The following is a 72,089-nucleotide window of genomic DNA, read 5'->3' on the forward strand; positions in this document are numbered from 1 at the left end:
CTTGCTTTCAACGTACTTATCCTTTCTCCTTCAATAAAATTATGATATTGCTTTTTACAACTAATTTTTTTTCTTCTTGCATATATAAAATTATAGGTCGCTTTCACATTTTACTACACGTGGTTTCTCTCCTTGCTTGAAACTACAGGTCAATATCTTTAATTTTAACTTGATCAATTCCATTTGATCTTAGCTCTGTATGGTTGTTAAGTACAAAAAGACAACTGAAAACGATACATACTTTTTACACTTTATTTTTCAAGTCTTACCAAATGCTTGTTAAGGAAACCACATGAAAGTGAACAAAAAATATCGCAAGTCATCATAACTCGTTGTTAAGAACACCGAACGTAATCTAAAGGCTTTCCTAAAATTTTCCTTAATAAAATGAAACTGTTACATTTCTAAACAGAGTTTTAACTACTGCGTGTTTTAAAGAATACCAAAAAAAAAAAAAAAACAAGTTGTTAGAAATGGACAGAAAGTCAAACCTAATGAAGTCTTAACGACTGCCTGTTAAGAATACCAAAAGAATTTCTTATTATTTTCTCAACAAATTTCCAGACAGGAAACTTGTTAATTTATCTCCAATTCAACATCAAATTTGATACTAAAATTCTTTTCGAGTACAGCTTGATAATTACACCAATGTTAGAAGTGGTATATCCGTCTTATTTCGACACAAACAAACATTATTATATTTGTTAAAAATTGTATTAAATTTAGCATTAGAAAAAAAATCTTTATTTTCTTGAACAGACTTTTTTTTAAATATCGCAATGTATTGACACCTTTTGGGATTGTATAAAATTTAAAGGCATACATATATATACATGTATATACAGTGTATATTTAAATTTCACCGGCTGAAGTGCCCTTTAAATAGGATGCCGCAAATCCTCTATTTAAGATGCATTTAATGGTCAAAGTATTCCAGTTCGTACTGTAATAGTTATCTAATTATGAGCCGGACAGAATTTATATCCCCGTTCGACTATTTTTAAAACAATAATCTTACATAAAAGACATTTTGATGTATAACTTGGACAATCATTTATTGAACAATTAGAATATATTAAACATTTTCATTGGAGGTGTGGATAGTGTGAGTTTACGATTCCCCATTTCCAATTTATTTAAATTTTCCAAATATACATTTAGCCTGAAAAAAACTATTTCGGTTGTTAGTCCTTCATTTCTAAATTATCATCATACCTTTTAAGACTAACATAAGACATTACAGATCTGCGTTTTCAAAGGGGTCTGCGTTTTCCAGAACAGGAGGGTACAAGGCTCCTTTTACTTTGATTAGAATGGAATAGAAAAGAACATTATTGTACATTTAATACATATCATAATCCTTGAAATTCGGGACACCCCTCCTCCTCCCTAGAACGTATGAAGAAAACAGAACAAAAAAAAAAAGAAAAGGTAAGAAACGTACTACAATGAAAAAAAAAACTTAAAGGACTTTTTGTTGGTTTATGTCCCTTGCGAGAATTTGCATTAATATTAGACGTTCAAGCTTTAAAAGCATAAGAGAAAGATGTCTAAAAATTGTTTTATTGGTATGGATTATGTGGATCATTTGAATGCAGAGAGACGTGGATGTAACTTTTTGAAATATCATTATAATTTGTTTTTTCTGCTCTGTATGTCACATCGATATTTACGAAGTGTGAAGTCGCAATATTTTATAACGTCGTTCTTAAAATGTTACATTTTTTTAACATAAAGGCAATTATATAATTATCTACAATTAAATTCCGATAAAAAGAAACGCATATGGTTTTTTTTTCACATAGATCTATTTCAGATCAATTCTATTTTTAAATACCAAAGGAAAAACAAAGTCGTCTGCGCCATTTGAAAATTATTTATATAATTAAAATCCAACCCTTGCCTAAATTGAGCAGAAATAACGTTTTCCCATACAATCCAATGCAATAACGTCGAAGAAGTTTCTACAAGAATGGCATCTTGGGATTTAAATGACACAAAAACGGTGCAGACGAATTTTATATTTTCAGAGAATATGAACAATGGTAGAAAAATCATATAAATAATTTTCAAGGTATGTTTTAGGAGACTTAAATGCCCTGTAAACCTGTGACTTACGTTAAGATGAACGCATAAAATTTTAATTCTCAATTTAATTATTAGTTTAAATATCGATCCTCGTTCAATTGACAGAATTGAAGCTTTATTAAAAGAATTATGATACCTTAGTGAATCAGTTGCTTAGGGAAAAAAATTGTCCTTTTGAAAAAAACAATAGAAATTATCATTTAATATTGTTTCTTTACCACTTTAGGGCGTAAATTCACTTTGTAAAAAATTCATTTTACGAGTACCATTTATATGTTATGAAATACACTGTAAATTGTTTACATGCGTTCAAATGCTTCACCTCAAAGATCAATCATTATTTATATCAACGTTACTAGTATAGTGTGGGTCATTTCGTGCTAATTTGAGGTTCCAACAAATTTAAGGCAACTACGATAGATCACGGAAGTGTTTTATACCACGTTACAAGTTCAGGAAGTCACAATCGGAAATAAATAGATCAATAACACGAAAGTTTTAATTCTTTTAGCAACTGAATCCGTTCATTAATATATAAATATTTCCATGTCTTAAATGCATGATTAACAACTTTCGTACATCAACTGATACATACATATACGTTACTATGGCAACAAAGTATCCAAAAGTAAAAAGATATTCATTGAAATTTATAACGTCACACACCTAAAATTAAAAGGCAAAAATAGGATGAAATGTGACAAAAAAATAGAGAAAAGAGTCTGTGAAACATATATCAAGAACAAATCATGATATTCCATTTTGGTTGGCAATGATTACCAAGGTTTTTTATACCATAGAAACCCTTAAAATGTGCACTATGTTTGTTTAAAATTATTTTTTTTAAAAACCACATTTCATAATAATTGATGATGAATTTTACAAGGTGTTGTTGTGGTCCTAATTTTCCCATTTAAAAACAATCCGAATCAGATTCTTAAAAGTCTGACTTTTAATGGTTCTAAGTAAAAAGAAAAAACGCAACTATTTTCATTTAATATAGTTTGAATTCATCAATTATTGCAAAAATAGGTTGCCATATTATTTAAGATTGGAAACATAAACAAACATAATTATATGTCAACATAAAAAGTCGTAAATTTTATGTAAACAGTATTATAAAATTAAGTAAAAAATGGTTCAAATGGATAATAATTCTGAAGCTGAAAGTTCAGATATGCTTACTTCTTATCAGTTACATTTTAATTGTGAAGTTCAGGGAAACTATCTTGCATTAAAAATGCCAGAATGAAGATACCTCAGTAGGAGTTATTGCCCTTGTCAACATTTTTTTTAAAAATTGAATAATTGATTGATTAATAAAAGAAAAAAACGGAAGCCCAATAGTGCAAACCAAAAATAAATGAAGAAAAACGAAATTATTAAATGAAGAAAAACGAAATTAATATACATATGTATAAAGAAAAAAGAAACCATTAAATAAAGAAAAACAAAATTATTAAATAAATCATTTCAATTTTCTTTAATATTTAATAATTTCATTTTTTTATATATTAATTTCGTTTTCAAGTAGAAAACTGAAACTAAAATAAGGAATTTATAGATGTGCATGGTAAGGGCCTGAACCCATAAATCATTAGCGCACGCGTCTGTTAGACCTGCTTTTGTTTCAACAATAACACACGTGATATGTTTGCCTTTGAACTCATCGACTCCCGAGTTTGTGGCAACAAGGTGTCATGATTTTGTAAGAATGGTTTGTTTGTCTTTCCTTTTTTAAATTAAGGTCCAGTAAAGATTTAAAGGAGCTGAAAATCTCACGGTTTTTTTTTAAATTTACGACTGTGACCATGGGAACCGAAACACATAGCTTGATATAAATTTCCAGTGTCAAGTACTAAGAATGGTTGAATATTCATCAACATGGCATCGAGTTTAAGTGGTTACAGACAATGGCTCTTAATTATGTTGACATGTAAATACTCAATCTTATAAGAAAAACCCAGATAGCATGAGGACATTGGCCCAACATTGGCCCAACAATGTTGGTTATGTTGGGCCAATGTTGGCAATTTACGTTGGCCAAATGTTTTACTGCTCATTGGCGCACCGTTGGCCCAACATGTTGGGCCTACGTTGGCACAATCCTGTTTGTTTATTTGTCAACGTTGGTACAACGTTATTCCAACATACCAACGCCAACGCAATATTTTGTAACGTTGGTCCAACGTTGGATCTCAGTTCAAAATATAATCATGACGTTGGTCCAACGTTGGTACAACGCTTTTGTTGAAATGCCAACGTTGGTACAACGCTATTCCAACGTACCACTGCAAACCAAATATTTTGTAACGTTGGCCCTACATTTGACCTCAGTTCAAAATATAGTTATTACGTTGGTTCAACGTTGATACAAAGCTGTTTCTTGAAATATCAATGGCACAATTATTCCTCAATACAAATGTCTTACAAAATTAATTAAATTCTGTAATTTTTATTTCCCAGATTATACGACACAATTAATTTCACCATGTTTGGTCAAATACTTTTTTCCTCCTAAAATGTATCTCACAATATATTCTTTGCCACTTTCACTTTCATTAATGAATTCCATGGAATGTAACTGAAAGAAGGAAGAGGTAGAAAGTTCAAGGTTTCTCAAGTACATTCTACATCACTATGTCCACTACTAAATATTATAATATAATATGATTAAAATGCTGGTTTCCTTGGAGACCTATGAGTCACCTGCCGAGCCAGTGAATTTCAGCAGTGACCTATTTATTTTGGAGCCCAAAACACAGCACTTTAAATTTGATTCAATGATGCTAAATATAGAATCTACCAAGATACAAAATTACTATATGTAATTCACAGACTTATAAGGATTGTCTCATAATTTCCATACAATATTTAATATAGATCACATGTTTGTAATGAGTTGCTTATTACATTACCATCGATTTACAATAAATAAATCTAAATTGAAAATACTTTTCGCAATATTGGGCCAACGTTAGACCAGCATTTCATCTCAAACATAACAGGCTACCTGTACATGTACTATTTATTCCAATATTCCTACTATTGGACCAACACCAGTTCCGTCATGTACGCCCAACACAGAGCAATGTATCATTATATTGTCAAAATTTATGAAGCTGGGCCAACGTTGGGCCAACATTGACTTACCAACAATAAGTGGCAATGTTTTGTGTCAATATGTACTCAGTTAGACCTACGTTGGGCCAACATTTCATACTCAAGAGACAATGGTCTTGATCCATGTCAACATTTACTCGGTTGGACCTATGTTGGACAAAGTCTCTATGTTTCTTGCCAACATGTATCTACAATGGGCCAATATTGGGCCAGCATCACTTCCCCAACACTGTTGGTTTAGCTTTCATGCCAAAGTAAATGAACGTTGAACCAACGTTGGGCCAACATCACATCCCCAACACCGTTGGTTTAGCTTTCATGCCAACGTAAATGAACGTTGGACCAACATTGGGCCAACATCACATGCCCAACACCGTTGGTTTAGCTTTCATGCCAACGTAAATGAACGTTGGACCAACGTTGGGCCTACATCTGTTCCCCAACGTCAACACTCTACCAACCATACAACCAAAAACCAACGTTGGCCCAACGGAGTCATGCTATCTGGGAATAAGTTATATATGGGTAAATTTACTTACAAACGCCTGTATTTCTGACATCTTGAATGCAAGATGCAATGTAATTATGTAGACATGCGATTTATTTATGTCAACATGCAAGATAATTATGTAAACATGATTAATTCATGTTAACATGCAAGATAATTATGTCAACATGCAAGATGAAATTTGATATGTAAACATAATAAGATATAAGTATGTTGATATGCAAATCTGAAATATCTTGCATGTTGACAGAAATATCTTGTATATAAATATATAGCTCGCATGCTGACATAATTAAGTCGCATTTTGACATTGATAAGTAGAATGTTAAAATAAATGTAAATATCTTTAATGTGTACATAATCATCCTGCATGTTAACATGAGTAAATCGAATCGTGTCATAATTATGTTGCATCTTGCATTATATGATGTAAGATTAGGGCTAACGTTAGTGACTTTACGCATATCAAAATCACAGATTCTCTAAAAAAAATTGTTACTTGTATTTTAACATAATTATCTTGCCCTTGGACATAATTTTCCTGCATGTTGACATAATTTTCTTGAATGTTAACATAATTTATCTTACATGTAGGGGGGGGGGGGGGGGGGGGGCGGAGGGGGGGGGGGGCAAAAAAAAGCCACCATAATGATGTTAATGGTTGTTGACAGATGTCGTTTTCGGAGACAGTTCAATTATTTGTTTATCACAAGACCTCGATCTATACTTGAAACACATTTAATTTCATATTGAGAATGATATTCATTCAATGTTTAACGATGAAACAATCTGAATATTAAAACTAACTAATATGTAAAATTCCGTAATTTTCGTAAATAAAAGTCGTCAGAATAGAATAGGCATATTCAAAATACATGCTTGATTAAGATTATTCACAAGATATGTATCAATGCAGTAAATCGTAAAGGACTAATGTTCAATAGTATTGTGTAATTGTATCTTATTAATATTGCATATTCTTGGTTATTAAAATCAAATGTAATTATCATAGGATTCATTTGACCAACTTCTGTTTGTTGAACTATTATTTTATTTGATGAACTCTTTTGAATTTTATAAACAAATCAGAAAAAAAAATAGAGACGACGAAAGGAAATTTAAGGAAGATCGTTAGGCATCAGTTTAAACTTGCAGTTATTTAATATGCTAAAGTGGAGATAACAATTGGGCTTACCTTGGGGGGAGTCCACTTTCAATTTGCTACCGACCGTTTTATACAATGTATATAAGAAAAACAGAGTTTAGCTGAGAGACCTATTTTAGTTTTATGCATATTTTTTTCAAAGTCAAATGTCACTGTGGTAAAAAAATGCATATGTACACTCTTAACGCACTTTGAAAAAAAAATTCAAAATGTGTTGAGTGTGTCCGAAACTTTACGCACTTTCAAAACTTTTTTTCAAAGTGCGTTGATTTTGTCTCAATTTAACGCACTTTTAATTTTTTTTTTCAATGTGCGTAATTTTTTCAAAGTGCAAAGTGGGAAAACATGAAAGAGGAGCATTCTGGTAATATGACGTTATTAATTTGGTACATTTCTAAGTTTAATGCAGAAAAGTCTCATAATGACCTATTTCTTTGCTTATGCTCTTTAAGAAAATAAAGTCTGCCCACTTCAATATTTAAATATATTATTTAAAATGCTTTGAAAAATCACATATTTCAAAATATTTGTGGGTGATGCATACAGAGTATGTTTTTGGAAGAAAACAATTCCAATGAAAATTAATGTCCGATGCAATTTTTAAAAGAAAATACGGGAAAATATACAAGTTAATGACGTCACATTTAACATTTTGAAGGTCATATGAGAAAAAATGGTTTGTGTGTTCTTATAATGATTCAGAAAGAATGAATTTTAATTTCTAATATTACTTTCAGAAAAATCGATGTTGAATTCCTTGTTCTTTAGGAATTCATTGGTCTCAGACTTAACATACACAATATGGTATATGATATGATTATTCATGCTTCCACTTGATTTGCAACGCACCCTATACCACGCATTAAAAAACGATAATTTCACGTAATGATTATTACATTTTGCTGTTGTGTAGCGCTTACATTATTAGCTTTCACGTAGCAAAACAAGAGGCCCCGCATCACTGACCTGAGCTCGAAAAATGGCAGAATCAGTTCAGAATATTTGCTTGAACTTTGATAACCCGGGGAGGTTCCCATTGCAAAATGATATCATTGTCATGCTGTTCATTTTCCCCTACGTATCCCTACAGAGGTGAGTACAACTCTGATCGTTTATACAATGTAGTTGAACCACCTTACCGACCTTTAATTTGATTAAATATGAATCTTTTTGCCTGTTGTTTCAATATCAATATGTCTAATAATGACGACATTGTTATTCTTGAGCAGAAAATGTTTTCAAAATAATTCTTGGAAATTCTATTGCAAATCTTTACCCAGTAACCACATGCATCCAATGTAATGTTAGTGAAATAAAAACATTGTACTCTTATGTGCATTGGGTATAGAAGAAAAAAGTCAGAACTAAAAATTCTTTTAAAAAACTTTTAATAATACCTGCTTTAAAGCCTTTGCACTGTCGTGTCTTTTGGATAATTTTTACTACAAAGCATTGAATCTCTTCGAGTGGCTTGAGTCTAGCTCGCCTATCTCGAATGGATTTCAGCCATCTTCTTAATACAATTCTGTGATAATCATATGATAAAATTTCTCGAAATGTTATTCTTTGTCATTTGAGTTACATGTACTTTGTGACATGCCTAACACTATCGCTTTCCATTAATGGACTAAAGGCAACCAAAATACAAAGCAAAGTGTGGACATGGAACAATGTTACGCAATCAACGGGTATCCACACTTTCAGATTTTAGCTTAATATGTTTAGAATGTAAGTTTGTCTTGATAAATTAAAGAACAATTTTACATTATGTTAAAATTCATGTTTTGACGGTATTGCGGCATTTTTAATTATAATCGTGAAGATGATTATATCTATCAATAGGGAAATAACATTCAATTCCAATACTTTCTTAAAGCTGAACACTACTCGTAAATAGGCATAGTCCGCCATATTTCCCGTTCTTCAACGCTGTCCCTACAACTCGTATATAAGGAGCAGATCGCTAGACGGTTCGATGTATTTCACTGAAGAGATCCGACGAATGTAGACGTACATATTACAAAGCATGCTACTCAATATCGATGAAATTATCAAATTTTACGCTTTTTGTCCGAAACAGGTCAAAAGTATAACGAACAATGCAGGTCAATACATTATTTACAAACAGTAAATGCACATAAAAACAAGAAATAAACGCAAAAAATCTAAGACCACGATAGGAGTACTACATGTCGGCCACGAGTTTCGAGTGTGCAATCGGGTGTAACGAAAGTGAACGGTTTATATACCCGTCTGACAGTGCCTATTTATGAGAAGTGTTCAGCTTAAATACTGTAGATTCTTTATCATATGCGATGAATTTATTTCCGCGTAATTTCACAGGAAGCATCACTTGCAAAATAATACTGGTATTACTAGCTTTAATTTCTAGGGTGCTGAAATCCATTTAAATTCTATTGATCAACTGTTCATTGGCAGAGTATTATTCTTCCGATTTAACGTTAAAGAGCTAGTACGCGATAGAAAGTACTCGCAAAAAATGAGGAATCAACGGTACTTATTATTATTCATACTAATATTATTTCCTGTTAATTCTTTTAACCTTTCAGGTTAAATTTTTGTAGAGCGTTTAGAAATATGAAATGAGATTGAAGGCAGTTTAGGTTAAAAAATGTATAGATTTAATGTAAATTCCCTCACTGATCGCGTCAAAGGTTTTTGTTTTGTTTTGTTTATGAGCGTAGCAGATTCAGCCGCTTTTCTATTCATGTCAGACTCAGAAAAAAGTTTACCACATTTTCACTATCATAAAAAATACTGTAGTAAAGTATAGTTAACTATAGTACCAAAGAAAAAAGTTAGAACTTTGATTTACTACAGTAAAAATTTGGCAACTTTGACTTACAATAGTAAAAAACATTGGACAACCTTTGAATTGTTGTTAAAAAACTGGGTTTTTTTTTCTAAATAGAAAAAAAAAATACTGAAAATATTGTGATATCCTTTATTGAGATAATGGTCTACATTTTATTTTTCCGTCCGGAAGCAAGCTATGGCCTTTACACCAGGTCTCTATGTAAACAAAGACAACATCCAGATAGTAACCGTCTCCTAGCCTACGTGTCTCGTAAGACAATTGTGAGTGTTCGACGTATCCTCCTATCTCTTTGAAAAAGATTCGATAATTTGCCAAATTTTCTTTTCCTTTAGCCCAATCAAACCTTGGCCCTGCCCAAGCTCGATATTCAATGGTCCATACATCAACGATTATTTGTCTAGAAATCAACTGCTCTCTCATGCTGTTGAGCACCGCCATTTCCCCGCCTTCAACATCCAACGAAAAGTAATTAATGTGGAAAACACCGATTAATTGTAAAACGTCAATTAACTGAAAACAAGGTACTTTGGTTCTTTTGTACCCTTTCAATTGAATTACGTGACTCTCCGCCATGTCTTTTTCAGAACCCCCTAGCTCATCTCCTTCTATAAACGTTGTTTCATTTTCACGTGCCACGCATGCGCAGAGACGCCAGGCGTTGCGTTTGACGCGGTCAATGTGGGGACATGATAGTGGGTTTCCTTCTATCAGCAATCCTGTCCAATTGTGTTTTCTCTCCAACCACAAGGTGTTAGAATGTATTTTACCATCGTAAGCTCCCATTTCAATGAAAAAACCGTTTTGCTTTGGAAATATGTTATACACAGCTTGGTCTTGACCGGCTTGAGAGTAATATTTGTCTACTGGTTCTGGAAAAGGAATGTTTGTATTAGGCTTCCTCAAATGCTTCCATATTTTTATAGTGAGTACAGTTGTTCCTGGCAATGGAGTTGGTACGATTCGCTGTAAAGTGTTACTTATTACTGAAACATTTCTTGTTATAAAGTTCCTTACAAATTTGATATCACGTTCCAAATCTCTGTCAAGAATTAAGGATCTGAATCCCATCCAAAGAAGAATGACGAATCCAAGTAGAAATAAGTGTGCTGCTTTTCGACGCCGATACCACCTCATTTCAACGGAACTTTACTCCAAGGGAGATAATTATATTCTGCAAATGAATTCATAATTTTTAATTTGTTTAATTTTATTCTTCATATCATAGTGTATTTTGACAAATGAACATTATCATGGCCTTTGATAACCACGCAAGGCAATCTTCATAATTAGTTTAAAAACGAAACGTTCATCAGATCAAATCATTATTTTCACACCCCATTTTGGGTATCTTTACGTTTAATTGATTTTAAAAAAAATCTAAATTTTAAAGCATTCTCTGTATTTGCAATATAGTTTGTTAGGCTCTAGAACATTAATTTCTTATCTTCCTTTTCTTATCATCGGTAAGTCTTCTAAAGATGATTGTTGTTTTATTTTGAGAGTTCCCGATATTTGCATGTAATGCATTTGTATGAAATGCATTATATCCAGGAGAAAACAATTTCACATTGATTACCATTTATCCTTTTTATTTCTCATAATTCTCCATATTGAGAAAAAAAAGGCAAAATAGGATTTCATCTACTCCATCAATATAAGGGTTAGAAGAATGGGATTTATTTAACATTCTATTATAAAGTGTTTATTATTTTATTTTACATTTATTTCACTTTATTTCACTTCTAATTTGGAAATAAATAAATACAAAAAAGTTGAAATTTTAAATTTAAGTTAAAAGTTTTAGCCATGAAATAATCCATTCAACATGTCATCTTGCAATAAGTTCATTGATAAATTATACAAATATAATGCATTAGGTATGTCACCAAAAAAAAAAATAACACACTGGCAGACCTTTAATTTTATTATTATTTTTTTTTTTTGGATCCGAACTAATCAATAGCAAATTGATCATTTTTCCTGAATGTCTTACATGTTCAAGTGATATGTTGTCAAATACTGTAAAGGGTATTTTATGATAATATTTATGTGTTTTGCCTCAAGTCTACATGTTTGCGCAATTATAAAGTCCTTATATCAACAGATCATATAGCATATACAAGGTGATAAATATGATAGCATTAGCATATTTTTGCTCGCATGTTTCGTAGTTGGTATTTTTTAAAAAAATTATTTCTGTAATTTGTCTCAACCAAAAAAAATCTTTAAACTGTTAAATAAAACAGACGTGTGTTACCCAGCTCATCACACGATGGTTTATGCATACTACTGTATGAGGATCTTATAATTATAAATCTTTCTGATCATAAAATAAAGGGATTTAGTGAAGATAAACTTAATTACTTTATCAAACTTACCGGAGTTATGATTTCGATGTTGAAAAGAACTGACCTGCGTAAATGTAACAAAGAAACTGATCGAATCTTTTTCCACAACAGAACTGACACAGAACTGACACCTAATTGCTATACCATAATCCTACATAATTAGCACGGTCTGCTTGTTAAATTGCCCTCGTGGCGCATTGGTTAGAGGATCTGCACTAGACTCGCGAAATACTGTGAAATCATTTATTTTCTTGGAGGTTTAATTTAATTTTCGTAGTTTTCGAGGTATGAGGAGACCCACTAATTTCCACCATGAAATGTAATTTTTCACAGATATTACTACTTAACAATACTTCATCCACAAAACTAAATCCCCATTAACTCATGTATTTTCCTTTTACAACAAAAATATGATCCCTCTAAAATATGTGAATTTACAGTAAGCAGTTGATCCATATGTCGCGAGTTTGAACCCCACTGTCGGACGTGGAGACAAGTCCTTCGAATGAACCTTATAAACCAATGTCATATATCACAGTTTGTGCTAGCACGAAAAAGAACGTACAGAGTGTCCGAAGAGAAATGGTACTCTTTAACATTTTGGTAACTTCGCGTATGTACGAGGGTTGTCCGTTAAATTTTTGAACAAGCTAAATTTTGAATAAAAATTACATAGATATTTATTATTAGCATAATTATAATTCTTTTTTAGATGTGATTTACAAACTGTATAATTATATTCAATTTCCAATGTATTCTTACAATTATGACTTCATTATTAGACCTAGGATGGTAACCCGATAAAGATCCCTCCAAAAAGATCCAATGACCGTGAGTGCCGAGTATAGGACAAAATTTGCAGCTCTCCATTGGTAAGTGCTGGCGTTTTCATGAGTGAAAAATGCTCGAGAGGGACGTCGAACAACATACACACACCTGTTTTCCTGTCAAATCAAGTACCCCTGTGATGAAACATTTGTAAATATTGTCGTGGGGGACAATATGTAGCCACCTTCACTCCACGCATTAGGGTGCAAAACACCAGTGTTATGTATGACGTTATCAGGACGTTACTTGGTGAGGGACAAGCAAAACTGACCCCTAAAAAGAAATAAAATGGAGGCTTGTTACATAGACTTCTACATATCAATAACTTGTGAATTTTATAAATATACAAGAAAAATTTATTCATCTATTACTAGTAGGGAGTATTTGACACATGAAACATGGGGGATATTGGATTGTTTATGCATCCATTTTCAGTGCACCTATGCATTTATAGCCCCCCTGCTCAACAAAAACAGAAAAAAATCTGACAAAGTAAGTTATGTTCATTTCACAGAACAAGGCCTAAGGTTTTCTTTTATTTTGCTTTCAGGGTACATTTTCCACCTTTTAAAAGAGCTACATTACCTGCTACTTGACTCATGCAATTCTGCACATGTGAAGACCGGATGTTTTGGGAGTTATCTCCCCCTATTAAAAAGTCTCACAATTTTTTTTTCTAAAAATAAATGCACATTTTTTTCTTTGAATATTAAGATAAGACTCTTCTTTATGCGAAAAAAAAAACAAAACAAAAAAGATGCAGTTTTCATGTAGACTCCTATAAATAGCAGGAAAATCCCTACCCAGCATGCTTCTCTCCGGGATAAACCCCCTGGATTTTATACGAAACTGTGTTTTGGTACCTTATCGTCAATTTGGAAACCTTGTCAACAACGAAAATCTGAACCGAGACGAGACATTTTCCCTCCTGCATAATAGACGATAACATGTACAGTTACGCATCTACATATTTTGTCCTTTGGGCGAACATGTTGTGTTCAATATTTACTAAAGTGTTGGAGAGAAAGGGGACGAGAGAGATATTGAACAAACACATGCTGTATATGTACTTTAAAAAGGCGGCTTTGGCGCAGAAAACAATGTGTTAATTCATTAGTACCGCTAAGAAGTCATTTACATATACAAAACACTAAACGTACAAGTGTATGGCGCTAATTCAATTTTACGCCAACAGCTCCATACCCAAAGATATTTCTAAATTGTGAATACGCCAAATTATGTACACGTACAGTATATATAGACAGTCAGTCAGACAGACAAACTAGCAGACAGACAGAGAGGCAGCTAGAGACACCGGCTGACAGAAATGAAAATATATCTAAATTATTACCCAAAACATTGTCTTTGAACAGGAAATTGTTCAATTGTCTTTTATTTCCGAGGACTGAATTTTGCATTAAAGTTTACCAATATAGCCTTAATTTCTATAGATTAAGAGTTATTCGATAATGAGTTGTGAAAATATATGTGAAAACAGCTTTGATTTGTTTGGCCTAGGAATTTATGTCTTGATTTTGAAAAGCTTTGCAGATACTTTTAAAACAACGCCTACTCTACGTTTGAGTTTTATTTTCTCAAAGCATAGTTAAGAGCTCATTTGGAGGTTTGACTCTGAAAAGCTTAAAACAACAATACGTACACAAAAAGCTTTAAATACCGCTGTAAATGAACGAAAGATTAAAATGATGGATACTTTAACTCAGGTGAATGTTTTTCCAGTCTGCACATCCATAGTACATAGCAAATACTTGATATAAGGTGTTTTGTTTCGTGATTTCCTGATAAGATTTTTAGAATTCGAATAAATATCGATTTAGTGCTTGAAAAGAAGCATTTCTTATCAATAATCTATGAATACTCAAGTAAATCAATACAATATGCTAACTATACAGTTATTGCTGGTTTTGCCAGCAATAATAACGAACAGAGATCAAACAAAAGAGTCCATATCAGCGCAATCTCAAATCACTATAAATAAAAAGTGGGATCAGGTGCCATTGAGGAGCAAGCTTCTCCTGTCGAACCCCCCCCCCCACTCCCCAGATGCTTTCTTCTGTCATGGCCGCCAAAAAATTAAACATTCGTAGACAATTCATTGTGTTAACTAAGGCTCAGCAATTAGACTTCAAAAGTCAGTCAGCATTTGACTAAATGGGTACATCCCACTAATTATTTTTAGAATCGGTAGGAGAAGAAAGTAGTGCAGAAAAATTTACAAGTTCCTTAAATTGCAGACTTGCATAAAAAAAATTGGGCAGGTGTACTGAACTGAGCCTCACACTTGTTGATAAGGAGTATCTTTCCTGCCAAAAAAGCTTTGAAAATGTAATTTATCAAGAAGATCAGCCGAATTATTTTGTGTATTATAACGCCAGTGAGAATTCTGAAATTCCCCTACTTTCACTTTCATTTTTAGAGGTTCCCGCAGACAGACGCTTTTTGCCGGAAAAATAATCTGACATGCCACCTCGAGATTTTAACCAAGGAAAGACAAGTTGATGTGCTTTGATTTGAGGGGTCACTCACTACCGAACGAAAATTAGGGACATCGCTATGAGAAGAAACGTTAACATTGTCGCCTATGGGAAAACAATTAGTGGACTGTACCCAAATGATAGATTGAATTTGCTGATAAGGTCAATATTACACCATTGAAGAGCAGTTGGTTGCATTGAAAGATCAAGTTTTAAGATGGTTCTTTGTATCGTACCCTGTTCCTTGTTCGGGGGAATTTTATTGGATAACTGAATTAGTAACGACCAATTGCGAATGTATGATATACGTACATATACCTTTTTACTTAATCTTTGAAATGCTTTATGAGAGAAAGTTTGCCACTGTTAACAGAGGAATGTAAAATTATTGAATGAAATGAAGAAAGGACAAGACATATTTTTCTTTCCAGAAAAGCAAATACATCAATTAATATTATAATGATATACATGTAATTACGAGGGTTGATCCAAAAGTAATGTCACAGTGTCCATATATTCTGTATTTGGCGTCATATTATCAAATACAATATACCAAGAGATGCACAAATTTAAATTAAATTAACTTTAAAATTTTAATTTAATAATGTTTATTTGAATTTATTTTATAAATGTTTAAAACGTGTAGCATAGGGGGTGTCTCGGCGTCACAACAGAACGTCACGTTTTAAATTTTTTTTTTCCAAGAATGAAAAAGACAAACACATCAAAAAAAATAATTCTAAAATAGCACCTAATCTCCCATTTTTCCATTTTTTTTAGTCTTTTATTAAAGATTAAATGACGGCATTGGTAATTTTTATCATAAACATTGTTGTTTTACTCTGTTGAATTGAATAAAGGGATTGTCGAAATTGGGAAACACGGCTCAAAGACTTGTTATGCATTTTTGCTTCAAAATAATGGAATCATCACAAGCGACAGGTACATTAATTAATAAGACTTACAGAATAAAGAATGCAAATAAGAGACATCTTAATAGATGGTTTCGGCAATTTTGGGAGGGTCGTTTAATGATCAGCAGAGGAAAGGAAGACCGAAAGATAGGAGGTCGGACGGAAACGTTCAATGGTGCCTGACGTTGTCAAAAAAGGCAGCCGTATAGAGTGACATGTGAATTTTGTTTGTTTAATGCTACTGTTCACAAAATGTTGACAGAGGCCTTAATTATGAAAGAGTGAGTGTAAAGTGGTACCAAGAATTCTTAAAGAAAGTGGAATTGGTAAAATTGTTTGCGAATTACTGAAACAAAGGGGACACGCTGAAAAGTATGACGGTGCGAACCCGTCATATGGCGTTCTATTTAGGTGTGGCGACTACCATAAACGCACATTGTTTAAAATCCAATATTTTGGAAAGTATACATCATATTCCTCTATTTTTTTTTCATTTCTGATTTGAAATAAATAAAGCTTTCATCATGTATTATTTTGTTGCTTTATGTCGATTTATAGCAATTTTATCAAAGTTGTGACATTACTTCTGGATCAACCCTCGTACAATATATTCCTAGGTACCATGGAAAAGTTTTTTTTTAAATTGAAAGAATATCTGTTTCGATGCCTTTCCACCATCATGTCCTGTTATGTTTAATACAATGAATGATATCTTCTCTGATGGCCTGTGACTCACACATCAAACTCGGACGGTGTTCTCCCATTTTCCTAATAGAATCAATGTGACCCAAATATTATTCTTTGAAATTCGAGTTCCTCTATGGAATGCCAAACACTATATTTCATCTTTGATAGTTTAGAAGCAGAAAAAATGCAAAAAAAAAAGAAAATAAGAAAATTCAAGATAGGAAACTTTTTGCTAACCTTCACACAGAGCGACGTTATGAGTTAGATGGCGGTTCCGGCGGAAAAATGCATCGATTTGACGAATATTCCTTGACCGATCACGTCCGAATTTTGTATGGAGTCAGACGACGATTGCTGATTGTATTGCAATGGGTGATGTCTGTCTTACTTCTGTAGGTGACCAAATGGTAATCAAGATCTTATTTATGTCAGACTCATTTTTTTTTTACAAAATTTTGTAGAATTTTCTTATTGGAAGAGAAGAACAATACAGACAATTGTTATGCACATGATGTGTATTAATGAGGTAATGATAAACATTTTACTTTGCCGTCTGGAAGTGAACTGTGACCTTTACACCATGTCTCTATATAAACAAATACAACATCAAGATAGTGACCATCTTCAAGCTTACGTGACTCATAAGCCAATTGTGAGTGTTCAACGTATCCCCCAATGTTTTTGAAAAAGACTCGATAATTTGCCAGATTTTGTTTTACTTTAGCCCAATCAAATCTTGGCCCTGCCCAAGCTCGATACTCAATGGTCCATACATCAACGATTATTTGTTTAGAAATCAACTGCTCTTTCATGCTGTTCAGCACCGCCATTTCTCCGCCTTCAACATCCAACGAAAAGTAATTAATGTGGAAAACACCGATTAATTGTAATACGTCAATCAACTGAAAACAAGGTACTTTGGTTCTTTTGTATCCTTTCAAATGAATGACATGACTGTCCGGCATGTCCTTTTCAGAACCTCCTAGTTCATCCCCTTCTATAAACGTTGTTTCATTTTCAGGTGCCACGCATGCGCACAGACGCCAGGCGTTGCGTTTGACACGGTCTATGTACGGACATGATACTGGGTTTCCTTCTATCAGCAATCCTGTCCAATTCTGTTTTCTCTCCAACCACAGGGTGTTGGAATGGACTTTACCATCATAAGCTCCCATTTCGATGAAAAATCCTTTTTTCTTTGGAAATATGTTATACACAGCTATATCTTGACTGGCCTGGGAGTAATGTTTGTCTACTGGTTCTGGAAAGGGACTGTTTGTATGAGGCTTCCTCAACTGCTTCCAGATTTTTGTAAAAAGTACATTTGCTCCTGACTTTGGAGTCGGTTTAGTTTGCTGTAAAGTGCTACCAATTGATGAAACATTTCTTGCTACAATTAAGTTTCGTACAAATTTGAAATCACGTTCCAAATCTCTGTCCCAAAAGAAGGAACTGTACTTCATGAAGACAAGGCATAAGCATCCAATTATAAATAAGAAAACTGATTTTCGATGCTGATACCAGTTCATTGTGGATGGAACCTAACTCCAAAGAAAAAAAATTAGAGAGTGATTAAATCAATTGTTTGGATTATTTTTAAGTTAAATCTGCATTGTCACCGTAATCAAAACTATGTCTGAAATCTTGCTTTATTTACACTGCTTTTTCCTAATATAAAATAAGTTAATAGATAATGGCAAAATATAGACATACTATTTAAAGTGAAAAATTGTGATGTTTTTACTATCATTAAAAATCACATGCAGGGCAGTTGGATTTAACAACATGATCTTTTAAATAGCGATAAACACTTTACAAACTTACCAATTACCCCGTGATTTCGATCAGGAGAGCTATAAATACCTCCAAGTTATTTTTAATTACAAAATATGTAAAAACGCGTAATAAACTTAAAGCAGCGGTTTCTTTTCTAAAAAGTGAATTTTAAGAAAATATGTTCAAATTTACATATATTTTTACATTTTTTCTGACTAACCGATTAACCGGTTAGGAATTCCCATCCCTAATAAGTAGACAATTTTTATAATTAGTTCATAACGAAGCTTGTATCAAATGCAATAATGCCTACATGCCATATCAAGATTCTTTCAAAGTTCAATCTATCTATTAGATTTTAAAAAAAATTGTAAAATTAACTCGCTCTTCTGTAGTTTTTTCATGATCTAAATCATTAGAACTTACCTTTTATTAAATTCCAAGGTTATAATCCTCTTTTCGAAAGTTGTCTGGTGACATATGTGAATGCATGCATATCCAGTTTATTACATCCAAAATTTTATAAACATTTATCCTTTCTGTTTGTCAAGATTTTCCATTTTATCATTTAAGACAAGAATAAAATCATGAATAAATGTTATTCCTGTCTTTATATGAAAAAGAAAATTTAGAAATAATAATTCGGATTTTCTTTATATGAAACATCTATCATGAATTCACATACATACATATTTACTGCATTGATTCAGGTTCAATGACTGCTAAAGCCAGTTAAACGTATCCACAGCATCACAAAATCCCATTTGTGAGGTATACAGATTCATTAATTCGAAGATCCCGGATCCTAAGGGATCACCAAATAAGTTTGAACCATCCATAGCCGTGTCATATGTGGTAAAATAAGTTTTCATCCATAGCAGTGTCAGATGTCGTAAAATTCCACGTCATTTTGGAGGTGTTACATTTCTTTAAAATAACTTGTACATATGCTTATCTTTGCAAGTACTTTCAATCAATGAAATTTCATGACTTGTTTATGTGATTTTTTTCTTCCATTGTTGAGGACATTCCATTGTGTATTATTAATCTTTTATGAAAATGTCCAGTAGTATTTCTATACAGGATAATCTGCTTGGACCTTTAATTTTTAATAGGGAACGTCCATACACAAAATATGTATTGGGAGTTTAAATCGGTAAAACAATGTAAAAAGTACTAGTTACCTATTGAATTGATCTCTAAGCGAACATTTCATTTAAGAGCAAGTTTAGTAGTCAATTGTTTTCATTTTGACGAAGATCAATTTTATTGCAATAATTTATATGTTAACGTTTCATTATTCAACCCGCAGTCACAGTCTTTTGATACTTCCAATAATCAAGTATTTGTTGAACAGAAATGCAACATATCTTAGTTTTTAAAAGATATTTTGCGTTTAATTATTTAAGCTGCAGTCACAGTCTTTTGATACATGCACTTCCAATAATCAATTATTTGTTGAACATATGCATTTATTTCTATAGAATTGCAACATCTCTTAACATATTTTTTTTTTCATATATATTTTTCTCTAAATTCAACAATTAGATGATAACTAGCATCGAATTATAATCTAATAATATATCGTTATAATTATTTAAAAAAAAAAACAACAACAATTTTAATGTTACATTGGCAACAAGTTTCCATGACAAATTTGCAACCTTGAGTAATACATTGAAGTCGAACATCGAAACCTAGGAGTAAATAATTGCATATACGATATCCAACTGCGTACTGCTAGCTGCTCTTAATTGATATACCCTTCCCTCTAAACAATTTTATTTTGTTTATTCGATAAACTAGATATTGATTTACATGTATTATTCTTCTTCTTATGAAAATGTTGAAGATCATTGCAGGAGAGCTAACTCTGACTTTCTTTTAAACTAAAAAAAAAGCTAATGAAATACTAAAGAGCTCACATTTAATAAATCTGCTACTCTTCCTGTTTAATACGAGAAACAAGAATTTTAATGAAGATACAAAAAAGCAGATGACAGGTCCATACCGTATATGACTGGTATCTTACAAGTTTACACCAAACCTTGCCGATTTTTCAAAACACTTCAAGAATTTTTTACCGGATGTGAACTGATATAAAGAACATAAGTGTTAATTATAACAGTGGAGTAAATGTCTTTTATCTTTGAAAACGAGTCATAGAAAATTGTGACAAAGGTCTCATGTGCCTGTATGACAATCTTTTATTTAACATGCATGTTTATATTTATAAACATTTGTTTATATTTCTTATACAACTGAAGTATATTAATTTCATTTTTATTATTTTTACATTGTTCCAAAAAAGCCGTCAACATATACTTTTGAAAAGTTTTTTTGCGTTTAAAACTCGCAAATAACAAGAAAAAAAATGCACATAATATTTTCTGCTTGTTTAATCATATTCACAATCATATTTAATGTAAAACAGAAATAATGTAAATTTTTTATAGAATTTAGTTTATTTTCGAAAACAAATAGTAATTTATATTAATAAAAAAAGGTCGAGGAATCAACTCCAATCAACGACAAACCGTTCTTTTTCACTTAAATTGTTGAAATCTAAACTTCACGCAGCTTGAAGATTTGTAAGATTGTATATATAATATCAATTTCAATCTTATATTTTTTCACCTATTTAAATCATTGTGAATGGCATTTCAAATAGCCAAGGATTTTTTTTTCACTTGCAAAGAAGAGTGCATGTTGGTCGATAATTTTAAATCAGTGTAAGCTGCTCTCAAATGCAACTCTTTTTTAAGGACGCAATATAGAATAATATCCTGTGAAATCAGTTTTTAAAAAATACCAGATATTTAAAGACTCATTGATAAAGGTAGAAGACTCTTAAATCGTTCCAAATGTTTAACTTTAAGTAATATCAAGCGCTGTCATGAAATCGGTTGACTTATATGTTTTTATTATCAATCTATATTCAATATTCTTATTATTTTGGCTATCATGAAAGAAATTAGTGTAAGGTGTGCAGTGATAATATATACCTAACAGCTTCAAAATATCAACAAATGAAGCAGAAATTTATACTTTGAATACTAAATACTTACTTAAAACAATATCGATAAGACTTTGAGTATATAGAATTTAAAAGAATTGCACTAATGTAATTTATCCATGCTCGGGATTAGGGAAGATAACTTAGTCTAGTTAAAATACTATATATCACAATACGAAATGACTCAAATATACAGAAGAAATTGGACTGTAGTGTTCATTTAGGGCCGTGTATGTAACATTTATATAGTGTAAGAACAATGTTTCATTTTGATGCCTAAAGACACCTATTTCAAAACTCAATTCTAAAATGAAAGTAAATCTGTCCCTATTAAGGCGAACATACATGTAATAACAAAGTTTTTGAGATCTATTGATACATTTAACGTCATTATTTTAAGGCCTTTATTCAATTCAATTCAAATGAAACAATTATGCAATGAATTTTTCTGTACGTTTTCTGATTTGAAAAACTGTTTGTTTTAGTGAAAACTAAATTAAATGAAAAGAACTTAAGTATATTGCAATTGGAATATAACAGTGCATATTTTCAATTTCATTCTTCAGGGCTTTATATAGGACTCGTAAAGTTACACCTTGTGGAGTGCACTGAATCTTGTTTCGCAAGTATCTCCCAATTGAGGCATTTCCCTTTGGGTTGTTTACTTTTATTGTCAACAGGAGCCTAGAATTAACTATGTTAAGGACATGTTCCGACGTACGCGGATTATTTCGGTTGTAAAAGCAGCCTGGTTGAGATCTGAGTTCTTCAATCAGCCACAACGTAATTCCACATGAATGAGCCCCTGCGTTGAACAATGGCATACATGTACAATAACATACACCTCTTGGGTAAGAGCCCGGAGGTACAACTACACAAACTCATGTACACACACTCATCCTCATATTAACAAACACACCCATCATGAGTACTCTCTCAAAACACCATTGCATTCATCTTAGTGGTTCACTCTGTTCATGATGTGTATTATTAACTGAGTGTTATCATACATGTATCAGGGGAAAGTCCATGAAATCAGATTCAAAGTACTTCATTTGTCATCAAGTTTGGCTTATTTCTTTACATAAATATTAGAATTTACAAAAAAATTAAGATGTCGTCATAGTGGGAATCGGACTCAGGTAGAATACAATAAATGAAATACTGGTATATATGTACCGGTCGCCGATACGCTTAAGACAAAGCAAGAAAAATATTGATTAAAGCTCTAATGAGCGGTTTCTTATATATATAAATTGATTTCATAATATTATTCATTTGTTTTCATTTATTGTACTGTCTTTTACATGAATAGATATCTTGATGCATTCGCTTATTTATCTTTTTTTTTCGTCTTATATTCATTACTTGATTCTTTTTATTTTACAGAAGTTGGTTCCTGATATTGAAAGTAAAACTTTTTTTTTCCAAGTATGTTTCTAATTTCTACTTACAAAGCTTAATGATCAACCAAAACAAGAATGGGGTCAATATGCTTCTTTTAGCTTTACAGTACACTTAATTCGACTTTTTTGCACTGAAGTTTGTGTCTTAATCAAAAACTTCTTCGTTGACGTTTTCCCTCCAACATCTTTTTCCAAATTAATCATGGAACAAAGACACTTTAAGATGGCTACTTAGAAAACGTTTCAAATTGCTTCGCATAATGAATGATTTGATCTTCCTGCACTCTCTTTGTGTTTTTTTTTCTGGCATTGAACATTTGATAAGCTAGGAAATTATTTTAACGTTCTAAATTTTTGCCGAATTTGAGCAGATAGATCATATTAAATATTCAGAAAAGAACACCAAAAGTGGGGGTATATGATGAATATTTTTAAACATTTTAAAAATGTGTCTATTTTGTGTTTAAATTGGCTCATTTTTTTCCTGGACTTTTAGAATGTACATGTACGAGTGTTGAGTTAAAAGTTCATGGAATTTCTTCATATTTTATTTATTTATAAGTGAAATTAGTTGAAAATTACAAATGAGAATATAGACACGAGTTTAATATTTTAGATAAAGAATAGTTTTAATATTTCTGATAGTAACTCTATGGCAGTTGCCAAAGAAACAGTTGTTTGGAAATGTGGGGGATACATTAAGGCTTTTATTATCCTTTTAATTCTTAATACATATGTACGTGATATGAGAATCCTATGTGGTATATTAAACGAAAATTATGTCATTATTACGATTGGTTTATCTTTTATAAATCTTTGTGTGAGAGTTGTACTGACTTTACTGGATATTAAGTGTATTAGTTGATGATTTATCGTTCATCTTTAAGTTCTTAGACAAAGTCAAATTTTGATCAAGTCATAAGTTTTGTGAATATCCCGGCATCACTCTATCTTAAATGCGTATATTATTGACATTGCCTGGGGGAAAAGGAAAATAAGTTACTGGTTTTTCAGTGGCATAAGAAATCAAAGAAAAATAGAACTTACATGGACGTTGATTAAAAGTATGGGTGCCTTTTGGAGGCTCTGTTTTAAGGATATCCGATCCTCTGCCAGGAAGGATAACTCCAAAAATTAATATTTAATTTAAAATGCATCAAAATGAAGCTTGAAAATGAATTTTTTTCATGCAATAATTTTCATTTTATTCATTGTAAAAATTATAAGACTCAAGGTTTTTGGAAGTCTTAGGAAAGGTCTTATAAAAGTTGACATTGTACCCTATAAAAGGGAAAAAAAATCCTACAGTTTTAGAGAAATAAGATTTTCTTGAATCCAGCCTTAGATACCAATTCTTATTAGCATGATATGAAATGGGAAGTGACTTGTGGTGTCTAACAATGATAGAAAAAAACTTTTACACTATGTATTATAGAATACATGACGGAAACAGAAGACAAATAATACCAAATAAGTATAAAAATCATGACAATTTCTCTGAATGCCTGGATACGTATTATTTTTTAACCTAAAATATATTTGGAAATTGGAAAATGCATTGCTTGTAATCCAATTCGCTTTTTCTGCAGAATTATCGAAGATTTGAAAATTTTCCCTATAAAATAAGATTAACTTTAACTTAAAACTTTAAAGAAATACTGTGCATAAATTTACATAACTTTGTGGATTCAGAGATACTTTTATGAGTATTTTGAATACTTAACTGCTAATTTCATAAGCCTGAGGATCGGATTACCTTAAGTGTTATCTCCATTGACAAATGAAAAGCGTACATGGACGTTGTCGGCTGCCGGACTGTTCTTTACATTGCTACATTGTACTAATTTTGGAACACCAAATGAAAAGATGAGGAGTATTTTGAAATATGAGTGATTTAATGAAGAAAACTTGGTGCGAGAAGATATCCAGGTTTTTCTTGGGAAAAAATGGTGAAGAGGGTGGCATATTGTAGAAACAATGTAGAAATATTGTAACATATTCGTATCGGACATTATTGTGAGATGCGTCTATAACGTGACGTGACATATCTATCTTTACGTTACGTCGAACTCCCCCGGATTTCACAATTATCCATTTTCAGAAAGCTCGAACATTATTGGTAATTGGAATGTTGTGAAATTATCCAATATTGTTGCATTATAACTCTATATTATAAATATGCATGTTGTTTACTCTCATCAAATCGCAATAAAATTTTAGAAGGAAATTCCACGAACTTTTGAATCAACTCTCGCATTTACAATATTTGCCAAAATTTATTTAAAGAATTCATAAGAAATAATTTTGAAAATATTTCAGAACCAGGATAACATATTTTACTGCAAAAACAGCTTTGTGTGCAACCAGCATGGAAAAATAGGAATCTGAAATTAACAGTACTGTACACCTGTTGTACAAAAGGGAAATATTAATCATTTTCTTCCAATAAAACATCCGCCATAAAATATAGTTACGGGCTTAATCCTTTTTCTTTGTTTTTAATTTTATTATCAAAAGGATAATGCATTCTTTCTTTGACCTCCTGATTTTGTATGAAAAATGTAGAAAGAACAGTTTTTTCTTCTATTCTTATGATGAGCGAGAACAGGTTGGTGCAAACTTATTTTCCCTTTTCAATTTGGACGAAAACCATTGCTGTTTGCTTTCATGCTTCATGCCGGATGAGTTGTGTATTTTATGCAATAGAATATCTTTTTAAGAATGGCTCCGTGCTTTCATTTATAGAATTTCTAATATGTCATTGATCCATGCTTGCAAAAACGATAAATTAAAGGTAAATCATTTATATATTCCAATTCAAACATGCTGATAATGGTAAATATAGTAGTTGATAGTGCATTTTACAAATTTATATAAAGATTTTTAAGACAATATACGTATAGTGTGCTGTGTATATACATTTTACGTTCAAAGGATATTTTTGGATTATCAGAGCCAACATGAAAGTTAAAGTTTTCAAATATGACATGCTTAATACTGTTTTCTATAATGGCTTAAGTATTTGGATATACTAACAACTGCAAAAACCCTAAAGCCTTCAATTAATATATGCTTTTTAAAATACAAGAAATCGTATTTTATGCTTTTTAAATAAAAAAAAGATTATTAATCTAATCTTTACAAAGAAAAGAGTGAGATTAAGGGATTTAGAATGATGTCACACATTTTCAAGGATAATACTTTCTGGTGCTGTCTAAGTTCCTCGGTGTTATCTTCCGGGACTTTGCTCAATTGGGTTTCCATCTACAAAGGAAAATCCCTTACCAAGATGCTTGCCTCACTTCAAGTGAGAATGCATTCATCTGCCCCGAGGTTGCCATCTCCTCGTGGAAGTCGTCTTTTTGTCCATGATGAGGGCAAGGCACAGTCCCCTGACTCTCTACCGTCGGTCAGTGCTCCATCGAAGACAACTGGATCGGACATAGGGCATATGTCTGGTCCAGCAGGTCAGGGGCAACTGTATACCTCCAGGGAGGAGGAGGCTAGTAGTATATCAAAAAAAGAGATATGTTTAACGAATGCTAAAAGTAAAACTGAACAAATATCAAAAAGGAAATTTGAACAAATACAATATAGAATCTGAAAGAAAAACAGATAGAATGAAATAGTGAGAAACATACATTTCAGGGAATGCTGGTGAAGAGAATTCGGACGAAAGACAAGATCAGTGATTGCAGAGATAATAATTAATGAAAGAGAGTTAATTGTGATATATATATGTCTCAGTACAGGCTTCGTTTCATCAGGCTCACCCTCTATTTGAAGAGAATGCTGGGGCACAATGTGTTGTTAATTGTTTGGCAAGATTAGCTTATCACAAACTTAGAAATGCTTAGAGCTGGACAACAATGAATATGGATAGAATTTAGATGATAGGTGATGAATTGTAAACATATCTGCAATGGAGCTCGTCAATCAGTGATACGTTTTCGCGTGTTGAGGAAATATCACAACTCTGAAGGCTTTAATCGGTCATTTCCATGCAGATGAGTCAGTTTAAAATGCTATTATGGTAAATGATTTTCTTAAACTATGCAGAGATTAAATGTAAGGCATTTCCAGAAGACAAATGACTTCAGGTTGCACTTACAGACACCGATGGCTGTTTTGTATGCTTTAGCGGAAATACTATGCTAATAAGATCTACAGAAAGTGCCTTTTTGCTTCTGATTCTCTTGATCGATTGATCAAATGTTTTGTGTGTTCGGAAATAGTACAAGGATTTTATCTCAAACTCTAATTTATAAAAGGACAGTTTATGTGTATCTTCCAAGTTTGCTCTTTCAATGGGACATTCAGACGGTGTTGAATGTAATTTGAGTTGCGAAACCTGCAAAATGAATTTTATTGCAAGTGTCAGTACTTTGCTTGAGGAGGAAGATGATTCACAAAATTGCCTGAAAGTTTATAGCTATTACTGAAAACTACTTTTGAATCCTGTGATATGAATAATGATGTGATTTTTGTTGGTCATGAACAATTAGAGTATAGTTATATCCCTCTGACTAATGATACGAAAAACAACATTTGTCAGGAGTTGAACATTCCCTTCATTTACAGACAAAATGTTGTTGAGGTACAGTGATTAATAGAACAAATATCACAGGACATAGGGTTGAGAAAGAACTTTTAGGGGATGAGAACTGCTATTTAGAGCTGTTTCATTCAGTATTGCAAACTCAGAAAATTCCCACAATATAATGCGCAAATTTATCTGTGAACATAAGATGGTAGCAAAGAATTATTTAAATAATTATGAATATGGTATACAATCTGTTGGCTTTTTTACTTCGTTCATTTCTTCCCGAACCACTTATCTTTTTTAAATGTCCATTGAAATGTATTGTAACGGTAGCGAATACAACAAGAAGTGGCTTTGAGATATCTTGTTGGGATTTTACAGATCGAAACTTAGTAAAATTTTTAAATTCTATAATGTAACTTTGAATTTAAAAGAAATTCACAATTACTAATCCTCGTTTCTGGTTGCGTTTGTTCGTAATATATCGGTATTTCTCTACTGGAGTACAAATCGGCTTACCACTAACTGAGGTATGCCGTTTTCTTGTAAAACTATATGAGTTAAAATTTTTCATGATATTTTATAGTGCTGTAAAAGCATGATTTACAGATCCATTTAAACATTATACCAGTTTAACACCACTTCAAAGAAGACTTTTTCTTTAAAATGAACTGAATGTTATTCCGTACGCTACAATTATGCTCATGACGCTTTAAAACATGCATAAAATTAAAGGTCATTAACAAGTTCAGTGGGAAATAGCCGGGTTTTTTTCCTTATAGATAAAAATAGCTTCCTCAACGACCAAAATATTTGACAGACGTCTGATCCAGTTATTTGTTGTTAAATTGATTAACAATGTGGATAAGACCTGCTATATATTTGTTACCATGTGCAGGATGTTTTAAACATGAATTATACTCCTAAAATCTGTAAGTATTTTAATAGTTTTAATAGATAATCAGTGATAATTTTAATTTAAATTTAACAGCCTAATGCCTGACAGAGCTTTTAACTTGTGAATAAAAATCGATAATAGACCGCCATTTTAAAATTTTGTATTATCATAAAATGCATTTAAAAATACAGCTAAATAAGAAAGTATCAAAAGAGAAAATCCATCTACTATTTCTTTATTGAATCAATCAAAACATGACACATGTATCTGATTTCTTTGAAAAAATTAAAATAGACGTTGTGTTTATGCGGTTTGATAAGTTGTAGTCATTCGAATAATTAGTGTAGAAACCAAAAACTCTTGAATCATTATTTGAAACCACTTCAGGGTTCAGTTCCTGGATTTCTTTGGCCGTCCTTTCCAAAAAACTAATATTCCAATGAACAATTAATGTGTCAATAACAAATACATGTACTTTAATGGAATCTTCTGTACAGACAAACCACTCATAAAATTACGTAACCAAGGACCAATGGAAGTTTGCTTGTCACGAACATTGTTCCTTGTGAAATAAAATGTTTCCACAATAAATTAAAAATACATTACCTTAATTATTAGAAAAATATTATTCATGTATTCGAACTGAAAAAAACTCTACATCTTCATAAAGGGTGTGAATCCAGATTTTTTCTAATTGAGGACATGAGATATATATACTTTTTAGACAGAGGATATGTTGCAGCTTTAAGCAAAGGAATTTATCGCTGACAATAACATCCAATAGTATAAATTTAAACGTATTTATAATTATTCTAAAACAATCTAACACTATCTACGCATTTCACATATTAAAGTTAAAACTGTATTTTCTTCAAATATAATGTATACTGTCTTTTTCAGCACTGGAAAGTGAAGCGTACAAATTTTCTTTTTATGAAAAGGGGCTTGCAATTAATCTGTAAACAAAACCATTTTTCTTTACTTTTCAAAATTCTCCTATAATATTAATTGATTAAATGTCATATGAGACAAGGTCAAGCGGAAACAAATCCTTTGATTAATGTATCAAAAATTGGTTAATTGCTATCTAGAAGTTAAGTGCAAAACTTTCTCTTCTGAGTTATACATGGAATTACATGTATCCATGTTATCAAGTTGCAGATGTCCCCTGACAACAGAGGCACAAGTCAAAAAAATTATCTGTTAAGGACATGATACAAACTATTGTCAAGAATTTGAAAATGACAACTTGGGTCATGTTTCAATGAATAAAATGAATAACTTTCACCGCGTGGCTTTTAATTTTTTATTCAAATTTGGACAAAAATAGAATTAAAGTGAAAATTACTTGTAAAGATTAATAAGGATGGTTTCAGAATGGCAGACTTTTGTACTTCACAGAAGGTTTACGTGTTCAATTTCTTTATATTCTAGAAATTTATTATTTGAATCATTTACAATGAAATTAGGGCAAAACTTATATACAAATCCAGGCTTCTATTTTTTGTTTGTATCAACTGTCCTTAAGCATTAATAAATAATTCTTATTCATCTTCTGTACAATAGGAAAAAAAGTCGTAAAACCCCTTCAAAATATTTACTCCGGACGATAGACATGCCGCTCTGCATTATAAGAGATCTCATTTATACATTATAATGTAATATATTGTCACCGCGTTTTTTTTCCCAATGTACAATGTCCCAAGTCCATCCCTGATCTTTCATTTCTTTTTCAACTGACTGTCGCCATGTCTTTTTGGTAGCCCTCTGATTCTCTTTACTGGTGTAGTCCATCTTATTTTTAGTTCATTGTTATATACATTATCGAATAAACAGCACCTTTGATTTTCTTGAAATTTGTAGATATGGAAAGTGGTGATTTTTTCTTGTTTGTTGCTATGGCAACGGTTTCACTATTTAAAGAAAAATTGAAAAATATCTCCCTTCTACATGTACCCATTTTTTTCTCAGTTTTTATCAAAAGCGTAAACTGCTCCAACCCAGATCATAGCAGTCTAATTTGGGTTGTTATTTAATTCATTCCTTATTATTTAATTTTCAATTATTTCGTACATATAGAACAAGATAATTTCCCTTTTAAAATGCCTTCAAATAGTTCATATTTTAAACGGAAAGTCACTCTCCAAAGGCTCAATTGAGCTTTTCTGTCGCTGTCGTCGTTGTTGTTGTTTTTGCAAACTTTTCACATTTCTATTTTCTTCTCAAGAACCACTTGGAAAATTTTAAGCAAACTTCCTACAAAATATTCTTGGGTTAAGGGGATTTAGATTTCTTCAAATGAAGGACCAAGTCCTTTTCCAAGGGGAATATTTATAAATTGGAGAAAAATTAATGACATTTAAAAAAAAATCTTCTCAATAACCACCTGACCAGGAAAGATGAAACTCAAGTGGAATCATCCTTAGGTTGTGTAGATTCAAGTTTGTTCAAATCATAACCCCCAGGGGTAGGGTGGAGCTACAAAGGCTGATATAGATTTACATATATGTAGGAATATATAGAAATAATCTTTAAAAATCTTGTTTTCAAGAACCATTGGGCAAGGTAAGACGAAACTCATGTTGAATCATACTCAGGTAGTGTCAATTCAAAGTTGTTCAAATCATGACCCCCAGGGATAGGATGGGGCCAAAATTGCCGATCAAAGTTTTACATAGGAATATATATGGAGAAACTTTTAAAATGTTCTTTCCAATTACTTCTACGCTAGGATTAGTGTATTTATATGGAATCATCCTCAGGTAGTGTAGATTCTAGTTTGTTCAAATCATGACCTCCTGGGGTAAGGTAGGGCTACAATGGCTGATCAAAATTTACGTAGGAATAAATAGGAAAAATCTTTCAAAATTTTCTTCTCAAAAAGAATTGAGACAGGAAAGATAAGAATCATGGAAAATTATCCTCAGGTTGTGTAGATTCCAGTATGTTCAAATCATGATCCCCAGGGGTAGGCTGGGGCCAAAATGTACGATGAAAATTTTACGAAAGGATACATAGGGACATCATTTTAAGAATCATCTTCTCAAGTTCTTCAATTCATTCAAAAGCCATGATTAGTGATAGTTATATGGAATCATCCTCAGATAGTGTAGATTCTAGTTTGTTCATATCATAACCGCCAGAAATAGGGTGAAACCACAATGAGGAATTCAAGTTTTACATTAGAATATAAATATGTCAGTTTTGATCTGAAGTGTGCTCAGGTGAGCGATTTGGCCCTTGGCCTCTTGTACAATTCAGATTATTTTTTAATAAAATTAAATTATAGGACATTAATTGCCGGTAAAATCAGTAAAATATTTAATTTTCGTTGCAGGGTGTTTTAAACTGTAAAATATCAAAGCATGGCTTCTGGGCCAGACCCTGGTGACCGTTCCAGGTTTGCCAAACTAGGAATGGCAATAAACGAAGAATTGTCCCAGGCCTGTAGAGATGTCTTAGAAATGGAGGTACCTCCTGGTCTTGTCTACAACAAAGTTAAATCATCATCGATTTATAAGAAAATACGCCACGAACAAGAACTTCTCCTCTTAAGCGCCAAAGCAGATGGTTATAAAGATTTTGACATTACATTGTTATATACACTGATCAGAAACATATGTACAAAGATTCCACTTCCCACAAAGGGTTGGGGTGGAAACGCGATGCCGTCAGTCGGAGAAACAACGATCGGCGACGACATTGAGAGGATCAGGATGATAAGAAATAACATGTTTGGACACATCAGCTCGGCTTCTATCCCACGGTCAGATTTTGATGACACGTGGTCTCTCATAATTGATATCTGCCAACGACTGCAAACGTTCACAAAGAAGAACTACATGTATGGACTTAGTAATATTCAAAGTCAGGCCTTGGAAGAGGAGTACGAATTAACGGTCATAGAAAAACTAAAAGAAGATTATAAGAATAATCAATGTGTTATGGAAATAATATCTTCTTTGGAACAGAATTTGCTAGAATTGAAAACAAATTCCGAAAACAAAGGTGACTAAAATTAATATAAGTCTTATTAAGTATATATATAGTGTACGTTATATGACGGAGATTAGTGATTTTTATGCTAACATAAATTTGACAAATACATTTCTCATTATTAGTATTTTCGAAAATGTTTCCTGAAAATTCATTGCAAATTAAACAAATGTGGCTGAGGAAGAATATTCCCATTATGATCTCCATGATACCGTACTAAATGTCAGAACTATAATGCAAAATATCCAAACTAAAGTGCAAATTGTGCAAACTATAGTGAAAGCTGGGCAAAATATAGTGCAAACTGTCCAAATTATAGTGCAAAAGAAATCGTTATTTGGCATAAATATTCGGTTTGTCATCAGGTAAAGAGTGTAAATATACAATATGAATTTAATCTTTAGAAATTCTAGAGGAACGATAACGCTTTTGGCTTGTATATGTCAAATGCAATTATTAGAAGGGCCCTTAGACGCCCTTTTATTCAAACCTCTTCTATATGAGGAAACTTTTACCGGACATTTTTACTTCCCTGTTGTTTGACCTAATTAAGCATTATATATATTGCCTAGTTTACCACTAGATATATAGCCATACTTCCCCCATTTGTGGGTCTTTCACTTTCAATTTCGCTTTTACAAGTACAATTATCAATCTCCAGAGATTCAAAATTCTAAATTTACAACATGTTTCGCCGTACGTTCAATTAGCTGCATTTCTGTCTATTTGAGAAGAAAACAACAATTTCCGAAAATATTTGAAAACTTTTTTAGCGCTTGCAATAAAATATTTTATTTTGTATGCGTTAGATAATTACGCCGTACTCATATTTTTTCTATATTATGACATTTTTTCCCCTACATTTATATTTTTAATTTGGGATTCAGCACATATACATACAAGAAAGTAATTAATTTTAGATGAAAATTATAAAGTTTTACGAAATATTTTCCCATTTTTTGCTTCTTAAACTTTTTTCTTTTTGAAAGGACATATCTTTTACAGAAAACACACTGGTAAAAGAAATTTTCGACCACTGGAGAGAAGAGGACATTGCCTTCATTCCTACAAGAGCAAGTAAAGTGGTTGAGGGAAAGCTTAAAAGTCAAAACCTAATCACGGTGGTTGGAAATTCTGGTTCCGGAAAATCTGCAATAATTCAACATATGCACTCATTCTGAAAGAGCGGGGATGGAATGTAAAACCGGTGGATAAGGTTAAAGAGATAAAAAAGATCTGTTCAACCGAAGTCTCAGACCGGATATTATTTGTATTCAATGATCCCTTGGGTAAAGAATCTGTAGATGAAATTTTATATCATTCATGGAAAAGTTTAGAGCAGTCGCTGGACATTTGCTTGAAGAAAAATAAAATATTGATATCATGTAGAAGATGCGTATTTTATGACAAGAGGATTAGGGGTATCTTACTGGACGAGTCCACAGCAGTAGAAATTGATAACGAAACAAACGGACTGACGGTTAAAGAGAAAAAAGCGATTTTCAAACAGTATTCACACAGTCTAAATATATCCGAAGCTTACTTTCCATTGCTTTGTAAGCTATTTTCAAGGGAGGCAAACTACAAAGGAAAAGGGGTTGATTTCTTTAAATATCCGTACAGATTTACTAAAAAGGAAATTGAAGTTTGGAAGAAAACAGACAAAAAAAGATTTTGCTCACTTATTTTGTTAGTAGCCTTTAAAAACGTGTTGAAAATCGAAACTATTGTAAGAAATAATATTTTTTTGAGGAAATTTAGGGATATTTTAGGAATGCGTGAGCTTCAAGAAAACACACATATTTCAGTCATTCGTAGTACTCTAAATGAACTGAGAGGATCTTATGTCAAACGTGTCGGAAATGCTTTCCAATTTCTTCACGACTTTATAATGGAGATAACGACTCTGGTATTTGGTGTTGATTGTCCACAAGAGACAATTCAGTACGCGGATAGTGGTTTTCTGAGACGTCGAGTGAAGATAGAAGGCGACACAGAAGAGGAAGATCGCGATCCCTTCACTGTTTACCTTCCTACAGAGTACATAGGTGATCTTGTAGACAGGTTTATCATTGACATGCAAACAGAACATCTTGTAGATGTTCTACTAAATCCATGTTTAAGGGAAAAAAGTGTTATCGCATCTTTTACAGAAAAAGTGGACTCGCCCGGAATGCTTCTTGTAAAAATTAAATTTAAGAAAGAGGGATCGGAATTGAACATATCATTTGAGAGGTCTTTTATCTCAAGACTTCTTTTCCTTTATTTGCAAGTTGAAATATGTCCTTTGGTCGGACTAATCGTATTTTATAACAATGAAATTTCTTTATTTTTCTTAAAAGGTATCCCTGAAACAAAATTGATGGAATATCCTATATTTTCAGCTCTTTGTGCGAATGGCGATTTAAACCTAATGAATCATCTAAGCGATGAACATAAACGAGCAGGAATGATGGAAACATGGGTAATCATGTTCCCAATTCATGTTGCTTCAATATTTAATAATTTTTTGATAATTTAGGAATTAGTAAGATTCGGTTTTGATATACACAAGTTCGCCACTCAGTGGAATTTATTACTATTAGCTTGTATGAATGGAGAAAAGAACTTGAAGATAGCTGCAATAAAAACAGACACAAGTGAAGAAGAAAGACGTAATTGAACCATTATTTGCTTATTGAAATATGGTGCAGACATCAATTTGGATGCTGAAGTCAGTCCTCTTTATATAGCTTGTCAAAATGGACAGTATAGCACTGTACAACTGCTACTACAAAGCAGTGCCGACATCAATTTATGTTGCAATGATGGGATCAGTCCTCTTTTTATAGCTTGTCAAGAAGGACACGATAGCACAGTACAACTGTTACTGAACAAGGGTGCCGACATCAATTTATGTGATAATGAAGGAATCAGTCCTCTTCATATAGCTAGTTATGGTGAACATTATACATTGGTACAACTCTTACTGAACAACGGTGTCGACATCAATTTACGTGAGAAGAATGGAAACAGTCCTCTCCATATGTCATGTCAAAAGGGACGTGAAAGCACGGTTCAATTGTTACTGAACAACGGTGCCGACATCAATTTATGTGATATTGATGGAGACAGTTCTCTTTATATAGCTTGTCATGAAGGACTTGATAGCACGGTACAACTCTTACTAAACTACGGTGCCGATATCAATTTATGTAACAAGAACGGGATCAGTCCTCTTTTGATATCGTGTCGTGATGGATATGAAAAAACAGTACAGTTGTTACTGAACAACGGTGCCAACATCAATTTATATGAGAATTATGGAGCCAGTCCTCTTATTATAGCTTGTCAAAATGGACATGAAAGCACGGTTCAACTATTACTAAACAACTGTGCCGATATTCATTTATGTGGTAATGATGGAGACAGTCCTCTTTATATAGCTTGTCAAAATAAACATGATAGCACGATACAACTGTTACTAAACAATGGTGCTGACATCAATTTATGTGATAATAATGGAGACAGTCCTCTTCTTGTAGCTTGCTTGAAAGGACATGACAGCACGATACAACTGTTACTGAACAACGGTGCCGAGATAAATTTATTTGATAACGGTGGGTTCAGTCCTCTTTTTGTATCTTGTCAGGAAGGACATGATAACGCTGTACAACTCTTACTGAACAACGGTGCCGATATTCATTTATGTAACAAGAGTGGTGCCAGTCCTCTTTATATAACTTGTCAAGAAGGATATGGTAGCATGCCCCTAATGTAGATTTTCCAAAGGGTTTGGAAAAGTTTTGGAATTCCATGGAATTCCAATCATTTCTATACCAAACTCGAAAAAAGTGTCTGGAAGTTTTTGGAATATTTTGGAATTTAGAAAAAAAATTGGACTTTATATTTTTTGGTTAGGAAAGTAGTGGAAATCTTTGGAAAAAATGATAAAATGAAAATCTTAGCCATTTTCTGCGCTGGAAAACTGTGGAAAATTACTTAGAATTTTTTTTAACTGTTCGACTAATAGTGCAATAACATCGGGATCGAAGTCGGGCTCGATGAACAATCAATTTAAACAACTCGCCGAAATTCAAAAATATCGAATTCCATGTTGATCATGTTGATGTTGCATGGAAGAGAAGTTGGAAAGAGAGTGTCTAGAACAGGGGAATCATAAGTAGCAGTGGATGGAAGAAGAGGAAGACATTTTAAGACCCGGTAGGTACAATATTGGACAGTATTTTTATGTGTCCTTGAATGAAGAACGCTTCTGCTTCTGTTCATTAGCCTGCACACCACACATAAACTGCCCGACGGTGAAATCGTTGGTGCACTATTTCAATATTGTAATAATTATTTAACAACTCTAAACATCTCATTATTATCATGGATTTTAACCCGAATTTCCTCGTTTGGGATCGAACTCGTAAAGAATTTTACATACACGTTCCTTTGTTCAAGTCAAGATAACATTTACAGAGTATGATGTACAATGTAATTAATTATATATATTTGAAGGCGTGTTCATGATAATTTTCAGCTCTTATTTTAATTATTTTGTACAGTAGCTGTTGCTGCATTGTGCCTGAGATGACCCCCTCAGCGCTGGCGTTTGATAACTTGGTGGATGTAGATGCTTAGCCAGTCAGTCACTAGGCTTGTGAATATGGTGAGAACGAGCGCAAATTATCGCTCAAACCAAGTAAACTAACTTTGATTTTATTGATCCATGTCTATTAGCATAATAATATGTTCTACGGTGCGACCGTTGGGGCGAGCGCAGTTATTTACTTTGAAAAACCTTTATACAGATTTTACTTGCACTCCCTATCCTCAGTTCTTTAAAAAAGAAGAACAGAATAACAAGTCAATTCCCAGGCATCGGGATCGAGATTCCGAACTTTCGGAAGATTCCTACAAAATCCGAAATACTTGAGATGTTTAAGTGACGAAAGTATGACGTCAAATAAAAAGTCCTGTTGACTCTGAACGCAAATGATAGTTTTCTGGCTTGGAGATTGCAATAAATCGTTGTTTGTAATTTTTAGCTCACCTGAGCTGAAATCTCAAGTGAGCTTTTCTGATCACATTTTGTCCGGCGTCCGTCTGTCTGTCCGTCTGTCTGTCCGTTTGTCTGTAAACTTTTCACATTTTCGACTTCTTCTGAAGAACCGCTAGGCCAGTTTCAACCAAACTTGCCACAAAGTATCCTTGGGTGAAGGGGATTCAAGTTTGTTCAAGTGAAGGGCCACGCCCTCATTCAAGGGGAGATAATTGGGAATTAATGAAAATTTGGTTGTATGTTTTAAAAATCTTCTTCTCAAGAACCACTGTGCCGGGAAAGATGAAACTTAAGTGGAAACATCCTCAGGTAGTGTAGATTCAAGTTTGTTCAAATCATGACCCCCGGGGCAAGGGCGGGGCCAAAATGGCCGACCAAAGTTTTACATAGAAATATATAGGAAAATTCTTTAAAAATCTTCTTCTCAAGAATGACAAAGCCATAATACATCATATTTATATGGAAGCATGCTCAGGTAGTATAGATTCAAGTTTGTTCAAATCATGACCCCCGGGGGTAGGGCGGGGCCAAAATGGCTGACCAAATTTTTACATAGAATTATATAGGAAAATTCTTTAAAAATCTTCTTCTCAAGAATGACAAAGCCATAATACATCATATTTATATGGAAGCATGCTCAGGTAGTATAGATTCAAGTTTGTTCAAATCATACCCAGGGGGGGGGGGGGGTAGGGCGGGGCCAAAATGGCCGACCAAAGTTTTACATAGAAATATATAGGAAAATTCTTTAAAAATCTTCTCCTCAAGAATGACAAAGCCATAATTCATCATATTTATATGGAAGCATGCTCAGGTAGTGTAGGTTCAAGTTTGTTCAAATCATGACCCCCGGGGGTAGGGCGGGGCCAAAATGGCTGACCAAAGTTTTACATAGAAATATATAGGAAAATTCTTTAAAAATCTTCTTCTCAAGAATGACAAAGCCATAATTCATCATATTTGTATGGAAGCATGCTCAGGTAGTGTAGGTTCAAGTTTGTTCAAATCATGACCCCCGGGGGTAGGGCGGGGCCAAAATGGCTGACCAAAGTTTTACATAGAAATATATAGGAAAATTCTTTAAAAATCTTCTTCTCAAGAATGACAAAGCCATAATTCATCATATTTATATGGAAGCAAGCTCAGGTAGTGTAGATTCAAATTTGTTCAAATCATGACCCCCGGGGGAAGGGCGGGGCCGACTAATATTTTTAAAGATTATATAGGAAAATTCTTTAAAAATCATTTACTTACAAATAGCAAATCCATGATTGCTCATGGGACTACTTATGGATATAAACTTTACAATAAAAAGCCATTTTCTTCTTTTTCCTACCCTTAGTGCTCAGGTGAGCGATGTGGCCCATGGGCCTCTTGTTTCAAGTAAGTTGTTGCTATGTTTTACATGTTTTAGCGACCATGTTGCTATTCACCGCAAAGGATTATTGGGAGTTTGGAATTTTTTTAACGCTGCGAGATAAAAATTTCTTGGAACAATGTGCAGATTTCAACCCAAATTTCCTCCGTTCGTACACGTTAGTATATTGAGCTCGCTACATGAGCGTCGCTTCACGATGCTCGCTATTAAAAAAAATTATTGCAACTTTGCCAAGCAAACAAAATTTAAAGGCTTATATTCTTAACATGCTTAAATTCCTTATTTTAATAATTTATAACAATGCATTCTGACAGGTAAATCTAAACATGAAAACTGCACAGACATGCCTAATTATTTTAGATCAAATAGCAATCATCTACTATGAAGTATACATGCATTTTACAGGAATCCGGATGCTCACAAGGACAAGAGGTGTATGAAAAGAAAACATAAAGGTAAGATTTCTGAATTATTTTCTAAATCAATAAAATCACATGAATTGAAATTATCTTTTTCAGTGTTAGTTAGGCATTGAGCTTGAGCTCAAACCTTTTTGTTTTAGCTTACCTGAACCATTTTAAGGCCTAAGTGAATTTTTTGATTAGTGTCTGATGTTGTCTGTCATTTATAAACTTTTCACATTTATACATTTATCAGAATTAATCCTAATTTGAACAAAAAATTCCAAGATCGTGCATTTATTCATATTCCATAGTAAACTGATTTGCCAGGTCAAAAAAAAAAATCAACTGTTTTGTATAGCTTTTGTTTATTATTTGTCATATATTTATATGGATATCAATAATGATGCATCGTAATGGTCATCTTTTTCTTTCAGAAATTGTGTAAGGAAGGATAGTTTGAAGTGTCTGTTGGAATGATCAACATCGAACTTTCTGAGCCTTCGTACTGAAAGTGAATCCGTTCGTGACACCAATTAACTGTCAACATTCTAACATAACCACTTACTAATTTCATGGAATATCAGTGAGGAAGTGATTCTCTAGCAAACACGTCAGAAGTTTTGGATCTTCATTAATTGGGATCTTTGGCACATACGTTTGGGGGAAATAGCATCTGTTGATTTTATGAGATCATTGTATCAATATAGTTGTGTAGTACATATTTTTTGCATGTGTTTACATGTGTTTGTCACACTAGTCGATAACTTGTACCAGTACATAAGCATGATAAGCCACTGGCAGTTCATTGTAAATGTATAGCCTGTTGAGATTTCAATGATCATTCCAATTCCATGGTCAATTTCATTTAATAAAACTAAATTCTTATTTTAGAAAATGCAGATTGGAGTTTACTAAATTCATGTATATCATAACATGATTATTTTAATTTAACCAAGGTGACTGATTCTCCAGTAATCATATTTTTTCTGTAAATAACCTTTAATGTAAAATGCTTTCCGTGAGAATACTTTATGAAAGTGTGCTTATATTGTACATCTGAGAGTTATATGCAATATTTGTCTCAAAAAACATTGTAAAAGAAACAATAAATTTTTTATTTTAAAAATATAGATTTGATCTATGAAACATTAAGATGTTATCTAGTTTTTTTTTTGGTAACTATTTGGCACTAATTATTTCAGTTTTCATTGTACATGTATTTGGAATTTGGAATCCTGGAATTCCATGGATTTCCATGGAATTCCTTAGTTTTACAAATATCCTGGAATTCCATGAATTTCCTCCGCAAATTTCCATTCTGGCATTGTTCCGCTCTTTTCCAGGCTAGATTCAAAATTCCAAATCATTCCGAAAAAAGTTCCGTCCCAATACTCCGGAGAATTCTAAAGAATTCCGCGGAACAAAAATTCCATGGAATTCCATGGAATATGCTTTGGAATTCCATGGAAGTTGCGGAAAATCTACATTAGGGGTACAACTGTTACTGAACAAGGGTGCCGATATCAATTTATGTACCAACGATGGGGCCAGTCCTCTTTACATTGCTTGTCAAAATGGACATGATAACACGGTACAACTATTACTGAACAACGGTGCCGACATCAACTTTTGTGATAATAATGGAGCCAGTCCCCTTTTAATAGCTTGTCAAAATGGACATGATAGCACGGTGCAACTGTTACTGAATAATGGTGTCGACATAAATTTAAGTGACAAGAATGGATTCAGTTTTCTCTTAATAGCTTGTCAAGATGGACATGATAGCACAGTACAACTATTACTAAACAACAGTGCCGATATTAATTTATGTGATAATGATGGATTCAGTCCTCTTCATATAGCTTGTCAAAATGGACATGATAGCACGGTACAACTGGTACTGAACAGCGGTGTCGACATCAATTCATGTACAAACAATGGAGTCAATCCTCTTCATCTAGCTTGTCAAAATGGACATGATAGCATGGTACAACTCTTACTGAACAACGATGCCAACATCAATTTAAGTAATAATGATGGATTGAGTCCCTTTTATATAGCTTGTCAAAATGGATATGATACCACAGTACAGCTGTTACTGAACAATGGTGCTGACATCAATTTATGTGACAAGAATGGTATCAGTCCTCTTTATATAGCTTGTCACAATGGACATGATAGCACGGCGCAACTATTACTGAACAACGGTGCCGACATCGGTTTCTGAGACAAGAACGGAAACAGTCCACTTTTCATAGCTTGTCATTAAGGACATGATAGCACGGTGCAATTATTAATAAGCAACGGTGCCGATATCAATTCACGTCGCAAGAATTGTACCAGTCCTCTTCATATAGCTTGTCAAAAGGAATCAGTCCCCTTATTATTGCTTGCGATATCAATTCATGTAGCAATAGTGGATCAAGTCCTGTTTATATAGCGTGTCAGGAAGGAAATGAAAGCAATGTACAGCTGCTGTTGAACAAAGATGCCAACATCAATTTATGTAATCAGAATGGAGCAAGCCCTCTTTTTGTAGCTTGTCAAAATGGACATGATAGTACAGTCCAACTGTTACTGAACAATGGTGCCGATATCAATTTATGGCACAACAATGGAGCTAGCCCTCTTTATATAGCCTCTATAAACGGGCATGATAGCACGGTACAACTGTTACTGAACAACGGTGCCGACATCAGTTTATGTCACAACAATGGAGCTAGCCCTCTTTATGTAGCGTGTTATGAAGGACATGATAGCACAGTGCAACTGTTACTGAACAACGGTGCCGACATCAATTTTTGTGATAAAAATGGAGCTAGTCCTCTTGATATAGCTTGTCAAAAGGGACATGAAAGAATTGTACAACTGTTCTTAAACACCGGTAACGACATCAATTTATGTAACAAGAATGGAGCCAGCCCCCTTTATATAGCTTGTCAAAATGGAAATGGAAGTACAGTGCAAGTATTGCTGAATAACAGTGCGACAATCAATTATATGATTATGATGGTGTTAGTCCTCTTTACATTGCTCCTCATAAAGGACATGATAGCATGATTCAACTCTTACTGAACAACGGTGTCGGACAAGATGGGGACATTCCCTTTGCACATTCTTCTCTTGATAATCAAGTAATAGACATGAAAGCAGAGTGCTTTTTATTCAATTGTGCCGTATGATATTTTGAGTTAAATTTGCCATATTTCTTTTTTATTCAAGCACTTCATCATCCCGTTGACTACTTTTTTTGAAATCCGGGTCTTGGGTCAGGGTTAGAAATATGTTGTCTTACATACAATTGTATCAGTTGTTCTCCGGTACATTGTTGAATATACATGAAACATGTTAGTTGGAAAATATATACATGCAATTTGTATTTGTTTGAATAATATTTGCGAAAAGAATTTAATGTAATTTTGATTTTCTATCTTTCAAATTATTTTATTTGCATGTAATTGGCTGCATGGAAATAGTAATTTAAATTGTAAATGAAATGATATGATACATTATTATACTTCTGTTAAAATGTTTCCTATATAAAGTTCAGAAGGTAAAGTAACTATTCCTCATAATCTGAAAATTTCCCCGCATAGAAATCTATAACCCGGGGTATAGTTTTTGCTACCCACCCCTTGGAAAATTTTCATGCAATTTTTGACGCCAATTTTAATTTTCAGAGTTAAATCCATAGCCTGATGATGTCATAATGGCTTCAGTAGCATTGTGACGTCATCAGGATTTCAGCTCATTTTTTGCAGTATTATCTAAATCCAAAGAAAATTCAAACCTTAGAAATTATAATATACATCAGTATAATAAAACACTTATCCACTGGTTGTGAGTGGGATAGCTCTTTCATCAAACCCTTGACAGGAACTATTCCCCGCGGGCAAGCCCTCGGGGAATAGTTCCCTGTCGCGGGTTTGATAAAAGAGCTATCCCACTCACAACAATTGGATAAGTGTATACTATACACCTAGAGGTTATGCAACCTGAAATGTGGTTTGGAGAATTTAAAGCGTTTGAATAATATAGAATAAAATTAACACGAAAACTTTATCATTTCAGTAAGGTCCCCATCCCCAAAAGAAAGGGCCTGCAAAAAGTTAGATAAGAATTAGTTCATGCATAGTACAATTAGACGCATTTCGTGTTCTTATTGATTTTCATATTTGCTCTTCTTAACATGCCTCTTTAAGAAATTAAGCAACTTGCACTCAATAAGTTAACAAAATGACTCTTGAATATTGAAATCTGAATTTCATTGTACGTTTATTTCTTTTGACAAAAAGACAACCAAAAAAAAACATTTTATATATTTTTTTTCAATAAACCTCAAGCAGCTAGATTACATGAAATTCTGTAGAAGAAAGACGGTTGTGCCGTCATGCTTTCCCTGATATTTTATTTCCACCTAGACCGCACTAGTTGTATACGTCAAGGATTCATCATGGCAAGGAGCTGGTGGGATTGCGCGATCCAATAACTTGCATTGCCTTTAATACCTGTTAAGTGTCACAGCGATGTGTCTGAATGATTTTGTGGTTATATGTTTAATGTATTATACGTCTTTTTTTATATTTTCCAATGATATGCCCATGTGTTTAACAGTCTGTAATCAGTATTGACAGAAGATATTCGGACTGTTATGTTGATGTATATGTAGCTAACATACATTTATTATTTTGCAGATATCATCAAATTATTCTACGTAATTAAGGTTTGTATTTATAGTGTATACAAACTTATGTTATTTTTTATGTAATTTTTGAGTTAATGGTGCATGTATTTTTGGAGAGAGGTAGAAATTTATTGTCCATTTAATTCAATTTTCAATTATTTTCGTCTTGTGAAGCCATTGCCAGATTAAAGTTTCTAAAACCTGTAGATGGTTTCGAGGTCATTTGTCAAGCATCAGTACCATAATGGTACTGAAACTAAATAGAGGTTATTACTTTAAAAGAACTCCCATTGCTTGGTTTTATGTCTGAGAAGTTTCAAAATACCTCAACAGAGGGAGAAGCTACTGGTGGAGAAACTAAGCCTTAAATCCACTTCTGAGAATATCTCCACATCTCATATTACCCATCTATTTTAGTCCTCTCTGAATCAAATTCAAATTGGAGCACATGGGTGGCCCATATCTCGAAACAGAATTTTTCAGAAAACTTTATTTGTGTAATATATAGAGATAATGCATGGTATTCAATCTTAAAAAATCCGATTAGCATAAAATAGGAGCAAATACGGACCTCCAAAACATTAGAGATGATATCAGGTGCTATAGAGGAGAGAGCATCCCCTGCCTAACATTAAAGGACAAATGGATGTAACTTTTGAAGTAGAAGATCAAAAATATAAGATACGGTTTTTAAGTTCAATCTTTAATCTATCTTGATGCAAAGTTATGACTTTGAGAGGTGGAATACAAAAAAGTTGATTTAAGGACAGATGATACAAACATTTTTTTTTCTTTGAAAAAGATTTAATATCATGTCACAAGTTTAGAAAAGGGGATTGTTCTTAGAATTTTTTTTAAGAACTGGATATATGTTACCATGGTGCAAAAAGTGTAAAATAAACTTTTTAAAAAATATACCAAGCCAGGTGAATTTTTAGAGTAGGATCAAAATGACAAAAAATTAGCAATATCACTTAGGCTAATTTTTACCATTTAGCTTTTCCAAATAAAATTCACCTGGCTTGGTATATTTTTCTTAAGTTAACATTACACTTTTAGCACCAAGTTAACATATTCTGAAATATGTTTTCACCTGTAAACCTTTACTGAATGTGATTTGTCTATATTTGTTTTTTCATTGAAATATTACTTATATTTTCCAAGTTTGTTTCATTTTCCAGTTCTTCGAAGAAAATATTCTAGGAAACGTCCACTTTTCTAAACTTTTCTAAACTTGTAACATGATATTAATTCTTTTTCAAATAAAAAATTGTTTGTATCATCTGTCCTTAAAAAATAGAAATGCACTTCATGAGGGACGTCCAACAACAAACACACACCTGTATTCCTATCAAATCAAGATGTCCTGTGAAAAATCATACTGTCGCTTTGTAACTATTGCAATATGTAGCCATCTTCACTTCACACAATGTCGTCAATCGGAAACCTTGTTAATGTCAACAATATGTACCAAGACGAGCCATTTTTCCGCCTGCATATTGGACAAGTCCGCACATTCAGGGGTGGATTAAAAAACATGTATACAGACAGTGAGTCAGTCAGACAGACAGACAGAAGAAATTTTAATATTTTTTAAGCTGGGGTTTAAATTATAAATTGGGTTTTATACAGACAGAAGAAATTTTAATATTTTTTGAGCTGGGGTTTAAATTATAAATTGTGTTTGATAATTATTTTTTAAAGACAAATTAAAAATTTAATACGTGAGTTGTGAAAATATATTTGAAAACCACTCTGGTTTGCTTGACCTAGGAATAATATATGTCTATTGATTTTGAAAAGTCTTGAAGATACTTTAATTTTTTTTCATTTTCATTTTCCTCAAGCATACTTAGTGACAAGTATAGTTCAATATTTAAGTTTGCCTCAGAAATAAAGATCAGCTAAGAGCAAATACGAATTCCTAAATATTGGAAGTGGGATCAATTGCCATGGCGGAGCCTTGTGCTCTCGTCTGTCATGGCCGCCAAAAAAGTAAAAATCCGTAGACAATCAAATGTGTTTACAGAGGCCTAGCAATTAAAATGATAAAGACGGTCAGCATTCGACGATAGATTGTAATTACTAACATGACACGGCCACAATTTATATAATAGTGTTGTTTTTTGCGTGCACTATGCCTAAATATTAGTCAGGGTTTGACACATGGTGCATGAGCCGGAGGCGAGTGTGTTAAACCCTGACTACTATTTAGGCATAGTGCACGCAAACCACAACACTATTGTTATTTTTATGCTGATTGTTGTATAAAAATGACAATATTTTCCCTATTTTCAATATTTCACCACCTTTCACATTCATGTAAATACAGCCCTATTATGACGTCATGTTGTGCTACATATACGTCATAATCTGTTTACTTTTATTTTGAATATTCCAAGCATTAGAGATAATGAACATATAGTTTTGTGGAATTATGGTTTAGTAAAGGAGGCAAAATGCGAGAAATTATTTGAGAAGAAATATTTTTGTTATTTTTCTTCTTTAATGTTAAAATATTTGAAAATAAGTTTATATATTATATATTACATTACAATAAAAAGGATAACGGCGTCTGTGGCGTAATCAGTAAGGCGTCGGACTGACAATCTCGAGATTGTGAGTTCGATCCCCGACGTGGTCGCAGTCGGGTTTTCTTCGGAAAATGGAGCCGTGCACTATTTCGGCATAGTATGCTTATGCTATGTTAATCCTTAGAACACTATTAAACAGAATAGTATGTGTTATATAGACACAAACTGACAGGAAGCAAAATAATACATCACTCAAGAATAGTTGGTTACAATAACATTTTAGGATCCAGTTTTGATATGGTTTCGAATATTGTATCCAGTAACTATTTGCGGGTGTATGTTTTACTTATTCCTTTGAATACTTTTATGACGAGTAGGTTTACAACTATTTTATATAATATCAAATACATCCATTGAAAATATAATGATAATATACAATAAGTCGAACGAGACAATTTGACTAACTTTGACGTCATACGACGTCAGGGAACTCGTAGGAGCTAACGAAGAAAGCTGAGCGTCTGGTATAAACTATAGACCTAGTGCAAATTTTGACAGTCATTCTATACGAGTTTTTTTCTTGGTTCTTTAAAGATTTTTGCGAACAAAAGCCTTTTATGTTTTATTTTATTTATTCGTTCGCCATTATCGCATGCAATGCTGGTTACAAAGGAATTCTGGAATCGTTTCACAAAAAAATTTTCTTGACGTTTGTACAGATTTTGTTCCGAATTTCCTCAGTTCTTACACGTTAGTCTATTGATTTCGCTTGGCGACGCTCGCTACCCTTGCTTTAATGACATTGTATTTCTACATGCAATGTGGGTAGAAATTAAATCAAAATTGAAAGTTCTTAGAATCTCGTAAAAATAACTGCTTTCGATGCCTTTGCACTATCATATGTCATATATATTTTATTACAAAGAATTGAATCCTCTCAGTAGGGTTGCGACTTGCACACCAAAATCGGACTGTGTTCTACCATTTTCCTATTACAATCATGTGATCCAAATATTATTCTTTGAAATTTTAGTTACCTTGTGACATATCCAACACTATGTTTCATCTTTAGTAGATTAGAAGTTGCCAAAATGCAATAAAAATTATTAAATAGTTAATGCATTTGCAAACCATTATACAGAGTGACATTATGAAATGAGTTACATGTAGAACGCAGTACACCGGCAAAGAAATGCATCCATTTGACGAACATTCCTCCCCCGATCACGTCCGTGGTTTGTACAGAGTCAGCCGAAGATTGCTGATTGCATTCCAAAAGATGATGTTCATCTTACTTATTAAGGTGACTTACAGGTATACAAGATCCTACTCCTGTCAGACTCAGATGAAGTTTACAAAAGTTTGTAGAAACATTCTTGGATTTTCTTTCCGGAAGAGAAGACAAATATTGTCAATATTGTAATGCACATGATATGCTTTAATGAGGTAATGATCAACACTTTGTTTTGCCGTCTGGAAGTGAACTATGACCTTTACACCATGTCTCTGTATAAACAAATACAACATCAAGATAGCGACCATCCCCTAGCTTACGTGACTCGTAAGCCAATTGTGAGTGTTCGACGTATCCTCCTATCTCTTTGAAAAAGGCTCGATAATTTGCCAGATTTTCCTTTCCTTTAGTCCAATCAAATCTTGGTCCTGCCCAAGCTCGATATTCAATGGTCCATACATCAACGGTTATTTGTCTAGAAATCAACGTCTCTCTCATGCTGTTTAGCACCGCCATTTCTCCGCCTTCTACATCCAATGAAAAGTAATTAATGTGGAAAACACCTATTAATTGTAAAACATCAATTAATTGAAAACAAGGTACTTTGGTCCTTTCGTACCCTTTCAATTGAATTACATGACTCTTCGCCATGTCTTTTTCAGAACCCCCTAGTTCATCCCCTTCTATAAACATTGTTTCATTTTCATGTGCCACACATGCGCAGAGACGCCAGGCGTTGCGTTTTACACGGTCAATGAAGGGACATGATACTGGGTTTCCTTCTATCAGCAACCCTGTCCAATTATGTTTTCTCTCCAACCATAAAGTATTGGAATGAACCTTACCATCGTAAGCCCCCATTTCAACGAAAAATCCGTTTTTCTTTGGAAATATGTTATACACAGCTGTATCTTGACCGGCTTGGGAGTAATGTTTGTCTACTGATTCAGGAAACGGACTGCTTGTATGAGGCTTTCGCAAATGCTTCCAAATTTTTGAAGAAATGACATTTATTTCTGACTTTGGAGTGGGTTTCATTTGTTGTAATGTGCTACCAATTGATGATACATTTCGTGTTACAATGACGTTTCGTACAAATTTGAAATCACGTTCCAAGTCTATGTCAAAAAAGAAGGAACTGAACTTCATGAAGACAAGGCATAAGAATCCAAATATGAATAGGAAAATGGCTTTCCTATGCTGGTTGCACTTCATTGTGGATAGTACTTAACTCCAAGGAAAATGAAAATAACCTGCAATTTAATCATTTGTTTTAGTCATTTTTTAAATCGGTTGTTATTTCTTTCACATTAGAGTGCATTTTGACAAAATACTATTATGCCCTGCGACACTTTTATAATAAACTATTTTATTAGTAAATATAACTAGACAATTTTATCATTAGCTTAAAAGAAATCTTGTATCAAATAAAACAATGTCTTCATCACATATTTAGTACTCTAAAGTTCAATTTATTTACATGTATTTCAAGAAATATAATCAGAACATTAACTACCTTTACTGTGTTTTTATAATCTACACCATCATAACCTTACCTTCCATTATATTCTATGGAATGTACTCTTATCAAAATCTTTCCGTTGACATGTATGTGCATACATGTATATGCAGTTTATTACAACCAAAAGTTACAAAATGTACATCAATAAATATTCATCCTTTCCAATTTTCAAGATGTCCCATTTTATATCAAAAGACAAGATTAAATTGAATCTTATTATTTTACATCGACGAAAATATTAATCCGCTCCTTATCTTTAAAAGAAATAGTAATAATAATTCAGATTTTCTGTATATATCATGAATTCACATACGTACACATTTACTGCATTGATTCAGGTTCAATGATTGCTAAAGCCAATTTAAGGTATCCACGCCTTCATAAAATCCATTTTTGAGGTGAAAAGATTCATTAATTCATAGATCCCGGATCCTTGAAGATCATAAAATAGGTTTTCATCCACAGCAGTGACAGATGTCGTAAAAAAATATCATTTTGGGAAGGACGTACCGTGTATTTCTCTCAAACTTGTGCATACGCTTGTGCATCTTTCAATCAATAAAATTTGTTTACAATTTTATATGGCTATTTTTCTACAATTGTTGAGGACATGCCATTATGTATTTATTAATCTTTTGTGAAAATGTCCAGTAGTATTTCTATAGAACTTAATCTGCTTGGACCTTTAAATCTATAAATGAAAGTCCGTACACAAACTATGTATTGGGAGTTTAAAATGGTAAACCAAAATATAAAGTTAAATTTATCCATTGAATTAATCTCTAAGCAAGTATTACAGTCAATATCAAGTTTTGTATTTAATTGTTTTCATTTCTATGAAGATTAAATTTATTGCAATAATTTACTATGTTATCGTTACCTTATTTATGCCGCAGTCACACTTTTGATACGTTTCAATAATAACTTATTTTAAAGATATGCATTTGTTTTTATAGAAATGAAAACTCTCTTAGAATTTATTTTTATCCAGATATATTTTTCTCTAAATTAAATGATCGGGTGCTAGGCAGCATTGAATTACAATCTAATGAGATATCTTGATGATTACTTTAAAAACACAACTTTTGCGTAACATTGGCAACAAGTTTCCGTTTCAGATTTGCATTCTTGGGTAATTTTTTTTTTCAATCGAACATGAAAACTTAGAAATGTGGAATTGCATATACGATAGACAACTGCTTACTGATAGCTGCTTTAAATTGAACCCCTTTCTCTTCACAACTTGATTTTCTTTAGGTAAACACGACATCCATTTATTTATTCTCTCCTTATGAAAATGTTGAAGAACGTTTCAAGAAAGCAAACTCCAACTTATCTTTTATAATTAAGAGAAAATTAATAAAATGTTTAAGAGTTAACATTTTATTAGATCAACATTCTTGCTTTTTTGATTAGTCAAACGAAAATGAATATAGAGCATAAACAACAAGATTGCTCTAGACCATGTAACACTAGTATTTTATAAGTTTACCAAATATTGTCGATGTTTAAAAACATTTTATGTAATTTTTACCGGGTGTGAACATGCGTTAATTATAATGTTGGAGTGAATGTCATTTATCTTTGAGATTCAATGAAAATTGTGACAAGGTCTGGATGACAATCACTTCATTTAATGCATGCATGTTATAGCTACAAACATTTTTTTATATTGCATTTACAAGTGCAGCTTAAGTAGCTTTCTTTAGTTTTTTTTTTTAGTTTTTTTTAAGTTTTAAAAGCTTTAAATATGTTTTAGGCATTTTGTTCCTATTAAGTTTTTCACTCACAAATTAACAGAGGAAAATAATGCATATATTATATTTTTCGTTTGTCTTCATAATCTTATCAAACGGTAAACAAAAGTTTTAACATTTTGCATAGAATTAAGTTTAGAACAGAAAACAAATACATGTACTTATATATGAATTGACAAATGTTGCTAAATAAACTCTCATCAACGACAAACTGTTCCATTTTATTTAAACTCTAGAAATTCTGAACTTAACAAAGTTGGAAGCTTTGTTACATTTTAAATGTCTGTGTACTTTCAATAGTATATTGTTGTACCTATTTAAATCCTTATAAATGACATTTCAAATTGCAATGGATTTTTTAAACTGCAAAGGAGAGTGCATTTTGGTCGATTTAAAATAAGTGTGAGCTGCTTTCAATTACAACTCTTTTTAAGGACGGGATATAAATTGTATCTTTTGAAATCAGTTTTTAAAAATCAAGAGAGTTTTAAAAGACTCATTGCTAAAGGTGGAAGACTCTTAAATCGTTCCAAATATTTGACTTTAAGCAATATTAAGCGCTGTCATGAAATCGGTTGACTTATATATCTTTATTATCAGTCTGTATTCAATATTCTTATTATTTTGGCCATCAAGAAAGAAATATGTGTAAGGTATTCAGTGATAACATATGCATAACAGAATTCAAAAAATATCAACAAATGAAACAGTCATTTATATCTGGAATATTGAATTAATTATATATTTTTAAACCAAATCGATCAGACAATATCAATATATTTAAAAATGTTGCACTAAGATTAATGATCCACACTCGGGATTAGGGAACATAACTACGTCTAGTTTGAATTCTATCAAAATATGTAATGACTCAAGAAGGAATTGGGCTATAATGTTTATTTAGGTTCATGTATGTCACTTTTATATAATGTAAGAACAATATATCACTTTGATGCCTCAAAACACATATTTCAAAAGTCAATTTTAAAATGAAAGTAAACCTGACTCCATCAAGGCGAACATAAAAAAAAGTTTTGAGATCTATGAATGCATTAAACTTCATTATTTTGAAGCCTTTAATCAAGTCAAATGAAACAATTATACAACAAATATTTCTGTACTTTTTTATTTGAAAAACGCTTTGTTTTAGTAAAAAAAACTAATTTAAATGAAAAGGACTTAAGCATATTGGAATAACACAGAACATTTCTTCGATTTAATTCAATAGGGGTTTATAAAGGATTCATAAAGTTACGCCTTGTGGAGTGCACTGAATCTTGTTTCGAAAGTATCTCCAATTGAGACATTTCCCATTGGGTTGTGTACTTTAATTGTCAACAGGAACATAAAATTAACCATGTCCCGACGTACGCGGACTATTTCGGTTGTAAGAGCAGCCTGATTAAGATCTGAGTTCTACAAACAGCCACAACGTAATTCCACATGAATGAGCCCCTGCGTTGAACAATGGCATATGTACAATAACATACACCTCTTGCGTAAGAGCCCGGAGGTACAACCACACAAATGCATGTACACACACTCATCCTCACACTCACATACACATCCATCATGAGTACTATCTCAAAACACCAATCCATTCATCATACTGGTTCACTCTGTTCATGATGTGTATTATTAACTGAGTGTTACCATGTCAGGGGAAAGTCCATGAAATCAGATTCAAAGCACTTCATTTTGCATTTGGTTTGGATCATATCTTTCTATAAATATTAAATTTTACAAAAAGGATGTCGTCATGGTGGGTATGGGACTCAGGTAGAATACAATAATGAAATACTAATACATTTACCGGTCGCTGATACGCTTAAGACAAAACAAGAAAAATATTAATTCAAGCACTAATAAGCTGTTTCTTTTATATATTGATTTCATAATATTATTCATTTGTATTCATTTATTGTACTATTTTTTACATGAATATATATTTTTAAGGTATTTACTTATTTATCTTTTTATTTTCTTCTTATATCCATTACTTTATTTTTTATTTTACCGAGGTTGGTTCCTGATATTTAAAGTAAAACTTTTTGTCAAGTATATTTTTAATTTCTACTCACAAAGCTTGATGACAAAACAAATAAAAAAATAGGGGGGGGGGGTTAACCTGCTTTTTTTGGCGCTTCAGAACACTAAATTAGACTTTTCTGCACGGAATTTTGTGTCTTTATCAAAAACTACTTCTTCGACGTTTTACCTCCGATAGTTTTATCCAAATAATGCATGGAACAGAATAAAGTCTAAGGAGACACTTTAAAATGGTTACTTAGAAAAAGTATCAAATCGTTTCGCATAATGAATGATTTGACCTTCCTGAACTCTCAAATTGTGATTTTTCTGGCATTGAAAATTTCATATGGAAGAAAATTATTTTTAGGTCCTAATTTTTTGCCGAATTTGAGCAGATAGGTCAAAGTTATATTTAGAATGAACATTTAAAGTGGGGGTATATATTGTAATTTTCAAATATTAGTAAAAATGTGTCTATTTTGTGTAAAAATTAGATCAGTTTTTTCCTGGACTTTTAGAATGTACATGTTTTTAAAATATTTACCATAATTTGTTAAAAGAACTCATCAGAAATAATTAAATAGATATTTCAGAACCAGGATAACAAATCATTGCAAATACAGTTTTGTGTGCAACCAGCATGGAAAAATAGGAAGCTGCAATTAACAATACTGTTTATACACCTTTAGTACAAAAGGGAAAGATTGATCATTTCTAGTAAAAGGTCCGCCAAAAAATATAGTTCCTGGCTTAATCCAGCTTAAATGGAATTTAATCGCGGTTTTTTCATTGAATATATATTCCTATTTGCATTGTAGAATACAGATTTAATTTTAGAACTTAAAAAATGATGCAAAATTAAAAAAAAAACGGTCCAGACAAAATCTGCTCATGAGCTTTGGATCGAAACACCTTAAATGTCAATAAATGATAAAAGATATACCATAATTTTATTCTAGGCATTTGTGAATAATTTTCCTTAATGTATTTTTTAATTGGAATAGAAGAAAATAAAATAAAAATGACAAAAACGTTAACCTGAAATTGTAACAAAATTTAGGGAGTATATTACTTTATCTAAACTGCGCAGTAAAAGAAACTGTATACATGAAATGTTATAACAGAGAGAGAGAAAGAGAGAGAGAGGGGGGGGGAGGGAGGGAGAGAAAGAGAGAGAAGACAATATTTGTTAGGACAAGAACAATGAAACTTATATTTCATAAGTTCTTTCAAATTTTAAGAAATATTTTTTTTCTTAAGGCATTCTACCCATATTAGGATTAACTTTTCTGACCATATATATTGATGTTTAAAAAATACTTTTTATCATATCAAGACATTTTATATAAGGAAAGAGTTTAACAATAGAATGAATTTTTCGAATAATTATTATGTAAGCAGAAATTATTTAATGAACATTGCATAAAAGTCTAAGGAAATGAGTAAAATTTTAATCATAAGTAAATTGACTATCACAAATTGCCACGGTGAAAATATTTATTTGATCATTGGGACTAGAAAAACAAAACTATTTTTTCATCAAACAGTTTTTTTTAAATTGATTAATTGACTTAATGTCAGACGACACGTTCCTCAATATTATCTAATTTTTCCTAAGAATTTGTCATTGAAGTATAGGTACTTTATAAAGTTTCCTCACAAAAAACTAGGGTACCTTACCAGGCATTTCGCCAAGAAACCATAGGGTCATATTTCTTATATTACCTATATGGTAAATATTCTAAATGGCCTATAACACAATTTTTGGTGTACTTATAATTAAAAACTCTTTGAAAACAATGGAAAAATTAGGAGAGAATGAAAAATATGTATATTTATCTTACGTTCAAATGATATTTTTAGATTATCAAAGCCAAAATGAAAGTAAAAGTTTTCAAATATGGCAAGCTTAATTATGTTCTCTATAATGGCTTTAGTATTTGGATATACTCACAACTGCAAAAACCATAAAGCCTTCAATTAATATATGCTTTTTAAAATTTACGAAATCGTATCTTATGTTTTTTAAATAAAAAAAGAGATTATTAAGCTAATATTTACTAAAAAAAGAATTAAATAAAGAGATTTAGAATGGTCACATATTTTCAAGAATAATACCTTGATATTTCTGGTGCTTTCTTAGCTCCTCGAGGTTATATTCCGGGACTTGGTTCAGTTGGATTTCCATCTGCAGAGGAAAACACCTTACGAGGATGCTTGCTTCACCTAGAGTGAGAATGCATTCATCTGCCCCGAGGTTGCCATCTCCTCGGTGAAGTCGTCTGTTTGTCCATGTCGAGGACAAGACACTGTCCCTTGACTCCTTACAGTTGGTTTGTGCTCCATCGAAGACACCTGGATCGGACATAGGGCATATGTCTGGTCAAGCAGATCAGGCGCAACTGATTACCTCCAGGGAGGTGGAGTCCAGTAGTACCATAGAAGTACTTTTTTCGCGTGGTTTTAATTTACTATATTTCCGGGATCACAAATTTCCCGCGGAAATTTGTCCAAGTGTACTTAATATCAATGTAAGGCATATAGTGACAGTCTAGGAAATCCGCGTTATTTTTTTACTCGCTTATTAAACAGAAATTGAGATTCCGCGGAAGAACTGCGAACGATAGTATTGTTCTCCCGCCTACCTCCAAGTCAATTTTTAAAAGTTAACATATTCGATTAATTTTTAATATTTCTTATAGATAATTATATGGATTTTCATAAAACATTACTTATTTGGGAAAACAAAGAGAGATAACTCTAAATTTTTTTTTTTTTTTTTTTTTTTATTGAAACTTTCACACATATTACAAACAATACTTTCACACATATTACAAACAATACAAACTTCTGTATGGATATATGTACAATCAAAATCAAACAAGACTAATTATGGTTGGAACATACAAAGTTTATGAAGAGAGAGAGAGAGAGAGAGAGAGAGAGAGGGGAGGGGAGAGACGCAGGTAAGCATTACATATTGTGCCCTAAAACATATTCAGTTTTCTAAAAGCTTACCATATGAAATTTAAAAAAAAAAAAAAAAAAGAAGAAGAAAGAAAAGGGGGAAGCTAAAGAAAGACTAGTGCAGTGCAGTTTTGAGGGATTTTCTAATAATTAATATTTAAAAAATTGAAAAAAGAACTGATAATAATAATTACAAAGAAGGTAAATAATTAATTAAAGTTTAACAACCCACTTCTGCCAGAAAGTATTAAAATCCGTCAGTTTTTTATCCTTTATTATGGTGTGTTTTAAAGTTTTAAAATATGAATTAAATAAATTTAAAAGACCTTGGATAGATGGACAGGTATTCTGACAACGAACTTTATAAATATAATGCTTCATTAATATCAACATAGTGTTGAAGTATTCTGGATTTTCATTTTTATCTTTTTCATCAAAAATAAATGATTTTGCATTGAGATTCAATTCAATGTCTTTGGCTTGACATAAACGTATGAATTTTTTTAAGAATTGCTGAACAACATTACATTCCCAGATTAAATGATAAATTGTTTCCTCTTCATCTTCACAAAAAGTACAATACTTAGTGTCCGATTTACCTATTTTATACATGAGACTATTTGTAGTTAGAATATGATGATTAACTTTGTATTGAAACCATTGTAATTTACAATCCCGTGTCACGAGGAATGAAAGATTATAAATTGTTTTCCATTGTATATCAGTTATTTCAAAATATCTAGCCCACTTATTTTTACCAGAAGGTTTGATAACTGGCTTATTTAAAATATCATACATAGGTTTTGATCCTTTCCTGGTATTGATAAATATTTTGATATTAAAAGGAATCATTGGTCTTTGCATTAATCCATTTCTATAAAAATTGTATTTCTTTAAGTCTGCTAGTATTGTCTGTCTAATACCATTGTATGTCACATAATTTATTTTAATTTTAAATTTATTTTGTAGATCCTCTAATGATAGAAAATTGTTATGTTCATCTAGTAGATCTAACACATGAGTAATACCATTTTCATACCACAATTTATAAAAGACAGATTGTTTTCCAATTTTAAAATTTTTATTCAACCATAAAGGTTGGTTTACATATTCATTCCAGTCTGTAATTTCAGAATTATCTTGGATTTCCCGAAAAGCTTTGAATGTATCCTTCCAAAACTGATTGTGTAAACACTTATTAAAGTTTGATAAACATACTGACCCTGTATTTATTAGTTTGTTAGTATCAATTATATTTTAAAGCAAAATTTTCCATTGGGAGTTTTTGTCATTAAAAATTCTCCTTATCCATGTTGATTTCAAAGCTTTTATATAACAGCCAATATCAATCATTTTTAAACCACCATGTTTATATTGCTGTGTAACAACATTTCTTTTAATTTTATCAACATTTGATTTCCATAGAAAATTGAAAAGTATATTGCTCAAGTTTTTCAGAAAATTAATTTGTGGGGTTGGTAAGGATATAAATAAATGGTTAAGTTTAGATACAAGAAGTGATTTGATTAGAGTTATCCTCCCAATCGGTGTTAAGTTTCTTTTATTCCACTGATCTATAATTGATTTGATTTTAACAAGTTTTTTTGTCATAATTTAATCTAGTAATCTTTGCAAGATCTACATAATAAATTCCAAGAAGTTTAACATTGGTTGTCCAGATAAATTCCATCTCTGGGCAAACTTTGTCATTAGAATATTTCTTACTACCTATCCATACCACTTGGGTTTTTGACCGACTTATCCTTAGTCCTGACATATTATAAAATTCTGTTATTTCCTTTATTAAAGCCTGAAGTGATTTTTCTGACCCATCTAAAATTATCATTGTGTCATCAGCATACTGTGACATTAAAAATTCAGTATTTCCTATTTCAATTCCTTTTATGTCTTTATTGTTTTTAATCTTTATTGATAATATCTCTGCGCAAAGGAGAAATATATATGGTGATATTGGGTCCCCTTGTCGACAGCCGCGTCCTAATTTGAACAAGTTGGATAAAAAACCAGCCTGGGTCACACATGAATTTCAATTACATTGAAAAGTTTTTATCCATTTACAAAAAGATTGTCCAAAATTGAAAAAATTTAGGGTTTTTTCTATAAATTTCCATGACACTGTGTCAAAAGCTTTTTCAAAGTCTATCATAACTAACATTCCAGGGATTTGCTTTAATTCAGTATAATCCATCAGATCGTATATAAGCCGTGTATTTTCTCCAATATATCTCTCAGGTATGAATCCTGTCTGATCTGAACTTATTTTTTTAGGTAAACCTTGATTTATTCTTTGTGCTATACAACCTGATCCAATTTTATAAATCACATTCAACAATGATATTGGTCTCCAGTTACTAAGCTGAAATTTACTTTTGCCCTCTTTGGGTATACATGTAATTATTCCCTGTTTTTGTGTGGAGGAGAGTTCCCCATTTTCATAACCAAAGTTTAATGATCGAACAATAAAATGACCCAGATTTTTCCAAAATACTTTAAAAAATTCTGCAGTAAATCCATCACTACCCGGGCTTTTATTATTAGACATTTGTTTTAACACATTTGATGCCTCTCTATAGAAATCTTTCCTTCTAATAGAAAACTTTCATGTTCATTTAACTTTGGGACATTATACTCTTCTAAAGACTCTCTAAGATTTAAATTATGATCCTCTTCTTGAGGCATGTATAATGTTTTATAAAAATTTTCCACTTCTAAGAGAATTTTACATTGTTCTGTTATCTCCACTTGTTCATTATTTTCTGTTTTAATAAGTTTAGGAATTACTTTGTTTGTAAAATTTCTATTCTCAAGATTTAGAAAATAATTTGTTGGTTTTTCGCCATCACTGATCCATCTAACTCTAGACCTTATCACATTTCCCATCAATTTATGTTGTCTTATTAGTTCTAATTCTCTTTTTTTTTCTCAGTTAATTTTTCTATAGAAGACGCATATTCTTCTTCTAGTTTCAAAATATCCTGGATTAAAACTTTTTCTCTCTGTACATTCTTTTTTTTAACATAACTTCCATAAGATATTGTTTTAGCTCTTATTTCCATTAAAAGCGTCTCAAGAAATAATTGATCATTAATAATTAAATGAATTTCAGAGTTTGGTATTTCATCTATAGAATTTTCTACGTATATTGGAACAGCGTATTGTTTTTTAATTACATTAATGTGATTGTTTATCAGTTCAATATAGTCAGGATCCTTCAAAAGAGAATTGTTGAATGTCCATAAACCTTTCCCATGCTTTATTTCATTAATTTTAAGATGTAAAACCACTGCTGAGTGATCTGATCTATAGCTTCCTAAGATGTCACAATTTTTTACACTATTTAGAAGAGAGTTGGAAAGAAGTATGAAGTCTAGCCTTGCCTGTTTTAAGGGATTAGATTTCCTCCATGTAAATCTTTTGTCATCAACATGATATTCTCTGTAAATGTCCACTAAATTATATGTGTTCATTATCTCAAGTACTACTTGTCTTGCCCTAGGGTTATTCACATGCAAATAATTAGAATAGTCCTTAGCTGGATCTAAAACTAAATTGAAATCTCCATTAATAATGACCTCATTATTTAATCTAGAAATCAAATTGGAAATATTTTCAAAAAAAGTTGGACAGTCATCATTAGGTCCATATATAGTTATCAATGTAATTTTTTTTTTCTTCTATAGTAATCTCTAATGCCAAGTAGTTACCAGAGGTATCTAAAAACTGATCATGAACCTTGAATGAGAAATTATTGTTGAAAAAAATTGCAACTCCTCTTGAATTCGACATATAGGAACTAAAATAAGCTTCATATCCCCACTCATTTCTAATGATTTGTTCGTTTTCTTTTATAAAATGAGTGTCAATAAGACACAGAATACTACAATTTTTTTGTCGAAAGTAGTGAAAGACATCTTTTCTTTTCATTGCATCATTTAAACCTTGACAGTTGACAGATATTATTTTAATTTCTGACATATGGATATATGTTTTTTTTTAATTATCAAAATTCTGCAAATTGTGTCAATTCCCTCATTATTGTACGCGTATACAGCTGCACTGCACAAAGAATTAGAAAAGTAAAGTAAATAGAGAACCCACGTATAGAAAAGATTCATTGACAATTTTGTGCACTTTAAATTGGTCGAAATTTAAAGAAAATTAAAGGTCAAATATTTAAAAAAAATTGTAGCATTGTCATATATTTCCCAGTTAATGTTTACCTCACTATGTCACTGGATGTAAAGATAGGATACTAAATAAAGAACCATGCAATCATACTGTATAGTTCCGGAAAAAAAACGGATTTAAAAGTTCCGAATTGGTGGCTCGGTTAAAGCCCTATACATAATGGAGCACTAATATACAGTGTATACCTAATCCACATCCACTTGATTTGCAATATCACTGACGTGCTCTTCCATAATACGAAAACGTTCCTGCCCAAGGAAGGTACGACCATTCCATCTCGTAACCACAATTCCGACGTTAACTATTTCGTTAGATTGCATGTTCTTCAACAGGCGGCGACCTGCCCCATGTTCACCTCCATCCCAGTAGCTTTCCTGTAACTTTCCTGAGTTGTCTATGAATCTATAAACTAAGATGCGATGATCTGCCTCCGCCGAAACAGGGTCAATGCTCACTTTTTTATGAAGCTCATTCACCTCCTCTATCGCATGAATTTTTCTTCCCGTGGCAAAAATCTCGGAATTCTTTACCCTGGTCGGTTCTGTGTATACGATGTTCACATTATCCAGAGTCGCTGTTTCCTCCGGACCGATCTTAAGCGCATCTGCTATTTCCAGCTTTGGAATAGGGTCCTCATATCGATGTCCATTCGACATAACCACACGCCCCTTTTCAATTTTACATTTTATATTTTGTTTTCTGAAGGAGTCTGAAATTTCGTGTAAACGCTTACGCTCCTCCAGAGTTGATGCTGGCTCTTCGGCTGTAATGTAGAATGGTAGTTCCACATTTTCTGCCTTTTTCTGTTTTTGAGCGCGGAGAAGTTCATCCTTTTTCCTGCCGTCCACCAATTTACCAGTGATGGATACTGGCCTTGAATTAATCGTTCCTCTTACGCTATTTCTGTCTATTCGGACAAACTTCACCTCAACCCCAAGATATTCCTTCAACATATTAGGAACCTGTTGATCTAGCTTTTCATCCGATGCGTATGCTAAATTATGAATCATAATATTGTCACGCATTGATCGCGATCTCAAGTCTGTAATTTCTGACTCCATGTTCTGCATTCTGCGGTCCATATGTATCATCATAGCACGCATTAGGTCAAGCTCTCTGCGTAAGTGTGCATTCTCTGACCTCACAAAATATAGTTCATCACTGTTGCTTTCAGATTGTTCTGCGACATACTTCAAGGAAGTTGTTAGCCCAGTTTCATGATCTTCGATCAATGACGTAATCCTTGTTAATTCACTCTCTACATGTTCATATTTCGGTAACTTTTTACTAATACCCTGCAACGTTTTCTGTACATTTTTAAGACCATTTTCTATAGACTCAACTTTTTCCTTTTCCTTTTCCTTTTCCTCAGCTATTGATCTTTCTGCCGATTCCTCGGGTGAACTCTCTTCAGTTCTTTTGTTCCGTGAGTTGTTTACGCGTCCACCTTTACTGGCTTTAGCTTTACCAGCGTTCGAAGACATTTTTCTGAATATAACACCAATATTCACAGATAATCACAAAGACCACACATAAATACAATCCCTGGACAAGATTTGTAGAAAATTTTGACCTACATCCACCTTAAATCGACCAACTTTACAGAGCCGACAGTTACACGTCCATGCTGACCGATCACGTGACGAACTCTAAAATTTTGGTAAAACTTGTGTTTTTCACTATAGAAATCAACGGAAAACGGAAAATATTTTTAAAACATCTCCCCCCCCCCCCTCCCCCCATATCACAAAAATTCCTTTTTACAGGTAATTTGGAATGTTATTTCACAAATTCATACCAAAGCTTTCTGTGTGACGCGGGGGGAACATATGTTTATTGACAAAAAACGATAAAAATGCTTATTTTCCACCAATTTCAAAGCGATTTACATCTGAAACATTATATTTTATTGATATATTTATGTTTTATTTATTTGTCTAAAACATTAGAAAAGATATAAGGAACATTTAATCATTTCCAAGATAATTTCAAAATATGGTGATGCTTGAAACTCCGATTTTAGTGGTAAATATAGTCTACCCCCTTTTTTTCAAGAGCTGGAATTATGGATAATTTACTGTTTAGCGCTGGTATTAAGACAATTATTCAATTACCATTGAACTGTTGTATTAAACAAAGATTTTATGGCCAAATTGCTATTTATACTGAATTAAATGGTTCCAAAATGTAGGCGGGAATTGGGAGTTAGCGTGCGTATTTCTTATGACCCCTTGGAAAAAAGTACGTCTACAATATATCAAAAGATGAGAGATTTTTTCACGAATAATACATGTAAAATGGAAACTGAACGAAAATCAAAAGGAAATTTGAATAAATACATTATAGAATCAGAAAGAAAAACAGATTTAAGGATGAATTCTTCTGATCAATTTACCCCAAGTGGGTCTTCGTACTTAGACATGTCGTAAAATTCAAACGGATAACAATTTATAAACAATTTTTTTAAGTTTTTATGATTTACATATTTGACTATATTTATTTTTAAATAAGAAATCTTTCTATGTTGTATTGATGACCAAGACGTGTGCAAAATTAGGATATTTACGACATAGGCCTAAGAAGTGAAATCGACATGATCGAGAGAGGAAGAAGACGGGATCGCCCCTTTCAAAGCGACAGGAATGCCGAAAGACACTCCGTTAAAAGTATTCTCGATAAAAGAGTCGATAGAAATTTGAAAACATTTTAAAAATCGCCGATATCGCAATTAGGCCATGTCGGAGCCCCACTCTAGCCCAGCCTAGACTTGGCTAGAGCGCCAACGTGTGTTGACGACGTTCCAGTAGCAGTGGAAAAGCGAAAATGTAGGTTTCCAGTGCTTTCAAACTTATTGAACATAGCAATGTTTATGAATTATAGAAACAAAAGTTTTAAAATGCCTGGTATACTGTCACATCGCAAACTGAAACATTGCATAAACATGTCACATACATGTACGGAACGTTTTCAGATTTGTGCAGACAACATCATTCGTAATATCCTTTTTATTGCAACTTTAGCTCGTAGCATATGATAAATTTCATTTGATATTGTAAATGCAGAATATCTATCCCAAATTTATAGACATACCGTACAAAAATAATAAGATAACATCTCTAATTTTTAGATGTTTACATTCGATAAGAAACTATGGCGGCCTATTCGGGTTAAAAAATAGAATATTTCTGAAACATCATAGAACATGTAGAAAATAGAAATTATTTGATTCTAAATTACAGGCTTGGGTTCATAAAAACAAAGTCAGATAGACAAAATAATGATTTAACATTTTTTGAACTATGAAATTACCAGTAATTATATATTTTTTCTAAAATAATTTTTTTCAGGTAAGTCTTGTTGTAAGAAGAATCACAAATGAAGAACTTTAGAAGAGACCAGGTTTTTAGAATCACGAAATCAGATGGAGAAAACCATGCAAATCAGATTGAGAAAGTGGGAGTGGATTTGACTAATCCCAGGAAAGCCACCATCCAACACCACAAACCAGAACCCAATCCAGAACTCACAGGACAAGAGAAAGAGAGGACATCTAACAGCTATAATTATGAAGTTTTATGTGTTAAATAATTACTTTTTGTTCATAAAAGCTTTTCTAAAGAAAGTTACAATTATTACCTGAAATTATTACACAAATTTTGAATATTTGGTGTATAAAACGCATAATTTGAAGCCTAAATGCCTTAATTTATTTTCATAAAATGCTGAAAAAGAAATAGGGGGTGGGGATATAAAAAATATCAAAACTTTCTTATATGTACACTAACCCCTACTTTTTATACTTTGAAAAGAAACCCAAATACGTAAAGAAACTGTGCAACAATTTTCTCAAAAAGTTTAATTGTAGAAATATGTTTTTCTCTGGTTTTTTGAGCAATTTTTATGGGGAAAAATTTGCCTAATTTTGACACCGGTGTACAACATTTTTGGGTACAAGTTATCTAATTGGTGTTTATTTGCTCATATTTTGTTAAAAAAATTAACTTTGCAATACTTTCAAGTAAATTTAAGCCAAATTAGGTTTAAATTGATTGTATTTATAAGTTTATGAGGTATTTTTATGGTCTAATAGCTACTTTAATGAAATTTCCCATGCTCTATTTTGGCCTATGTTGGAGGGGTTGTATCTCTCTTAGATGAACACTAACATACAATTTTCTTTTCTTTAAATTATTCCTTTGATATTACACTTTCAGAAAAATATAAGCATGTGGAAAGTTTAATGCATGTTTTTTTCCGTGTATCAGAAGAATACATCCTTAAAATAGAATGAGAACAATGAGAAACGTTCAATTCAGAGGATGCTGGTGAAGAGAACTCGGACGAAGGAAATGATCAGCTTTGGCAGAAATAATGGAAGAGAGGTGTCTAAGATATATGTTTCTCAGTACAGGCTTCATTTCATCAGGCTCACCCTATATTTGAAGAGTGCTGGGACACAATGTGTTGCTAATTACATGTATTTAGCAGGCTTAGCTTATCACAAACTTAGTAATTCTTAGAGCTGGACAACAATGAATATGGATAGGGTTTTGATAATAGGTGATGAATTGTATACATATCTGCAATCTCGTCAATCAGTGATAGGTTTTTGCTTGTCGAGGAAATACCACAACTCTGAATGCTTTAATCGATCATACGATTTCCATGCTATGAGTCAGTTAAAAGTGATATTATGACAAATGACTGTCTTAAACTATGCAGAGGTTAAGGCATTACCACTAGACAAATGACTTCAGGTTGCACTCACAGACATCGAAGGCTGTTTTGTATGCTTTAATGGAAATACTATGCTTATAGGATCTACAGATAGTGCCTTTTTTGCTTTTGATTCCCTTGATCGATTGATTGAATGTTATGTGTGACCAGAAAGTTTAAAAGGATTTTATCTCAAAATCTAAAGGCTAAATTTAGTGTATGTGTATCTTCAAAGTCTTGCTCTTTCAATGGGACATTCAGAGGGTGTTAAATGTAATTTGAGTTGCGTAACCTGCAAAATTGAATTTTATTGCAAATGTCATTAATTTGCTTGAGAAGAAAGCTTAAACAAGTAAAATTAAAAGTTCAGAGCTATTGGTGAAAAATAATGCGATAGGAATGATGATGTGATCTTTGTTGTTCATGAACAATTAAATTATACGCACGTTGTTATATCCCTCTGATTAAAAAACACATCTGTCAAGAGTGAAACATTTCCTTCATTTGCAGAAACAAATGCTGTTGAAGTCCATTGTTACAGAACTAACATCACAGAACATAAGGTTGAGAAGGAAATTTACGGGAATGGAAACAGCTTTTTTAGGCTATTTCATTCAGTCTTACAGACTTAGAGGATGTCCACAATATATTGCGCAAAGCTATATGTAAAAAAAATGTTGGAAACAAAGAATGGTATTAAAGCAATATGAGCTGTATGTTTGACATCGGAGATTTTTATTGCAAATTTGTGATTAACTAATTAAACGACAAGAAAATAAATCATTATAAACTTCTGTTGTTCATATTTGCGATGGAAAATTTTTATTAGCTTTGATTAAGGCAAAATTGAATTATTGTCGTCCTGTACAATAATGATTTCTTATATAAAACTGTATGCTCGGTAGTACATAAATATTTCTTCTGAAACATTTTTAAACTTTATTTTGGGCTCATTGGTCATAAGGGTTTAAATTACATACAAATTAATCATAATAGCACATTTTACCAGCAAAATAAAATTTTCGAAACACAGCTCATATTGTTTTAAATAAACCATTCATAAAAGATGGTATTCAATCTATCTCAATCTATATTTTTTTTTCATTTTTCCTTCCATTTCCCTTTTTTGAGATCCTTTGCTCGTTTAAATGTTCATTGAAATATATTGTAGCGTCACGGTAGCGATAACGACAAGTGTCTTTGGGGTATCTTGTTGGGATTTTATCTATCGAAATCCTCATAAAATTGAAGAAATCAATAATTAAACTTTGAATAAAATAAACTACAATGACTGATTCCCCTTTCTGGTTACTTTTGCTCGTTATATATCGGTATTTCTCTATTGTAATATAAATATCTGCTTAACACTAGCCGTTTTCTTGTAAAATTATATGCGTTAACATTTGGCATGACATTTATAAGTACTGTAAAAGGATGATATACAGATTCATTTAAATATTATACCATTTAACTTTTTTTCAAGGAAGAATTTATATTTAAACAAACTGAATATTATTCAGTACACTATGCTTGTGCACCTTATGCTTTAAAACATGTATAAAAGATCATAATTTAGTTCAGAGGTTTTTTTCCTTATAGAAAAAAAAAAACTTCCTCACCCACCCCCAAAAAAAAGAAAGACGTCTGATCCGATTATTTCCTGCTACAGTTATTGACAATATGAACAAAACATGCTAAATCTTTGCAACCATGTATTGGATGTTTTCACATGAATTACACTCCTAGAATCTGTAAGTATTCTAATAGGTTATATAGATAATTAGTGATATTGATAATCTTGAATTTACCATAATACCTGGAACAATTTTAGACAAGTTAAAAAAAATCGATAATAAACCGCCATTGTAGAATTTTCCATTATCATAAAATGCATTTAAAGCTATACATAAAGGATCTCCCACGACTTGTATTTGGATACGATTTTTATTAAACAAGTTGTGTGATTTTTATTCCCGAACCTTGACGAGGGGATGAAAACCCACAACGAGTTTGATAAAATCTGATCAAACTAAAATCATGGGAGATTCTTTTTATCCTATGTTTAATACTACCGGTATACAACCATTGTTTTATACTGTTTTATATTGGACTTTTTTTTTACTTCATCATGCTCACGCAAGAACCATTGTAACGTCATCACTTAACTTAACTGTGGAATAAGAAAACGATATCACATGAGCTATATCCGCGGGATACAGGGGTAAACATGGGATAAATTTATATTATTATAGCATTAACTTGATCCGAAGGGTCATATCACGTCGAGTTGACAGGCGCGGATCATCAGATCAAACGAGACGCGAAGCTTAGCAGGAGAACTTGGAGAAATGAAGAAAAATGCTTTTGTTTACAGATAAATGGCAACCCCCCATTTTTTTTTAAGAAAAGAAAATTAGTACACATCACTTTCCAGTGGATATCAGGGGTGGGAATCATGTCCACGAGTACATGTTTTGTTAAGTTAAATCAACTAAACGTGCAGAGAGACTAATACACGTGTACATGTAATATGTACGCCGTCACAAACGGGGGTTGGGGGGTTGGAGGAAAGCACCCTACCCACAAATCCAGCCTTGACCACTCTCATACAGAGTCATAGTTAATACACATTATTTTTGCAGTGTATCATAATTGTGAGCCCACTTTTAAAATACGTAATTACCAGGCTTAATGAGATGATAATTAACTAAGATGGATTTTTGACTGCTTAATGAACCCTCCGTTATAAAGGGATACAATATGTGTAGCACTTGCGCTATTTACGCCTATTCAAGCCCTACCCTTTTCGACATCAGGTCTCCTTTCACATTTCCAAGCAATCCTAGTTATCATTTGCAAACAAATTTTCTTACTTTTTGGGTGTAGCATTTGAATTGTTTTCAAATCTTGTTTTATTACAACTATAAATTCAATGCTCTTCGTACGGTCAAGATGGTTTACTCCACAAAAAATAGGTGGGCCGATAAACATAATTATGTTATTATATTTCTTGTCCATCTTTAATTTGTATTCAGTAAAATAAATATGTATCAGAGTTAATAATTGAAGGTGGCATATGTAAGCTTAACAAGTTTCTATGTAGCATTCACAAAGTATTTGTAAGGTTTTTTTAATTGCTGTACAAAATGTCCCTAAAAATGAACAGAAGATATATTTGTGTCATATCTAGCATTGTAATTCTATCAATTGTTGTTCAAATATTTATTACAATGTTTTTGCAAAAATGTGTAATTTTACAATTTCTCTGTAGTAATTACCCTATAAACTCATCAAAATATGTAACTTGGAATCCAGTGTTATTGTCTTCTTACATTCAATTGCATTTATCCAGAATCTGGGACGGATCAAATATGAGGTAATGCCTGTGGCGCAGTGGTTAAAGCATTTGCTCTAGAATCCTAAAGTAGGTAAAGAAGTTGAACCTTATAGGTTCAAATCCCATTGCGGGACTTGGAGACCAGTCCTTCGAATGAGACTGTAAAAGTCGAAACCCCTTATGACTCATAGGTCATAGGTGTTGAATACAGGTCTAAATTTTCAGCCTTCCACTGGCAAGTTGTGGCGTTTCAATATGAGTGAAGAAATATTGAAGGGATGATGAACTAATGAGGAACAGATTAGAATCTTTCCATAAACGGATTATTATGTTGCATAGGACTGTTTGTCTGAATATTTATCGTCAATAATTTCTGTCCGAGAAAAAACACCAATTTATATAAATTTTAGATTGACAAGTGCAACGTATCAAAATTGCATCTATGTTTTATTTTTAAAATGCAAAAAAGCCTTATGTTTATAAAAAAAAACCCATTCCTTAACTTCTGATTCCACTGGAAAAAAATGTTGGTGACATGCATGTATTTTAGTTGATTGTATTGTTATGTTCTATCTAATTAACAACATCTTGGATTTTCCTGAAATCGGTAGATATGGAAAGTGGTGTTTTTACAATTATTTAGATTAATTTTTTATCCGATCAAATGACACGTTTCAACCAAAAATTAAATTATTGGACATTAATTACCAATATAATCGATAAAGTATTGAATTTTCATTTCAGGGTAAACTGTAAAATACCAAAAAATGGCTTCTGGACCAGACCCTGGTGATCGTTCCAGGTTTGCGAAACTAGGAATGGCAATTAACGAAGAACTGACCCAGGCCTGTAGAGATGTCCTAGAAATGGAGGTACCTCCTGGTCTTGTCTACAACAAAGTGAAGTCATCATCGATTTATAAGAAAATACGTCCCGAGCAAGAACTTCGCCTCTTGGGCGCCAGAATAGATGGTTATAAAGAATTTGATATAACATTGTTATATACACTGATAAGAAATATATGTTCAACGATTCCACTTCCAACGAAGGGTTGGGGTGGAAACACACTGCCTTCAGTCGGAGAAACAACGATCGGCGACGATATTGAGAGGATCAGGATGATAAGAAACAACATGTCTGGACACATCAGCTCGGCTTCTATCACACAGACAGAATTTGATGACACGTGGTCTCTCATAGCTGAAATCTGCCAAAGACTGCAAACGTACACAAAGAAGGACTACATATCTGGACTGAGTAATATCCAAAGTCAGGCCTTAGAAGAGGAATACAAATCAACAGTCATAGAAAAACTTAAAGACGATTATAAGAATAATCAATGTGTAATGGAGAAGTTATCTTCTTTAGAAGAGGACTTACTCGAATTGAAAACAAAATCCGAAAACAAAGGTGATTAAATAATATTATCAATAAAGATGAATCAAAATTGATAGTGTTATTAAAAATATTTATTATGTACGATACATGGCGGAGATTAATATTTCATGTGAACGTAAATTTGATAAATACATTTCTAATTATCAGCATTTCGAAAATGTTTCCTGAAATTTCTTTTTTAAATTAAACAAATGTGGCGAAAGCAGAATATACTCATTATTACACTTTTTTTATTTAAAAAGTACATATCTGTTACAGAAAACCCACTGGTAAAAGCAATTCTTGACAACTGGAGAGAAGAAGACATCGCCTTCATTCCTACAAGAGCAAGTGAAGTGGTTGAGGAAACGCTTAAAAGTCATAACCTAATCACGGTTGTTGGAAATTCTGGTTCCGGAAAATCTGCAATAATTCATCATATTGCACACATTCTGAAAGAGCAGGGATGGAAAGTCAGACCGGTGGATACGGTGAAAGAGATAAAACAGATCTGTTCATCCGAAGTCTCAGATCGTATATTATTTGTTTTCAATGATCCTTTGGGTAAGGAATCTGTAGATGAAATTTTATATCATTCATGGAAAAGTTTAGAGAAAACACTAGATATTTGCTTGAAGAAAAATAAACTATTGATATCATGTAGAAGATGCGTATTTTATGACAAGAGAATCAAGGGTATATTACTGGACGAATCCACTGCAGTAGAAATTGACAACAAAACAAATGGACTGACTGTTAAAGAGAAAAAAGCGATTTTTAATCAGTATTCACAGAGTCTGGATTTATCCGAAGAATTTGTTTCTGAAATAATCAAAACAGAAGCTTACTTCCCATTGCTTTGTAAGCTTTTTTCAAGGGAGCCAAACGACAAAGAAAAGGGGGTTGATTTCTTTAAACATCCGTTCAGATTTATTAAAAAGGAAATTGAAGTTTGGAAGAAAACAGACAAGAAAAGATTTTGCTCACTTATCTTGTTAGTAGCTTTTAAAAACAAGTTGAAAATCGAAAGTATTGATAAAAATGATATGAAATTTAAAAACATTTTAGGAATGTGTGAGCTACAAAAAAACACACATATTTCAGTCATTCATAGTACTCTACAAGAACTGAGAGGTTCTTATGTCAAACGTGTCGGAAATGTTTTCCAATTCCTTCACGACTTTATAATGGAGATAACGACTCTGGTGTTTGGTGTTGATTGTCCACAAAAGACAATACAATACGCAGATAGTGGTTTTCTGAGACGTCGGATGAAGATAGAAGACGATACAGAAGAGGAAGACCGCGATCCCTTCACTGTTTACCTTCCTAAAGAGTATATTGGTGATCTTGTGGACAGGTTTATCATTGACATGCAAACAGAACACCTTGTAGATGTTCTTCTCAATCCATGTTTAAGGGAAAAGAGTGTTATCAAATCTTTTCAAGAAAAGGTGGACTCATTCGAAAAGCTTCTTGTAAAAATTAAATGTGAGAAAGACACATCGGAATTGAAAGAATCATTTGAAAGTGTTGTTTACTCAAGACTTGATTTCCTTTATATGCAAGATGAAATATGTCCTCTGGTCGGACTAATCGTATTTTGTCATAATGAGATTTCTTCATTTTTCTTAAAAGTTATCCCTGAAATGAAGTTGATGGAATTCCCTATATTCCCTGCTCTTTGTGCAAATGGCAGTTTACACTTAATGAATTATCTCTGCGATGAATATAAACGAGCAGTAATGATTGAATCATGGGGCGTATTGCTACCAATTCATGTTGCTTCAATATTCCATAATTATTTAATTATTGGGGAATTAGTACGACTCGGTGCAGACGTAAGCAAGTTCATCAGTAACAACTGGAATGCATTACTATTAGCTGCTATGAATGACGAAAAACACTTGAAGGAAACTGGAATAAAAACGGACACAAGTGAGGGAGAAAGACGTAATGCAACCATTATTTGCTTAATGAAAAATGATGCCAACATAAATATATGTAATAATGATGGAGTCAGTCCTCTTTATATAGCTTGTCAAAATGGACATTATAGCACGGTGCAACTCTTACTGAACAAAGGTGCTGACATCAATTTATGTGAGAAGAATGGAAACAGTCCCCTTTATACAGCTTGTTATGCAGGGCATGAAAGAACAGTACAATTGTTACTGAACAATAGTGCAGACATCAGTTTATGTAACAAGAAAGGAAGAAATCCCTTTTGGATAGCTTGTCTTAAAAGACATGATAGCATAG

The 72,089-nt window shown here is 32.6% G+C and overlaps 6 protein-coding genes and 1 long non-coding RNA gene across 7 annotated transcripts in view; 3 read left to right on the plus strand and 4 right to left on the minus strand.

Moving 5' to 3' along the window:
• Positions 1-9,849: 9,849 nt before the first annotated feature.
• LOC134278068 (uncharacterized) lies at positions 9,850-10,857 on the minus strand. Its single transcript, XM_062760384.1, has one exon. It carries the CDS (start codon positions 10,855-10,857, stop codon positions 9,850-9,852), a length of 1,008 nt encoding a protein of 335 aa, XP_062616368.1.
• Positions 10,858-17,513: 6,656 nt separating this feature from the next.
• On the minus strand, positions 17,514-18,458 carry LOC134278069 (uncharacterized). Its single transcript, XM_062760385.1, has one exon. It carries the CDS (start codon positions 18,456-18,458, stop codon positions 17,514-17,516), a length of 945 nt encoding a protein of 314 aa, XP_062616369.1.
• A 15,946-nt stretch (positions 18,459-34,404) lies between these two features.
• LOC134278070 (ankyrin repeat domain-containing protein 50-like) lies at positions 34,405-42,519 on the plus strand. Its single transcript, XM_062760387.1, has 5 exons — positions 34,405-34,812; positions 35,152-35,284; positions 35,561-36,006; positions 40,973-41,674; positions 41,956-42,519. The coding sequence occupies exons 1-5, from the start codon at positions 34,405-34,407 to the stop codon at positions 42,517-42,519; spliced, it is 2,253 nt and encodes a 750-aa protein (XP_062616371.1).
• On the plus strand, positions 36,788-39,559 carry LOC134278056 (uncharacterized). Its single transcript, XR_009994373.1, has 3 exons — positions 36,788-36,833; positions 37,181-37,284; positions 39,461-39,559. It is a non-coding gene; the product is annotated as an uncharacterized LOC134278056 (long non-coding RNA).
• Positions 42,520-48,130: 5,611 nt separating the features above from the next.
• On the minus strand, positions 48,131-55,589 carry LOC134278071 (uncharacterized). The gene is made up of 2 exons (XM_062760388.1): positions 55,340-55,589; positions 48,131-49,029 (listed from the first exon to the last, which is right to left on the minus strand). Exons 1-2 carry the CDS (start codon positions 55,587-55,589, stop codon positions 48,131-48,133), a joined length of 1,149 nt encoding a protein of 382 aa, XP_062616372.1.
• A 4,993-nt stretch (positions 55,590-60,582) lies between these two features.
• On the minus strand, positions 60,583-61,881 carry LOC134278072 (uncharacterized). The gene has a single exon (XM_062760389.1). The coding sequence runs from the start codon at positions 61,879-61,881 to the stop codon at positions 60,583-60,585; it is 1,299 nt and encodes a 432-aa protein (XP_062616373.1).
• Positions 61,882-69,217: 7,336 nt separating this feature from the next.
• LOC134278073 (uncharacterized) overlaps positions 69,218-72,089 on the plus strand; it is a 4,277-nt gene continuing 1,405 nt past the window's right edge. Inside the window, exons 1-3 of the mRNA XM_062760390.1 lie at positions 69,218-69,860; positions 70,107-71,780; positions 71,865-72,089. The exon at positions 71,865-72,089 is cut by the window's right edge and continues 21 nt beyond it. Of these exons, the coding sequence (XP_062616374.1) occupies positions 69,218-69,860; positions 70,107-71,780; positions 71,865-72,089 (2,542 nt within the window). The remainder of the gene's footprint in view (positions 69,861-70,106; positions 71,781-71,864) is intronic.

The sequence above is a fragment of the Saccostrea cucullata genome, unplaced genomic scaffold, assembly GCF_032062105.1.
Source record: "Saccostrea cucullata isolate Sc308-1 unplaced genomic scaffold, CSIRO_AGI_Scuc_v1 ctg1194, whole genome shotgun sequence".
Taxonomy (NCBI): domain Eukaryota; kingdom Metazoa; phylum Mollusca; class Bivalvia; order Ostreida; family Ostreidae; genus Saccostrea; species Saccostrea cuccullata.

Coding starts and splice junctions, on each gene's coding strand:
- LOC134278070 (XM_062760387.1), top strand. CDS start 34,405: ATGCGTGAGCTTCAAGAAAACACACATATTTCAGTCATTCGTAGTACT. Junction 36,007..40,972: donor AACTATTACTAAACAACTGT/GCCGATATTCAT, acceptor TTACTGAACAAG/GGTGCCGATATCAATTTATG. Junction 41,675..41,955: donor TACTGAACAACGGTGCCGAC/ATCGGTTTCTGA, acceptor AAAGATGCCAAC/ATCAATTTATGTAATCAGAA.
- LOC134278072 (XM_062760389.1), bottom strand. CDS start 61,881: ATGTCTTCGAACGCTGGTAAAGCTAAAGCCAGTAAAGGTGGACGCGTA.
- LOC134278069 (XM_062760385.1), bottom strand. CDS start 18,458: ATGAAGTACAGTTCCTTCTTTTGGGACAGAGATTTGGAACGTGATTTC.
- LOC134278068 (XM_062760384.1), bottom strand. CDS start 10,857: ATGAGGTGGTATCGGCGTCGAAAAGCAGCACACTTATTTCTACTTGGA.
- LOC134278071 (XM_062760388.1), bottom strand. CDS start 55,589: ATGTCCGATCCAGGTGTCTTCGATGGAGCACAAACCAACTGTAAGGAG. Junction 49,030..55,339: donor AAAGCACCAGAAATATCAAG/GTATTATTCTTG, acceptor TTTTTGACATAG/ACTTGGAACGTGATTTCAAA.